The sequence below is a fragment of the Oreochromis aureus genome, linkage group 15 (genome assembly GCF_013358895.1).
Source record: "Oreochromis aureus strain Israel breed Guangdong linkage group 15, ZZ_aureus, whole genome shotgun sequence".
In the NCBI taxonomy this organism is placed as follows: Eukaryota; Metazoa; Chordata; class Actinopteri; order Cichliformes; family Cichlidae; genus Oreochromis; species Oreochromis aureus.
The window spans coordinates 13,387,842-13,459,529 of NC_052956.1; the positions used below are offsets into that span (position 1 = coordinate 13,387,842).

The 71,688-nt window shown below is 39.9% G+C and overlaps 3 protein-coding genes and 1 long non-coding RNA gene across 6 annotated transcripts in view; 2 read left to right on the forward strand and 2 right to left on the reverse strand.

Annotated features, from left to right (window-relative positions):
• The first annotated feature begins 4,167 nt into the window (after positions 1-4,167).
• Positions 4,168-33,117, forward strand: LOC116324159 (beta/gamma crystallin domain-containing protein 1-like). Of its 2 annotated transcripts, XM_039598620.1 has the most exons (23): positions 6,932-7,456; positions 7,619-7,690; positions 7,970-9,327; positions 9,870-13,386; positions 13,662-13,841; positions 15,507-15,545; positions 16,347-16,465; positions 17,587-17,743; positions 17,983-18,122; positions 19,495-19,621; positions 21,081-21,116; positions 21,608-21,759; positions 21,952-22,072; positions 23,472-23,617; positions 24,866-24,992; positions 27,737-27,766; positions 27,897-28,009; positions 28,541-28,673; positions 29,622-29,761; positions 30,838-30,961; positions 31,187-31,345; positions 31,641-31,803; positions 32,412-33,117. In XM_039598620.1, exons 2-23 carry the CDS (start codon positions 7,643-7,645, stop codon positions 32,498-32,500), a joined length of 7,218 nt encoding a protein of 2,405 aa, XP_039454554.1. In that variant the 5' UTR covers positions 6,932-7,456; positions 7,619-7,642; the 3' UTR covers positions 32,501-33,117. The 2 variants fall into 2 exon arrangements, with proteins under 2 accessions (XP_039454555.1, XP_039454554.1); XM_039598621.1 differs by lacking the exons at positions 6,932-7,456; positions 7,619-7,690 and adding an exon at positions 4,168-4,457.
• A 137-nt stretch (positions 33,118-33,254) lies between these two features.
• LOC116324195 (reticulon-4-interacting protein 1 homolog, mitochondrial-like) lies at positions 33,255-42,360 on the reverse strand. Its single transcript, XM_031744768.2, has 9 exons — positions 41,731-42,360; positions 41,493-41,644; positions 39,148-39,216; positions 38,557-38,681; positions 38,044-38,092; positions 37,785-37,921; positions 37,088-37,271; positions 35,141-35,236; positions 33,255-34,062 (listed from the first exon to the last, which is right to left on the reverse strand). Exons 1-9 carry the CDS (start codon positions 42,026-42,028, stop codon positions 33,868-33,870), a joined length of 1,305 nt encoding a protein of 434 aa, XP_031600628.1. The 5' UTR covers positions 42,029-42,360; the 3' UTR covers positions 33,255-33,867.
• A 17,290-nt stretch (positions 42,361-59,650) lies between these two features.
• On the reverse strand, positions 59,651-61,600 carry LOC120433123. Its single transcript, XR_005608334.1, has 2 exons — positions 61,467-61,600; positions 59,651-60,737 (listed from the first exon to the last, which is right to left on the reverse strand). It is a non-coding gene; the product is annotated as an uncharacterized LOC120433123 (long non-coding RNA).
• A 2,961-nt stretch (positions 61,601-64,561) lies between these two features.
• Positions 64,562-71,688, forward strand: part of LOC116324181 (sine oculis-binding protein homolog) — a 12,783-nt gene continuing 5,656 nt past the window's right edge. Inside the window, exons 1-6 of one of the 2 annotated variants that reach the window (XM_031744752.2) lie at positions 64,562-64,870; positions 67,518-67,647; positions 67,924-68,118; positions 69,130-69,281; positions 70,534-70,629; positions 70,795-71,688. The exon at positions 70,795-71,688 is cut by the window's right edge and continues 1,056 nt beyond it. In XM_031744752.2, coding sequence (XP_031600612.2) covers positions 64,778-64,870; positions 67,518-67,647; positions 67,924-68,118; positions 69,130-69,281; positions 70,534-70,629; positions 70,795-71,688 — 1,560 coding nt within the window. In that variant the 5' untranslated portion in view covers positions 64,562-64,777. The remainder of the gene's footprint in view (positions 64,871-67,517; positions 67,648-67,923; positions 68,119-69,129; positions 69,282-70,533; positions 70,630-70,794) is intronic. The other variant, XM_031744753.2, reaches the window with a different exon arrangement.

Sequence of the window (71,688 nt, forward strand, 5' to 3'; positions counted from 1 at the left end):
CTTTTCCTACTCATGAATCCTCATCGCAGAAAGCAAATATCCCTGACATTGCAATCTCAGGCACACAGTTCCTTTGGAGTGCAAGGGACAGCAAATCAGAAGAAACTTGGCTCCAAGGATGTGGGAACGAGGGGGTTAATATTTCAGAGAGTGAAGAATGAACTCAATTTATGCTTTATAAAAACACTATATTGTATTGTGAAAACATCTGTGGCACTTCAAAAATTATATATTCGTTGTTTTCATCTCAGTAAACATTTTTGAATGGCAAGACTTCAAGCTTAAAATCACATAGATATCATTGCTGATATGAGAAAATGGCTTGGCAGTAACAGACAGAGCAGCAATGAATCAGTGTGTTTTTTATCTTATAACTGAGGGGGTGTTCAGTCAGCTCAGCATCCACTAGGCACTCTCAAAGACAAGAAGGCCATGCAACTTATCTGCCTGCAAAATAAATCATATAGAAAAGCAGTATGCACATTTTAAACTAACTAATTGCATATATACTTAAAGAGTATGCATGTGAAACCCCTCTAGCTCGCAATAATTTCATATGATCTGATACAACCTTATTCTCCCCAAAATTATCAAACTCATGTGACTTTAGAATAATGTGTGCAAGATCCGCAAACCTCAGCAGTTAGCCTAGGGCACGTATGCAAACTGTATAGACTGTATATCTTTCCTGCAGTCTCTGGGGCTCACCCTGCACGGGTGCAGCTTGCATCAACAACCAGCGGATGGAGCAATGGAGTTACATCGAGTCTGAAATCTGTTATTTTTCCTAAGTACCCCCAAGGCGGTCTCTGTAGGCATGCTGGTTGAAAGTTGGCGGTTTGCAATGTCTGCTCAGCAATGAGTAGCAACGGAGGAATGGCAGGGAGGGACAGGCATGGCTGAAGAAAAGCAAACATTGCTGCGTTTTATTGACACAGAAATTTCTCTGGATTTGGTGGGTGTTGTAAAGAAGTGCCAGTCAAATGCTAATTATACATTTGCATGCACAAAAACAAGACGTGCGACATATCTTATGTTACAATGAGCCAATGAGTAAGGGCAAAGTTTTACAGTATCTCTTTCACTCTCTGCAATGCAAGGAATGGTTGAACAGCATTTAGAAAATTCTGGTTAAACCCCATAATTACTATTCCTAAGAAAACCCATCAGAATTAATGGTGTTTCTTTAGCCTAACGTGTGCTTTTAAACAAGCCTCTTATTGTTTGCCAAATATACATTAGAGGTGAGGTGTTCGTATATGTGTCATCTTGATCCCTGAAGTCACTCTTAACAGTTATTCTACATTTAGAGGCCACAAAAAGAAACCAACAAATTGAGACATGAGACATGGGAATAAGTGTAAGAACTGAGTCTTTCATGGTTACATTGAATCTAATACTGTCTTTTTCCTAAACGAAGACTGTCAGTTTGGCTCCAGAAGCCTGACAATTCAAATTCTTTTCCAAAGGAAATGTGGGTGGATACAAAGAATGAGTAACTCTTTCTTTTCCCTCAACAAAGCAGCTCTATGCACGTGCCTGCAGTGGAGCTGCTCACTGCAACAAAAGGAGGCTGTTTGTAGTAAGCGGGTGCTAGGTAAACATGTCTGCAACTGTATGACACACAGGGCAGGACTGAAACAATTCTTGACGCACACTGTAAATCTGTTCATTGCTGTTCCTCTGTCTGAAAATGCACAGAATGTTTTGTTAGACCACATAATACTTCCAGCCAAATTGCCAAGTAAAACAGAACGTGTGACTCATCAGGAAAATCCAATCATCCCGCCAAGCATTTGCATTGTCACTTTATAACAAGCTCTTAAGCTAATCCTTGCAATCCGGGTCAGTTAGAGGAGTCAGCACTACTAAAGAGACATTGAACGGTGGTTTTCTTTTTCTCTTTTTTTGTCATAGCTTCTAAAAGGTTTTTTATTTTTTCCATGTGTTATTTGTTTAATCAGCTCCAAACTGGAAAAACTGGACCTCCACTCCCTTTAGCGTGAATTTTGCTGAGTGGACTTTTTTTCATATTTTGATGCTGAATTGCACAGACAAATGTAGTTTAGTTACCCATCTTCATCCCAATCCCAGTTTGATAAGAAGAGATCACTTGGAAGAAATTGAACACGATTTATTGAGACAGAGAAATTGATGTATTTGTTGATTAGACCCAACATGGCAGAAAGAAATCCCAGCGGTGATAGGAATTAGGATAGGACCCCCTGGAGTCTAGATACTGGTGTTGGTAAAGGTGAAGACTAAGGCTCGAGTGAAGGTCTGACTAAGGTGTCTGTGAGGTGGAGATGGGGAGGAGGTGGGTTGCACATATGAGAGTCTGAAAGGGAGAATGACAGAGAGCACAGATTTAAACTACACAAAGTGGAGGATGATTGGCCCAAAGAAGGTGAGCAAGAAAATGATTGGATGAGAATAATAATGACAGTATTGAGATTGACACCGTGGGAAAGCAGTAGTGATGTAGAGAACAGAAAGGCAGACTAGCACCCAGGAAAGCAGGCAGATGACTGATTACAGATCTTCCTCATTGAATTTATGCATAAGCTTCATATAAAGTAAAATTTATATTTAAAGATTTAAAGAGTTTACACATGAAAATTCTGTGTAAATGATAATCAGAATATATTTATTGAAACTATTTTTAGAACATATAGACTGTTAAAACTTAAGCTAATTTTTAATTAGATACAAGTTCAAACTTGCAAAAACATTTGAACAGAGGCAGCAAATGACTGGAAAGGATCCATAATTTTAAAAACACACATACACACACAAACACACACACACACACACACACACACACAGAGAAACTGCAAATTTCTTCATCTGCCGTAATTTCAAAATATTCAATAGGCCACAGAATTCCTGGGACTCTGCCAAAAACCTTATTTGGATGGTCATCTTCAAGTCCTCAAGCAGCACTCCCAGCACTGTTAATCATCGCATGGATTCAGGAGCTGCATTCAGAAATGTGACTTTAAACATTTAAAATGGAAAAAAAAAAACAAACATAAGCAAGATTCAGAAATGCTGCCACATTTATTGGTTCCAAGCTTATTTCAGGGGGACTGAGGCAAAGTGGGAAACAGTTCTCTAGTCTAACAAATCAAAATTTTAAATTCTCTGTAGAACAGATGGATGTCTTCTAGGCTAAAAAGGAGAGAGACTATCCAGCTTATTATCAGAGGAGTGAGTACAAAAAACCAGCATCTGTAGAGAGTACGGGGGTTCATTAGTACACTGCACACTGTTCACTGACTTGCGCATCTGTGAAGGAGTAGCATAAGGCTGCCAGCCACACAGCATTTTCTCAGGGTAGGCCTTCATTATTTGTGCAAGGCAATGCCAAACCACATTCTGCATGTATTACAACATGCAGAATGTCGCTCCATAGTAAAAGGGTACAGAGACTAAGGTGATGTGCCCAGACCTGCTACACATCGAGAGCTTTTTTGAATATTAACAAATTGGAATTTGCAAATTCCAAAACTGTTAAGCAGGTTTCAGCTAAGCATGTGAAAGACTACAGTTTGTCTCACTGCATTCTATTACATTTGAAGTTTCAACTTTTTATTCTTTCTTTTTTCTCTAGATATTGAATTATAATGCATTGGTAAATCATTTACATTGTGTAAGTTCCCCTATTTGTTTTGTTATTGGTAAAAGGAACAAGTAACAAGGTGAGGCTAGGTGTAAATTTTTTATAGACTGTAGAATGAGGCAGGTTTCAGTTTCTGTGGCCCATGAATAAGTCATGGGAAACAGACAACCCAAGAGGAGGAATGCATTTGCATGTATTTGTTAATGCCATGCATGCCTTTTGATGTGTTGTGTGTACACAGAGCTTGTTATGTGTAGATAAAAGGGTCCGGCATGCAAGGACTAGCACTGGTTTTAAAGCTAGGGTCTACAGTAACACAGAGGTTCTGCAAAAGAAAGGGAAAGAATAAGGTAGTACAAACCACCTAGTGGATGTGAACATGCTGGTATTTCCTAAAGCAGACAAAAACGCACAGACTGGGTCTTTTAGGGGAGTCTATCTCACAGCATGCACCCTAATACACAGCCGTTACACAACGCAGTGACATAGCTGTTGTGGCATGGTGCTCAAAGCCTCGGGGTGTTACCTAGCTGGGGCAGATTCCAGCTGCGTCCTTCCCCTTCTAACCATGGGAAAAAAATAACACTTCAAAAGTTGCAGACTCAATTGCATCTAACTGGCGTACTGCAAAAGTTAGCCTTGAAATTCTTTTCTGTAAAGCTTGCACTAAATATTTATTAGTTAGTCCGCTGCAGAGTGGCATGTCCGAGGAGGTTAGAGTTACCTGAGAGAAGCGGCACAGCACGCTGAAAGACTTCATTTATGAGGGCTATTCCAGTGGGCTACCTTTGACCGGTTTGTTCCCCATAGAGCTACGAGAAACACTGTAATCATGGTAAGATCTCGCTCTGTCTGTGGCGGCGTGCTTGTAAAGAAATTAAGTTGCGGTTTGTGGGCTTTTCAGTAGAGACGGTTTGAAAGTAACACTCTAAAGCCTATAGGCCACATTTGCTTTATTCTTATGAATAATAGTTCTGGTAGACTTCGTTATGGTAATTAAAAGTAGTGAAAACGACGTTTAAGATGGGTTAATGATTGCGTGGTGATGGTTGATGCTTTACTTTTCGTGTTTATGCGTTTGTCTGACCACCATTGTAAGGGGTATACCCGTTATGATAATACTATAATAAAAACAAAATGGGACATTAAATGTGAACGCACAAATGAAACCTATGTGCAGTGTTTAAACCAGTGATTCGCGGCCAGTCCCACCCCTTCGGGCAGGGTGGATTATGTATGAGCATGAGAAGTGGAGAAAATCGAGCTTTCTTTAAAATTCATCATGCTACAACGTGGCTTCTAGTTGCTCTGCTTTATTATTATTATTTTTAAAAAATCAACACAATCCTGAGTTACTCATACAGGAGTGGTTTAATGGTTAAGTTCCTCGACTGAGCAGCATGGAAAGACTGACTTGAACTTCTGGCCAAATAAAAGAAGAGAAATTTGGAAAAAAAATAAATAAATAAAAAACGCCTTTCAGCAGACTCTGAAACCCACATGAGCGGTGCGTCATTTCCGCTGAAAAACTTTGTTTGGGCATGGCCTCGTGCTGCATTCAGTTGTTAAGCAAAATGTAGGAATTTTGAACTGCAAACACATCAGCTAATTAATGATTACAGAACAGCTGTCACTTCCCCAAAAGAGAATCTAATTTCAGTCTGAAATGCTCATATCTGTCAAATATAACCTATTTGAAATATAACAGATCTATTTTTGGTCTGGGTGTAGTTTGGAAAGGGAAAACTCATCCAGACTGCTTTTACTCTTTGAAACATGACTTTTTATCCTCACTAAAATTTTGTAAAATTTGTGAAATCACAAAGCAATCTACACTAATTTATCAACAAGCCTCTCTAATATTACTTAATGAGATTTGTTCTTTCTTGTGCAATGTCAGAATTTAGGTATCCTATATATAGTTGCTACTTAGTGCTTATATGTTATGGTGTTTTGTAATTTTATTTCAGTGTTCTTCATGTTGAGTTCTTTCAGTGGAAATAAGCTGATTCATTGAATGAAATGAGTGCATATACTTGTTCTTCATTCTCCTGCGGCAGTGCAGCAAACTTGTGGATGTACTGCATTGTTTCTTTAGAACAGCAACAAATAGCCCGCAGTAATACTGCATCAATAGATGAGACAATTGCTCCTTTTTTTCTTCTGCTTCTTTAGATCAGCACATGTTAAACAATGAGACACGTGGCTACTGCACTGTATTTCCTATCCTATCCTGAACTTGGACAGCAAGGGTGTGCCTGAATAAACAAATTAATGAATGCTTTTTTTATTGTCAGCTGATGAAGTGTAACAACTGTTCCTGAAAGTGCAAAAAGTCAAGAAGAAATTAGAAACATATAAACTTATTACCATCACAGGACAAAAAAAGCATAAAAAACAGAGAGTAGCCAACTAGGAAATGATTTTAAAAATGTATTTTCAAAAAATCCAAGTATTCTAAGTAATGTTATTTTATTCCTGTGCAGCGATATACATAATGGAATTAAAAGCAACATTCATTGAATAACTACTTAAAATATTGCTATTTAAGTTTCACCATTAGAAATATTCAGCACATTTATGCCAGAAGTTCCAAATTTGTTTTGCTTAATGTTTGGGTGAAAGTATGTCGAGTTCAAGGATAAGTCAAGTTGAGAGATGGCTCTTGGATAAAAACTGTTCACTATGCTGCGATCTTTTCCTAAGCATTTACGGTGATATTACAAATATGTGAAATATGAGTCATAACATGGTAGATAACAGGTAAACAGTCAAACTTATGCGAAGGCCGTCAACAGAAGACATGACTGCCTTGTATATACACTGGGGAAATCATGTAAATAATACATCATTTTTTGTTCCAGTGATCATTATGAAATAAAAAAGATAGGCTAATTAAACCTGGCAGCACAGTGGCACAGTGGTTAGCACTATCACCTCACAGCAAGAAGGTCCTGAGTTCAATTTCGCCATCAGGCCAGGGTCTTTCTGTGTGGAGTTTGCATTCCTCCCACAGTCCAAAGACAGGCAGTTAGTGAGCATAGGTTAATTGGAAACTCTAAATTGCCCATAGGTGTGAATGTGAGTGCGAATGGTTGTCTGTATCTATGTATTAGCCCTGCGACAGACTGGCGACCTGTCCAGGGTGTACCCTGCCTCTCGCCCTAAGACAGCTGGGATAGGCTCCAGCCCCCCTGAAAAAGGATAAGGGGAAGTGAATGGATGGATGGCTAATTATATCTATCTTAAGCATATCTTGCCCCTACAAACCGCTTCTCTTAACAAGTTGAAAAAACAACACGTTTAATTTAAAACAAACAAACTGATTTTGTTTGACTTGGAGGGAGTTACTAAGCTCACCTAAAGGTATTGCTGTAAGTGTTAGTTAAAGCTTTAAACTGCTAATAGCAGCCAGTCATATAGCCAATCATTTCAACGTATATCTGATGCTAGAAGTTGGCCTTCAGCCAAACTAAATACCAGCAAAATGAAACTGCGGTTGAGCTGCTGACGTGGGAAAAAAACACACCTGTTGACAAACCGGCTTCATCGGGCCACTCATGGGAGATGTGTACGAGCAGCACTTGAAAGCATCGCTTTTAGCGCTGGGCTGCGCGCGTTCTGATGGAGGGGCTGGAACTTCAAAATATCACGCACATCTCCAAAGCCACACTCTGCCGCGCTCTTATTACAGTTGTGGATGCTTTACTGGAAGCAACGGGGACTAAACGCAGCTTCTCCATCAGCTAGACAAACATCTTAGAGAAGATTTTTAAGCAGCGGTTTACATTTTGAAGTCGAGATCAAAGTTTTGTCTTCTATGTGAAGTTCAGGGTAAGTCGATTTTGAAATGACTGCCAAGAGTGTCTGGTCCAAATTAGAGAGTTATGTATGGATCTGTCAAAGTGATTGATCCATGTGATGTTTTTTCTGCTCTTTCACACTGCTATTGTTTGTCCTGGTGGAATGATTTTGTTTGTGTTTTATGCTCTGTAGGAGTTTTTGTTCTAAACCAAAATCATGTTCACAGCCTACATAAAGGGTCTGAATGATATGGTATTTTCTACGGTAAGCTTACAGGTTATAAGCACCCTTGCATGTCTTTGCTATGCTGAGAGATGCATGGCTGTACTAAAAGATAAATATATCTCAATGAACAGGAAACCCTCACTTATATTTTCTTCGGATCTCCAGCTTGCACTCCCTTGCTTTGTCCATTTAGACAGTTTGTATTACTGTCATGTTATGTAAATTCTGCGCATATTCACCGGAAATATGCATGTTTGCAAATTGCAGCTACGTTTTGAAGCTGACATTTACTTGAGTTATTTCTGTGCTTTGCTTTAGTCTGAGAGCCCCGAAGACCAGCCAAGTACTGGAGTCTTGGGTCGTATTGGCAGTTGGCTCTCTCCGTGGAGGGGAAAGGCTCCGAAGACTCCAACTGAAAATGCCCCCTCGACTGGCGATCACACTCTTAAGTCAGAGGGAGAAGTGGAAAGTGAGGAGACTGTGAGACCCTGGGCTGGAGAACAGCAGCGAGAGGAGGAGAATCCCCATCTTCAGGGTTTCTTCCGAGGCATTTTCCCTTGTGAAGAGGAGGACGCCACGCAGTCTGCCCACAGAGACGGCCCTGTTGTGTGCAGCACTGAGACGGGAGTAGGAGGTCCAAAAAAGGAGGAGCTTTGGGAGTGCAGTAGGCAGACAACAGGACAGGACAGGGAGGAGAGCAGCAAACGTACTTCAGCAAGTGGGAATCCTGAAAGGAATGACAGCCATCTGACACATCTCTATTCATCTACTAAACAGGGAGTGGCATGGTACTCTGACCAGGCCCACACCCAGCCTCAGGGCCAGAGAAAAGCACAGGCCCAGACAGGCAAGAAGCTCCATGTGTACCTGGAGGAAACGAGTGTGATTCAGTGTGGCGAGAACAGTCGTGCTGGGCAGGAAGTTGTCCGCACCAGACTCACAAAAAGCCTTCAAGTCCTCCCTAAGGCAAAGTCATCGCCAAGTTTTAATTTAGCAAATAGCTCAAGTGCAGAGAACAAAGAGACACATGCGAGGCCTGCTCCTGGGGCACAGGATTATTACAGCGCACTAGTAGGAGTGCCACTAAAATCCTACAAAGACTCACAGTTAGAGCCTGAACCAGATCAAGAACAAATAGAAGAAGACATCATGGGGCGTAAAAACTCAGCCAGAAGAAGAAGGAAAAACTCTCAGGGCGATGGAGGGAAAGCTCCTGCGGAAACAATCCCTCCAAATGCACAACCTGCCTCAGAGGGATTCCCTAAGTCAGATAACTTAGAGAGTAGTCTAAAGAGCAAAAGTGAGGCACCTGAAGACTCCTCCTCCTCCAAGCAAAACCCCACCTCACAGGCCTCACCTGAAGGAGGGGAAAGAAAGACTTCCTGCCCCGCCACGGTCAAACAGTTGGACAACCTCCAAGACTTGAACTGTGTGGCGGATGAAGTTGCAGACATGGAGGGCGATGACGATTTTTATAGAGTAGAAAGGAAGACAGAGACACCAGAGTCCAAACGCAGGAGCATTAAGGTTTCTCAGAGTGAGGTGAAGCTTTTTACAAAACACGTTCGTCTAAATCCAAAGAAAAGTCCAGCTGAAGATAACAAGGATTGGAATGCAGCATTAAAGAATACCAAAGGTGACGAAAAGGATACACCCAAAACAGAGAATGATGGCAGGTAAGTTGAATTTAGAAGGAGTGAAAGTGTTTGATTTACATAGATAGAACACTGGCTAATCACCACATGTGTATATACATGCATATATCAGTCTTTCAGTAATGCTCACTAAAATAAGTAAAGTAAATGTAACTAAATAAGTAAAGCTCACTTAAAATGCCATCTTTTGTTTGTTTTTTTTGAGGGTCAAGACTAAATATGTAACTTATCGATATCCCCTTGTTAGCAGATACTTATGCTAGCTCTAGCTTTGTTTAACACAGTATTACTGGTAAAAGAGCAGGCTACAGCTTTAGATGAAAAGCAGCATTGCTTCACTGTATCCACAGTGAAACAACGCCATGATTCATAATGCAAAGATCAGTGCTGTGCTCTAAGGACTGATTTCATAACATATAGAGGACGTGAAAAATGGATCAGGTTATTCTTATCTCTTAAGTGATTAACAAATAGAAATCTCTATGGCAGGTGTGGTGGGTCATAAATGGATTATGACTTTAAATTCAGAAGTTCTGTGATATATTTACCTCTTGTTTGCACAGAGTACACACCCCAAAGAAGGCTGATGAAGAGCGTAAGCCAACGACTGGCAGGATCGCGGATAAAATCAGCCTTTTTGAGAAGCAGCAGCAACAACCTACGGGTAGCCACAAGCAGACCTTCCAAATCCCGAGGAGTGCTGATGTGTCTCCAAATAGAAAACCCACCGAGCGGTTGAAAGTGGATTTTCTTGCATCTGATCAGAGGTCAAGATCAGCTGAACGTTACAGCGCGGAACAGCCACCTGTCATGGAAAAGCCGATGACCATCAAGGAGCGGGTGCGGAAATTTACAGAGGCGTCTGCGTCGGAGGATAAATCTGCGCAGCCTCAAACACCGGCCGTGAAAGGAATGTCTCACAAATCCACCTCGTCTGTGGCAGACGTTACGTCAAAGTCTCCAGAACTGGACAGTCAAGGTAAACTGGATACAAAAGAGCTGATACAGACAAAAGCAGTGTCAAAGATAGCGCTAAAACCAGAAGGACGAGATACGACTCCTTTAGGGGAGCAGACGTCCATCCCCGCAGTACAACAAACAGACCAGAAAACAAAGGAAACGGTGGTCTCAGAAGCAACAGATCAAGGTACGAAACCCAACAGCACTGAAACAGATCCTCCAGCTGAAGAACTAGGCAATTCCAGAGAAGTGACCAATAACATTAGCCCACCTCCCAAAGGCCCTAGCAGAACAGGCTCCCGCTCTAAAAGACGGAAAAATAAAGAACCAACCAGTCCCATCAGTCCAAGCATTCAAAACAAACCAGAGTGCTCTGCGAGTAAGTCAAAAGTCACCACTACAAAACCTGATAAGAGTGATGAAACAAATGAGACTGCCTTTGCTCCCAAACAGCTTTCAGAAAAAGAGCCATCTCAAGTTCAAAGAAGAAAATCTGACGAACAGCCACTGAGCGATAGCCAACAGAAGGAATTTAAAAAGGAAGTGGAGGTATCCGATAAACAGGAGAAACAGTTAGATGCTTCATTTAAAAAGGCGAATATTCACCAGTCAGTAAACACACCAGCAGGATTACCTCAACCATCTGTCAGCAAAGATGAACCTGATACTGCTGCTTGTAGCAGCACAACAAAGGTGCCTGCTAACAAGGACTCCATTGATTTACCCCAAAAACAGGAAAAAGCAGAGAGACAAAGTCTGACATTTAAAATGGAAAGAAAAAAGGCCTCTGTGGAAGTCACAGAACCTTTAGTTTCCCCCCAGTCACCTTTGGTTGATCCAACTATTGGGAAGCCTTCTGCAGTGGAGCAGGAGTCACCTGCTAAACTTCCCAAATTAGATAAAGAATTTTCAGTGCAACTTGAGTCAAAAGATAAAGAAAAAGGGAAGAAGCCTAGTAAAAAAGAAACACAGCAACCTCAGAACAAGGACACAGAACTAATAACTCACACTGAACCTGCAGATGTGGTGAGATTAGAGAAGGTGGTGAGTGAAAAAACAAATCAGACTGAGGAGAAAGTTGAAGAAAAACCACAGCAGCGCCTGCCTCTAGATGAAAGTACTGCAAAGGCCAAGGTTTCACACAGTGTGCAGGCGATCACAGGGAAAGAGGAAAGTGTTGCAAGGGATGATGAAAGAAAAAATCCTGAAAGAAAGGAGGAGACACAACTGGTTAAAGACATGATAAGACCAGAAACTAAAGAACCAGAACCAGCTTCTCAGTCAGAAAAGAGCAGCGGCTCATCAGATCTCCCTGCTCAAACACAACATCTCAGTCAGTCGGTGACTACACCTTCAGAAAAAGCTGCTGTTTGTACCATCACCCAGGCTAATGAGGCTGTGAGTGGCGCCAAGAGTGATAAAGAGCTTGGGAAGGTAGAGACGCTAATAAATGGGCCTTCTGAGTTGCAGACTCATTCTGCAGAAAGCCCCAGAACAGAAGGAGAGCCAGTGGTGATTGCACAGCCTAATTCTGCATCTGTGGAAAAAGCAGAGAATTCACGGGATGACTCATGTACACATGGAGCTAATGATTCAGAGTTCTCCAGCACAAATCCTATTACCAAAGCAGCTACGGCCAGTGAGGAAGTGAAGGGAAAAGTCTCTAATGACACTCCATTGTCACTCACTGACATGACACATGGGCAAAACAAAGAATCATATGTGGAAGAGCCTTCTCCTATTTCTGTCTGCAAATCTGCAAACACAGAGAGAGGTGGGCAGGAAGATGGGGAAAAAAGCTCAACTGTCAAATCAGTGGCCTCAGAAGTCAGTACCTCTGGAGATATAACGAACCTAGCCTCCAGCCACACACTGTCTGATGAATCAAAAAATATAGAGAATGGCAGCGATATTACTTCACTCAAGGATGCTGAAAACATAACACAGAGCCGCCCTGATAGCACTGCTGCTAGCTCCACAGTGAATGTGACCGAGAATTCAGCTGTGGTGGCATTGCATTTGCCAGTGAATGAACTTTCATCTCATATCAATCGTGACATTTCCACACATTCAGAAGTCAAGCCAGTTAAAAAGGAGCCTGTTGATAACAATCTGAGACAGTCTTCAAAAGCACCCACTTCCCCAGAGTCTAACAGGCTGATCCCAGGCTCAATACAGCATTCATCCATGAAGAAGCTCCAATTGCCACGGGGTCTAGGCAAAGATGACTCCTCGAAACAGCAAGATGCCCCCTCTAGCTGGCTGGATGTGGACTTCCCCAAATGGAAACTTAAAGTCCAGGAGCAAAAGCTGACTTCTTCTGGAAGTGAGAGCAATCTTCTGGACACTCCTGGTGAGCTAGATGATGATGATTTCGTTGAGAGAATCAAGAAACTTTGTGCCCCATTTTCCCTCCCACCACGGAAGCACAACCACCTCCGACCACCTCAGCCCCCATTTGCAATGCCAGCCATTAAGGAGGACCGCTTTGAGAAGACTTTTGACCCAGAGGAGTTTACATTTGGCTTGAGAAAAAAGCCTGAGTTTAACATAAACACATCACTGAGCCTTTTATCCAAGAACCCAAACACAGATACAAAATCTGTCCTGAAGCCTGCCAGGGTTAGCTTTGCAGACAAGAGCATGCTGCTTAATAGCCTAGACACACACTCTCGCCTCAGGGACAAAACCCCTGTCAAGGAAGAGGAGGACGTGAAGGAACAGAAAGATGATCAAATCAAGGTGAAGTCTCGCTTGGAGGGGAGCTGCGTTCTGAGTAGTCTCACCTCCCTTTACAGAGGAAAGCGAAATGGATTTCAAGCCGAGTCAGAGGGCACTGGCTCAGGAAATGCATCGCCTACTGAAGCCTCCGAGCTGAGCCCTCCACCTTCGTCCCAGCCACCCCCACCAAGCCCGTCAGCCACAGCTTCAATCAAAGACACTCTAGCCAAGCAGAGTGAAGAGGAAACCCGTGCTGCAGAGGCTGTGGTTAGTGACTCAGGTCCTCCACTTCCTTCTTTTAACGACATCAAACTGCCTGACTATTTAGAGAAGTACCTCCCAAGAGATCAAGTAAAGCCAATGCAGAGCATACAAGGACAGGATCAAGTCAAACCAGAGGTTAGTTTTTCTGCATGTAACTAAAAGTTGTGAGTGTCAGTGTAGTTGTCCTTTTAGCACAGAGACACAATGCGTCTTGCAAGCTCAGCAGAGTTGAAGCAGAGCAAAGCTATTTAGCTAAAGCATAGAACTCTGCTTTCCTGTCGACTGACAGGAGAGACATGGAAATGGCACTTTAGTAAATAAACCACAGTAGACGCTGCCACAGCATATTTCATAAGCAAACACGTTAAAAACGTTTATCCTTACTCCATTGTTTTCTTTTCACACACCAGTTAATTAAGAAAATGGCCACTCCTGTTGCTGGAGATGAAGCAGACAGCGTTGCAAAACCAGGTCCGGTGCTTCCTGACACTGCTGCTCCATGCTTTCCTGTTGTTCCTCCAACAAAACAACCAACCCTCCCCGAACTAAAGCAGCCTCCGGCTCAGCCGCAGGGAGTACTTAGAAGTAATGTAAGTGTTCTGCATTCATTACAAACGTTTAATTGAAGGATGAATAAAAAGTTTATTGTCATAAATTAAAGCTGTGGATTGCTTTGAAGTGCATAAGTATCAGCTCTTACTTTCTGACAAGCCAGATACAAGCCAGCTTGCTGTGCTGGTAAGAGAGTTGGATACTATTTATATTCTCGGAGCTACACCACATATGGTTTTCATGGAAAAAATTACATTTTCTTTTCATTTTTTTCTTTTTGGTCATCGCAAGTAGGGAAGCTTTCTTATTCTCAGTAACACTGTGTCTGGAATTTGCTCCACTGGAATCCATGTAAAAGTTAATTTGCTCAGAGTTGACCGGCCACTTTATTAGGTACACATTGCTAATACCTGGTTAGACACCCTGTTGCCTTCAGAACCAATGTAAATCTCATATTCAGGAAGGTGCTAGAAACATTCCTCTGAGATTTTCGTCCACATTGACATGATAACATCACACAGTTGCTGCAGATTTGTCAACTGTACATGTACTGTACTGGATGTAGCCATCAGAAGGTGGGCACACTTTGGTCATAAAGGGATAGACATAGTCAGCAGCAATACTTTGGCATTTAAATGAAGCTTGGTTGGTACTGATGGGGCCAAAGTGTGCCAAGAAAATATCTCCCTCACCATCACAGCACCAGCAGCCTGAAGTGTTTATATAAGGCAGGATGGATCAGTGCTTTCATTTTGTTTACACTGAATTCAGACCCTTCCATCTGAATGTTGCAGCAGAAATTAAGACTCATCAGACCTGGTGACGTCTTTCCAGTTTTCTGTTGTCTAATTTTGGTGAGCCAGTGTGAACGCTAGCCTCAAAAATCCCGGTAGATCAGAAGTTTCTTAAATACTCAAACCAACCTGTCTTGCACCGATAACCATGCCACATTTATAGTCACTTAAATCATCTTTCTTCTCCATTCTAATGCTCGGTTTGAACTTAAGTGGTTTGTCTTCACCATGTCTACATGTATAAATGCAATTAGTTGCTGTCATGTGACTGATTGATTATATATTTGCAGTTGAATTGGTGTATCTAAAAAAGTGGCCAATGACTGCATACATAAAGCTGAAGATGCTGAGATGAATGGAATTTGTATGATGACTGCTTTTCTCTGTGAATGGTAAAAGCGTGTTTTTACAAAGCCCCAGCTGGTATATTACAGTTTTTAAAGTGTTTATCAGATTCAATTGACAGTTCTCAATACTGAGTATATAAGAAAAGACTCAGATATATAATGATACATAAATATAACAAGTTTCTGAGCATGAATCTCAAGAGAGAGAGAGGGAGCGACAAAACAGCAAAAAATATGTAAATTGTAAATCAGTTATAATCAAAAGTCTGGACTTGATGTTTCTAGTTGCTGTTGATTTTATGTTTTTTAGTTTAATTTTACTGCCATTTTGTGCAATCAACATTACGAGCTAACGCTGATTGCACTCTGGTTTTGGCCGGTTTCTGGTTTTGGATGCTTAAATATGAAATGAGAGGAATGTCCTCTCCACATGCCCACTATGTCCCTGGGAGTAAAACTGAAAGGTCATAGGCACAGCTTCTTCACAAACAAATTCATATCAGTTTCTTTTGTATTGTTGAGATGTTTACTTTGATCTTAATTATGTATTTCTGCATTCCAGATAAGAACTGTGAAGGGATTTCACAAACGCCCTGGAAAGGTACAGTAGGCACAACTTTACCATCATGAAATAGAAACAAGATGGGAGAGAGGAATCTGAACAGACAAGTCTCTGTTCTGTGAAAACATCTGCTTTTCATATGGTGTTCTCGTGGGTAAACAAAGTAAAAAAAAGTCTTGTGCAATTGCTCAGCTGGGTGCAATCACAGAATTCAGTTCTGCCAACGTAGTGCAGATCCTGTGGTTTTTCATTACTGCAGAACTTCATTAGTAGTTGTTACAACGAACGAGTAATTCCCGGGGCACTCAGCATTTGTAGTTGCTTTCCTACATATTAGGTTTTCATTAATTCAGTTTACCTCCTGCGTTACCTTTGGAGGGGCCTGAACTATGACGACTGGGATTAAACAAAACAAACAGAAGAGAATATATGTAAAGATTTAGAATTTTAAGCAGGCTTATTAACAAACAAAACATAACAAAGAGGTTTCTAGAGAAGCTGCTTTTTCCACAACTGTGGTTTACTGCTTCATTATTCATAACTATCAATTTTCTGTTTGGCTTTAAAAGTAAAAACTTTCAAATTTATGCTTTTTATCAAAATTATGGTGTCCTGGTAGTTGAAGTAATTATATACCTTTAAGTTTTTTTGCTTCTACTGTAGCATTAAAAGGAGAGAGTAAAATGGGATGTCCTTGCACTCACTGAATCCTGCTTAATGTAATAGATTTAGCAAGTAATGCATTATAATAATAAGCCATTATTTCTCTTCATGGTTGATGTGTTGATTTTTTTTTTACTTTTTTATTTTTTTGACACTGCCCTTCTTTTCTCTATGCAGATGGTGCTGTTTGAAAAACCTCAGTTCAGTGGCCAGGCATATGAGATTTACAGGGATATGCCAGATGCTACATCTCTGCAGCTCTCGCCTTTCATATCTGTGAAGGTTGTTAGAGGATGGTAAGTAGCAAATATTCAGCCAGAATGTCAGATGATGGAAAGAAAATGCCCCATATAGCTTTAATTAGTGTCATGTGGTTTTGAGATGCCAAAATCTCCTGTTGAGGTTCTACACCAAGCTAATTTAATGAAGTATGAGCACTGAGAGAGTCTTACTTGATAACTGAACTTATTTATTATTTATTTAGAACCCTGCATGCTTTACATTCATATTTTCTTTGCTATCAGTCTCCTTTTTACCCTTACCATTCCTGCTTTTCTTAACGTGGTCCAGGCACTTGTGGATCACTGGAAGTTTGTAATACCAATTGCAGGAATGTGCCAAACACCAGCCATGTGCTTGTGTGTGTGCAGGTGCATCCTCTGGCTTGCACTTCTATACAAAAAAATAGCTTTGTAGTTCTTTATACTTCTTTGTAGTGGTCAGATGCTACTTTTGATATTCAAGGTAGATGTTTGGAATGATGCTGTCTGAAAAAAAAGAATGAAAAATGGACATTTAAATGCACTTTCTGAAAATGCTGACACTTAAATGCGTTGAAAAAAAAATCAAATCTTTTTTCAATTAAGGAAAAAAATATTTTTTTTGTGCTGGGTGAGAAAAGCACAGCTTGATTCTGGTGCTAAAATGATAAAAAAAAATTCAAATTAGAAATGAGTTCAGATCTGACCTTCAGCGGCCACATCAAGATACACTAAATTAGCATTTTATCATATTCAACAAATAGCGAGACTGAAAAAGTACAGCGCCCTCAGTTCCAGCAGCAAGGACTACTGTAACAAGCTCTTGTCCTGTCCTTTTAAAAACACAGATTTCATCTCATTCACAGCATGGCTGCCAGACTTTCTGCAAAGATGTGTTGTTTTTCCACTTTGTAATGAAATAGTCGGGGAAGAAGCAATGTGTTAATTTGTGAGCTAAAGAGGAGCTGGTAGAGCCAGCTATGCTAACCAGCTGCCAGCTGTATCCTTAAAATAGCAGTAGAACGATATTGATTCACTCATCTAGCTTTCAACAAGCAACCAAATAAGCAAACCAAATTAGTGATGTAATCCACAGTTTTTAACCTTGATCATTAGCTATCTGATTGTGATTATGATGATTATGTTTTCATAACTAGCTGGATGCTGTATGAGAAGCCTGACTTTCAGGGCCGCACCATCGCCTTGGAGGAGGGGAGCACAGAATTGGCAAACGATTGGGCAGAGCCTCAAGTGGGGACAGAACCGCACAACAGCCCGCCAATGGTGATCGGCTCTATTCGACTTGCTGTCAGGGTGAGTACACTAACTCCACCTTGCCTGGTCTTCAGTATTGACATCATCTTCACCTCACATTGGATCTGAAATGTAGCTAACAGACTGCATTGTTTTATTGATATTCAATCCAGACTCCAGAGCAGAAAAGAATACAAGTCAGCTAGTTAAGATCTTCCTTGGATTTATTGGGAGGAATTATTGAAGATCTTGTGTGGACGACTGCTGATAATGGCTTTTCTTGCTCCCCCCCTCTGTAGGATTACAGCATCCCCCGTATTGATCTGTTTACTGAACCCGAAGGCCACGGCAGAGTAACACCATACCACGACGACACAATAGAAACTGGCTCATTCGGCATCCCACTGAGTACTGCTTCTATTCAAGTGCACTCTGGGGTGTAAGTATTGTTGTTTTATGCATGTAGTCCATGAAGATACAAGAAATGCACCTTTTAGAAAATGAGACAATCTCAGTCCTTCTCAATAATGTTTTTTTTTTCCCCCTTTTGACGAGCTCTTACCTGCTGCGCTCAAATCAGAGCTGTCTCTTTAATAAGATCTTCTCTGTGTTTTGCTCTGACATATAACTGTGATAATAATCATTACTACATTCCGCTGTGCCTATATTGGTCTTCGGTTTAACTCTCATTCATTTGCCTGCCGAGGAATGTCTGTCCTGCTGTTGCATGTTAGAAATGAGGGAGAGCGGGAGTTGGGACACATGGGAAGCAGAGTAGCAGAGGAGGAGAATTGACAGAAAGTGAGAAACAGGCAAAGGTGTGGAGAGAATTTGGAAAATGGCACAAGAATGTTTTTCTTGGTTATAGGTGTAGCTATTCGGTACATTTTGTGCCCTACAGCAGAAGGAAATGAATGCTGTTAGTTAAAACTTTTCCTCTAAAGCGAGTATTGTAGGCTTACCTACAATACTTAACGCACAGGATTTTTTTCAGCATTTGTCAGCAGCAAAAACAAAACTAATTGCTGTCAGATGCCAGCTCATCTCAACACATAATTGCAAATTCTGCCACTGTAGCTTCTCCTGTCTGTCTGTGACAAGTGAAGGCAGCTGCTCAGCAGATGTAGCTTTGTGTTTTACACATTTATCCTAACGTGCAGTTATCCCAGTTGACTTCACTGAACAGATAGACTCTGTGGATTTAGCAAGTTAAGGTTGACATAAATTCTTGGTAATCACTTTTTTTTTTAGTCCTGACTGAATGAGCTGGATGTATTTTTCCTGACAGAGGCTTGCATCTGGTTGTTGGTATGAGGCATTGTGCTGTGCCACACCATGGTTTAAAATACCAAAGTTGGGGGCATTGTTCCCACAAAGGCTGCCTGGGCTATAAATATGAATAGTGAAGAAAAGTGATTTGAACCGAAGCATGCCATTCCCCAGATATTTTGCTCTTAAACAAATAGCCTTTGTTCCTAGCTCTAGTTCTTTGGCTCACAGCAGAGGTAGATATAGAATTAAACCTAAATAAAGCACCGCCTTGACAATACCTAATGTACTGAGGAAAAAGCATCAGTCACTTCTGCTGATACCACGACTGAAAAAGCTGCTGCTTATTTATGTGTTGAGGAAAAAAAGGGAACAGAAAGTTTGTTATTTTTATGACAATGATTTTTTTTTACAGCTCTTTTATGGAAGTATTTAAGGTCCTGACTTACATTAGTTTTAAAACAACCAACAGTTTTGTTGTTATGCATAATATAAATAAAGGTTTTTGATAATTAAATAACATGAATTCCTCCTTTCTTCAGGTGGCTGCTTTTCAGTGATCCAGGGTTTGAGGGCATGGTGTCTGTCCTGGAAACAGGAACATACCCTTTTCCTGAGACCTGGGGCTTCCCGTCACCCTTCGTGGGATCTCTTAGGCCACTTAAAATGGTTCGTATTACTGTAATGTATAACATCAAATGCATTTAAAAATGAGAAATGATCTCTGTTGATCATTCCCTCAATGTGGCCCAGGCATAAAATAACTACTGGATACACAACCAAAAGCTTTGGAACAGTCATTTGTGATCCCTAAAGGATGAAGCATACAGATTTTGTTTTTTAGTAAAATCTCTGCATCCATGAGGTCAATTGCTATAAAATTTGTTATATGTATTTAAGGTTTCTAGAGGCTATAATGTTAGCGATGCTGCTGATCTCCAGGGTTTGTTATGGTGTCCTTCCTGCAGATAAAAATTTACATCAGAGCTTTTGTAAATGGACTAAAAATGTGACATAGACTGTGGTGCAGTCATTAACACATTTGACCCTTGATTTGATTCTGGGAGGAGACACAAAGGCAATCTTAAGGAGGTCACAAGCTAGTCTACTCCTCGTGCTGGTCCCAGTGCAGATAAATGGGATTGTGTCAGGAAGGGCAGCTCACCTGCCCTGTCTCAAATCAAAATGCATATCCTTCTACTGTGGAAAGTACCTGCTGAAAACATGGCATAGACATTTATAGTTCCCAGAGGATGAGTCATGAGTGTAGCATGTTTTTGCAGATACGCTACAGTCATGAAGTTTTGTAAAAATGATCCATCATACATTTATTTAAAAATGAGAAATGATGTTCAGTTTTGCCCATGTAAGAATAGTGGAGCTAATTAATTATCTAGAGAATTGACAGCGAGCTACTGTGTGTGTCGTGTCCTGGCTCCTGCAAGCTCTATTACGCAGCACCCTCACCTGCACAAAACCAAACAGCATTTCCAATAGTGACAAAGCTTCTAAAGAAGACTATCTCTTTCTATTTCTGTTCTGTTCCCTTTTTTTTCCTAAGACTATGTGAGACAGGGTGACTGCCAGCAATGTTCTGACTTGATTCTCCTGACACTGTTCCTCTGGTAATTCACTTAGGTTGAGATTTATCCTTTATGGGAGATGCAGACACATATTGGACTGACGTGCCATTTGTTACAAACATCCCACCCCTTCAGATAAATTAATGAGCCAGATTTTTCACCAAGTGCAATCATAAGGTCAAATTCTTAAGTAGTTCAGAAGTTTTACTTTAAATTAAATGTAACTGGAATTATGCAAAATTGCTGACATCCCCTTAAGCCACAGCTTCATGTTGTGTTCAGTAATAATTACCAAAAGCTGGCATTCCTGTTTCTGCCTTTTCTGCATTGTGAAGGGTCACTCTATGTCCAAAGGCAGTGTTTATTGTTATTACCCACAGAGACAATAGCTCAGCTCAACCTTCCATCTACCAGGCCAAGGGAATTATGAACATTTTTGAGAAAATTAGTTGAACTATGAATGTGTGTAATTGCTGGCAGGTGTTAAATTGTGTGCATATAATTAGAGAAGAGCATTGTTAATGATGATGACTTCTCTGTTCCAGGGTGGTTTCAAAGTGGAGAATCCCAGTGAAGTCAAGGTATGCACAGTTCTCTTTTGTTTGATCTCAAAAAGAAGAAAAAGTGGGGAAAAAGCAATTTAATGTTAAATTCTGGAAATTATAAAATAATCTAACCACAAATTGTAATATCCGTGTTGAGTATTTAGGAAAAACATGTTTATGAAAGGCCTTCAGGCATTGCACAAGTGCCCAAATGTTTTTGACTTGTAGGCTTATTTCATTTAAGACCACAAAGAGTAACGGAAGTTCCAGTACACTAACCACAGTTTATTTTAAGAGGAAGAATTTCCACAGCTAACAATGTGAGAATCAGATAAACAGATTATTTTTAGGGTGAACACGTCATTCTGTCATTCAGCAATTCGAAAACCACTGAGATGCACACAGTCTTAATACTGTGCCATTCAAATAGGACTTTTAATATATATTTTCTAGTTCCTTGGAAATATAATAAAATGAAATAAAATATAACTTGTGTGTTAACGTAAGCTGTCTGTTCTTTGATGCAGGCTGTTCTATATGAGAAGCCCGGCTTTGAAGGCTCCTGTATGGAAGTTGACGGTGAAATTTTCAGCTTTTGCGAGAGTGAAGGAGATGTTCCTGCAGACCTTGACACAATGAAACTGAAGTCCGTGGGCTCTTTGAAGATCATTGGAGGATTGTGAGTCTTCTTGTGCATGTCCCTTTGCTTGTACAGGATGGAGTTAAATGGCACTCTTACTCTGGAGCAAAGTTTATTCTAGACTAAGATAGTGATTTTGATGTATTATGATTATAATATATAATAATTTAGTCAGGAGCTACCAGTGCAGCTCTAAGCAGTGACATTGCTGCACTTTGTTTCTTGCATCAGCTGGGTGGGCTACAGCGAGTCTGGGTTCGAGGGTCAGCAGCACATCCTGGAGGAAGGAGAGTACCTGGAGTGCAGTGACTGGGGTGGCTCAGAACTTCTGTCATTGCGACCGATACTGTCTGTGAGTACTGCAGACACTAAAAAACTACCAAGGAGCTTAGCATATACCAGTGTGTGATTAATAGCAACTGCTAACTGATGCTTGAATTTTGCATAACCACTCTGAGTTGATGAAGGTTACAATTCAGATTGCAGCTGATTGTCGAAAATAAAAATAGCACGCTTTTGTAGGCTTTAAGACCATTCAAGGTGCTCCACACTATAATCTGCATTCACCCATTCTGACAAAGCTTAGTTCTGCCATACACACATCAGTGGATTCATCGGGGTCGATTCAGGGCTCAGTACCTTGTTCTTCTTCTTTAGACTGCAAGCTAATGTAAAAATATAATATAATATAATAAAAACTATTGACACCAAAACGTTCCACATAAACACTGACTATGAAGAGTGTGCAGCATTAGCAAGCAGGGAGACATATTTATTAAATGGTAGAGAAAATGCTAATTTTCCAAGTCTTTGTTGGGGAATTGGTTTAAACAGAAAGAAAGCAAAAACAAGTTTTTGTTTTAAGAAGCTGTTATAAAGAAATACATTCCACTGTATCCCCAGTGGGCATGGCTGACTTTTGGATGTACAAAAAAAACGTATAAATTCTGCAGAAAATTGTTATATACAAATTGTTAATAGCAACTCGAAGGCATAAACAGTTTTTGGAAGCCCCAGATTCTATAAACAAATCAACATCTTGCATATAATATATTAATCTTACCCCAAAGCAGTTTTTGCTCAAGGGCGCTTTCATTATGGTGCTTTTTGTCTAGAAACAGCTTTTCAGTCAGGACCACTTTAATCGAAGGATAATTGTGTTTTCTGTCTTCAGTGATGTATTTTTTTGGCCTTTCTCTGTTCTGAGACCTCACCTCCCTTCCCTGTATATAAGTGGAAAGATAGAGGCAGTGAGACCTCCCATAAAGAACAGAGCAGACATCAGTCATAACAGATAAGATACTATTTAAGTCAGATAGAAGCATGAAAAAGGAGTGGTAGAGGCGGGTTGCAAAGCAGCTGTGCAGTTGTGCATGCAAGTTAAATAGAGAACCCTATATGAGATTTACTATTTGGATGTATATCAGGATATCACCTGAGACGTCAGCTGATGTAAGATGGTATGCTGATATGCCAGGATTGCAGCTGAGCTACATTTCGTGTCATGCTTAAGCTAATACTGTCTTCATTTTTTGGACAGGGTGTGCAAGAACAACAGAAACCTATAAGCTGTTGTGTAATCATATTCTTTGTAATTGGTGTGACTGGAAAAATGTATAACAGTTTAAAAATAACTCCCTAGAGTAAATTGACTTTATTCCTAACCCTCATATTTGTTGTTTTGATCTTCAAGGCAAGATTTTGTGTGTTTGTCTGCAGCTTTTCTTAAGATGATTTTATTCTTGTCACAGGATTTCATGTCTCCATACCTCAAAATGTTCAGCGACAGAGATTTTGGCAAGCTGGGGATGAACATTGACCTCACAGTGCCTGTTATTAACGTGGATGAGACGGGCTATGGCATGAAGACGCAGTCTATTGATGTTGTCGGTGGTGTGTAAGTAGCATACTTGTTATGGTTTATTGTTTTGTGATCGTTAAGGGTAAATAAAAGTTTGGGGTATTTTATTAAAAAAAAAAAACAGATTTTCGGCTGTTAGAAATAGGTTAAACACTTTCCTTTGCAAGTCATCTTCAACTTCAGCAAGACTTGTGGTGTAATGCTTAGGTATGTTTTCTAACAAATATTGCTTGATTACCTACCTTGATGGAGAACGACTCTACATGTTTTTAGATGCTTTCCTTCCTGCCAGCTTGATGATTAGTTGAGGCTACAGTTCCTGTGAAGTCTTGTTTGGTTTATTACCCTTCGTTGCTTCTCAGGAGCGTGGCGGCATGACTGCCGCACCTTTGCTGACAGGTCGAGACAGATTACCTCGTTCACTAATGGTTAGTCTGCCTCACATATGTTCCTGACCTTAGGACTATCTCAGACTCTTTGCAGTGAGAAACAACTCTGTAACTTCTTGGAGAGTGTGGAGGAGGCAGACTCAGATCCTTAAACTTAGTTAACAAGGAATTCTGTTTATATTTGGAAATTCTTTATTCTCTTGAGGTATTTTTATCACCATCTTTTTTTTTTTTTAACCACATGCTGTAGGAATGAGCAGTGGCAGTGTTCCATCACTGCTTGACTTTCAACCTCTCTTTATGGTATGATCAGCTAGAAAAAAAAATGCAGAAGTAAACAAACAGGAAGCAAACGAGAATAATGAAGTGCAGGGCATGCTTTCCTGATTGCTTCTACCCAAGGGAGAGGAAGAAAATGGTTAATAATGTGGAGTGGAACATAACGTCCTTCTTTATGAGAAAAGACTCTCATGACATTGAAAGGTTATTCTTGCTGCGCTGCTAGTCTGTTATTAGTCTGCGCGGCCTCGCCCATGTTCTTCTGCTGTTTGATTGGCTCATTTGCGTTCCGTTTGTTTTGCTGGGAGAGAACTGTCAGTTTTTCAGTCTTGCACGTTAGGACACACAGTTCTGCAAATGCAACACCCACTCCCACAGCCACTCGTGACATGCCACATTTTTTAACAGAGTAGCTGCTGAGATGCTATCATGTGGGAAGGTATTGGATTTTGACCGCAAGTTGTTGCTGAATGAGCACAACTGTGCCTGAATTCTTGTGGGTTTCAGCCAGGGCACATCAAACACTCTGTTTCTTTACCAATTAAAATGAAATGAAAATGAAAAAAGAATGTCATGTCAAAAGTAAAGGGTGCTCCTCTTTTGTTTTTGTTCTCAGCTGGGTTGTGTTTGAAGAGCCAGGCTTTTGTGGCGAGCCTTATGTCCTGGAAAAAGGCCTGTATGGAAGCCCAGAGGACTGGGGGGCACTGCAGCACAGAGTTGGCTCAACAATGCCTGTCATGCTGGTAAGAGTGGTGACTCACAGGGTGGAAACATTGTCTGGTTATTAGACAGATGGTCTGGCGACTGTGATATTTTACATTTAATCAATGCAGCAGCCAGTGTGTTTGCTTGACCTGCACGATTAGCTCGATCAGCTTTGCACGATGAATAATTGCGCAACTGCCGGTGAATTTTCACTTCCTCTTGAGGTAGTAGGGTGACTCACCATGTGGTTTCTCTGCTTGTAACCAGCAACTTTTACACTTGCAGAATAAATCAAAATTTAAGATGGAATCCTTAAAAAAGGAAAATGAACGTCAGGGATAACACGCGACAGATACCAGGCTTTACAGTGGATTAACTCTAGGAGCATGAAGCAGAGCAGAAATGTGAATAAAATTACTTACCCAGCGTGAGAGAGGAAAATTCTTGTCATTAGACTGAAAGCAAAAATATCTTAGATCACAAAAGTGACTCATCGTGAAGTTGCTTTGGTTACAAACTGGATGATGACAAAGAGGCATACACAAGACAAGACTCGGTAAAATGCTGTAATGATCGGTCCCAATTAGAGTAGGCCAGTCATTAAAAATTAATCATTTGGCTTCAGCTTTAAAGTGAAGATGGTCTGTCTCAGATATTTGTGTAAACCATTCCTGTGGAGTTTAAATGTAAAACGGACTCAGAAGCTAGACTTACAGGGAAGTTAGTATAGCAGTAAAACACAGTTTACTGAAACTTGCTGCCAAGTAACCAGGGTATTGATATTATGCAAGTACAACAAAACTAGTTATAGCAACCTCACAAGAAATAGCAAAATATTGGATTATCATTGTTATAAAAGGGCAGTTAACAAGGGTGCAAGTGTGTCTGCAACAGGACAGCACTACACAGAAAATATTTGATATACACAAGGCAAAAATCGAGTATAAAATATTTCATGTTAACACTTTACATAACTTACTGTCAGACTGAGGTCAACAGTGTCAGAGCTCAGTGTGTTTGCGCATGCATGGATAGCTTTAATGCGCCTGCCGCAGGTAGGAGATTGAATGAATTGTGTCCATGGTGTGCAGTGTCTGTGATGATTTGCTTGGGTTTCTTCACACAGGGAGTGATGTAGAGATGCTCTAAAGATGGCACCTTTGTGCCCACAATGTTTTGTACCCTTTTTGCAACACAGTGGAAGGACATTATGTCGGCTTAGTCACAGCTGCCTTACCAAGCTGTCACCCAGTTTGTGAGGGTACTCTCTATATTCATCTGTCCAAGTATACAAGCAGCCTTTTGGGAAGGTGACTTACATCCTTACATTTAGGAAATAAAGATGCATTTATGGTTTACTCACAACTGCCAGCCTTGGAAAAGTCCTCTGTGATGGTAACTGCCATTACATTGAAGCTGGGAGCTCTCTCCATAGCCTTTGTTTTGATGTATACAAGTGTATGTCTGGCTGTCTCATCCTGAAACATAATCTCCATGGTGTTTGCGGTGTTTAAGGCCAGATTTGGCACTTAGCTTCTGAACCTCATATGCAGTCTCATTGTCATCATTATCATCTACAAGCTTAACGATGGAATTAGAGTTGTGGATGGGTTTGCATGAGTGAAAAGTGCATAAAAGGGCTCAGTACGCACCCTTTAACAGTTTGAGGGAGGGAAAAAAAAACAGTATCCACTTGCATATGCAGTCGGATTACTGCATTGAGTTTGTCCACCAGCTTGTCAAGGATGTGATAAATGTAGAGCTGGAGTCAACAGAGAAGTGCCGTATTTGTCAAGGTGATAAAAGGCTGTATTGAGAGCCACAGAGATGGCATCATCATTGCCCGGTAGGCAATAGTGGTTTAGATCAGCAACGATGGAGTCTTTGATGTGAGTATCAGTCCTTCAAAGGCTTTTGAGATGACAGAGGTTAGATCAACTGACTAGTGGTTGTTCAAACGAGTTACAGTAAAGTTTTCTGGGAATAAGCCCAATGGTGGTTTTAAGGGAGGTTCGAAATGTGTGTCAGTACCTCTGACAGTTTGTCAGCACAGCCCTGCACATCATTGGACGCAGCTTTTTTCTTTTTTTATGCAGAAGTGCTGAAGAGTGTCTGCTGCACCTTGTGAATGCCTTCCAGTCTGCTATCGGTTTGTGACCGGCTGGAGTTTGATTTGATTATTATTTGTCAAACTGTGCAAAGAATCGGTCGAGTTTCTCTGTTAGATGGATTTGTTGGCTGCTGTGTGCTGCCTGTTATGAGAGCAGGACAAGCAAGCCAGGCTGCTGGAGGCAGAGTGAGCGAGAGCCAGGCTGGCTGATGAGGATGCACACGGAAACAAAGAGTTGCTTCAAAGGGTCAGATAACATGAGTAACAAACTAAATCAGAAGTGGGAGTAGTGTTAGGCTCACATAAGGGAATGAACGATTCAAAGCGAGCCAAAGAATGCTACAGGAGCTTGATTAGTGGATGAGGTGAGTTGATTAAAGGGGCAGGAATGGAGTGCAATGCCCAGGCAGACACACACACAGACTACACAGAGATTAAAAAAACAAAAAAAAAACACAGGCAATGAGACATGAGGAAAGGTAAAACCAGGAAAACGGAGTGGAGGGAGGGCATATCACACACACACACACAACACACCCACACACACAAGTTAAAGCAATACCACCCACAATGTTGCATCTCTCCTTTCCTATCAGCGCCACTCTCTTTTGTGGTTCAGTGCATGTGAATCAGTCTCAATAATCGTTTTTTTTTTTTTCATTTTCATTTCAGGATGATTTTGAGAACACATCCAAATTTAAGGTAGGCATTTAAAAAGGAAGAAAAAAAAGCACATCTAATCTTGCAGCGTTATTGCAATTATTATGTGACGAGGAGGTGAGGAGCTCAGAGTGGATGACTCAGTCTTGTTTTCTTGCTGTGTGTGCCTCAGGTGCAGCTTTTCTCTGATCCAGGTTTTAAGGGCTCTGTCCTCACTCTGGAGGACAGTGTGGCCTCCCTGCAGGATGGTTTCTCTGTGGCCTCCTGCAAGGTTCTAGCTGGCAGGTGAGTAATACTGTACATTGTGAAGAAACTGTCACAGTGCGGGGCTGTAAGGTGAATCTTTGGGACTAAAGACACTTTGCAACAGCCTTTCAATAGCAGATTTTAGAGATAGATGTCCCAAGGTGATCTGCTACAATTGTAACTGCGTATCGGTCACATTAAAAAGCAATTTCTGTGATTTACAGTCCGCTTCAGGCTGTCACTGTTACACTTTCTAAACAGAAAAAAAATGCCATATGGCAGTAGCTAGCGATACACTGCCTGCATTACATAATATAAAATGCATCATTAATATTAATATACTATTTTGCTTTGGCCCATTAATAAGTAAGAATTCAGTAGCTCAGTAAAAACTCTTGTTCACCTTCAAGCTTCAATAGTATTAAAATTGAAAATCTTTTTAGTGCAGGTAGGTTTACACAGTGATCATCTATCTTATTCAGTGCAGAATATGGGCACATTTTTTGTGCCTTTGTTCTTCATGTGTGTGTGTCAGTATATTTGTGTAATTGTATTTATGTATTCTTGCAGCTGGATAGCTTTTGAGGGCCAAGACTTCACTTGCAGGATGTATGTGTTAGAAGTGGGAAACTACCCAGATCTGAGATCAATGGGCTGTGTCAGTACAAGCTCCTCCATCCTGTCACTACAAACTGTTGGCTTTGTAAGTCTATAATTTAATTCTTCTAACAAATTAACACTCACTCCCTTTTTACAGATTGCCAGCCTAAAACTGAAACATGTTATTTTTGGTCATTAAACCCTGGGATGCAGACATTAAGTTTTGTAGAATTAAATACATTTTTGAACTGCAACACTCTTTAAGGAGGAGATTAAGCATTAAATTAGCTCTCATCAGTATTTAGGTCTTGCAAAGCTACAAAAACTAATTTGTAATTGACAGCTGAAGGCATCACAGACAAATATCCATTGCTATTGTAGTTTTTCAAGCTTGTTGAGAGTCTGTCTGAAGGGTGCATGAATAGTGCCTGTAATCTGCACAGTTGCACTAAAGTTGGACACCACTTGGACATCCTTTTGGAGTTTTGGGTTCACCCTTTAATGATAAATGACTCGTACTTGAGCATATGTGCAAAGTACACATCTCTGTCATGTGGCATATGTTTTTTTTTTCCAATTATCCCAAATTCTGTTCAATTTTGGTATTCTTTTGATTTTTTTATTAAACCGCATCTCCATCTTTTTCTTTGATTTTTTTCCAAAAACTAACACTTTTGTGACATCTTGTCAAAAAACAATGGATGAATCATCCCAAAACTGAAACTGCTAAGTGTTAAAATAAAAAAAATATAACTGTTAATAATGGTGATTTTGTATCAGAAGGCAAAAATTCACACATTTCTGCTTATTTCTTTCCCTGTCATCAACATCATCACCATCCAGTATTAAATGCGTTGACCCATGACATTAGTGTCCATTTAGAAGGCAGCCTGTCTTTTACAGTAAACAGGGAGTGAAAATGCCAGGGAGCACAAAGGTGTGTGTGTGGCCTGTTTCCAGGGTAACTTCAAAATAACCTTAATGTCAACCTGTATGACCTGGAGCTTTCAGCGCTTGTTAATGCACTTGTCCTTTCTCTCACTCTTGGCAGGAGTTCTCACTTCCATCCATCACTCTTTTTGAGCGATGTGGTCTGCGTGGGAAGAGGGTGGTCCTAACGGACGGATCAGTCAACCTCCAGCTGGCCGGAGGATGTGGCAGAGTCCAGTCTGTGCTGGTGGAAGGAGGCCTGTGAGTGCTTTTCAAACCCGTGTGGTTATCCAGCCGTTACTAAGCCGTTACTAAGGATACCCTGTGGTTTGTGTTTAACAGGTTCATTCTCCTCTGCTCCCAAATATTTCTTTAACGCTAAGCGTGACACTAAATAAAATTCTTTACTTTTCACTCACACAACAGTGGCCTGTTGTTACTCAGCAGTGCCACCTCTTAATCCCATTTGGTTTTATTTCAAATTCAGACGCTATTATCTCTTTAGTCAACAGAACTTTCTGGTGCCATTTCCATAGTTATCTGTGCAACCTGTACTTATTTGATGTCTGTTGGTATAACTAAGATGATTTTTTTTTTTTAAGATTCCTCTGTAGTTAAAGAATTAGTTTGGACCTACCATATAGACTCCAAGATGGCATTTTGTAGATTCAGAAATATTGAATGCAGTGCAGGGTCAGCACATCTAATATTGCAGAATGGCAGTACTGACAGATGGATCGATGGTGGAAACCTGCTGCTGATGTGCAAGATTTAGACTGTAGGTGTGAGCCAACACTGAGGAAATAAAGGGCTCGCAGTGAGGCAGAGCTGCCTCTGGACTGGCACATTCTTGCTGCAGAAGAGATGAGCCATTAAGCAACGAGTGAAAAGCAACATCTAACCTCAAAGCAAAATTGGACTGTTATAAAGCTCAGCAGTGTTATTATCTTTTGCTAGGCATTGAATGGAAGCCAGGATTCAGAATTCAGCTATTTTTTTAAGATAAAACAATGATCTACCAGCATCAAAGGCTTGCTTTCTAGTTTGTGCTATTAAAATAAAATAAAATAAAAAAACAGGTAGAGAAAAATGATGTTTGTTTATGTCTGCCTGTCTCTGTGCTCTCTTGAGCATCCTGTAATATCCTATCACACGAGGAAGGAGGATATTGAAATATATTAAAACAAGGACTGGCATTTTCAAGCCAAATTTCACTCATGGTGACTGACAGTCAGTCTCCAGACAGCAATAAAAGCTGATAAGGAAGTGTTGTTTTCATTTTTGCTGTTGAATATCTGAGACTTGATTATGTTTTTGTCTCGTCTTAAAAAAATCAGGTGGGTGCTATACGAGGGAATCAACTATCGGGGTGCTCAGATTTTGCTAAAGCCTGGAGAGGTGCTCGACTGGCGGAAACACAGCAACTGGCAGAAAATTGGATCGCTCCGCCCTCTTATACAGGTATACAATGAAGCTATGCAATTAGTATTAGATTACTACACCACAATGGTGGTAATGCTCACAGCTGCACTTTTAGATACCACACATGTGCATTTCAACTAGTGCCATCTTGATTGACTGTTAGTTGTGATAGTTACGAGCTACGTCGAGTCGATTTGAAATTCCCTTGCTGTGAATCCTGTTTTGAGAAGAAGCACCAACTATTTGTATGTGTTTTCCGAGCAGAAGCAAGTGCACTTCCGTTTAAGGAACAGACAGACGGGGCTAATGATGTCGGTGACCGGGGATTTAGATGATGTCAAACTGCTACGGATACAAGAAACAGAAGAAACGGATGGTTTGGAGCAGATTTGGTTCTACCAGAATGGACACCTACACTGCAAGGTAACAGTACCTTCATTACGCAACTAATCGATAAAGAAAGGTCAGGGAAAGCTTGATGAATAGCAGCCCTTAGACCAAGATCAAGATCTTAGATCCTAAGGTCAAATCTCAGACGAGAATCAAAACAAGGTTAAAGAAAAGTGACGACAGGTCAAACAGAGGTGTTTTCTGCACTATATCTGATCATATATTATATTATCGATTAATTTTTTCACCATTCTGCCTTTTTTCAGTGACAATACAATAGCAGCTGGTAATTTGAATATCTCTAACTGACTCCTCTCTATGTTTCCAGCTCTTGGAGGAGTGCTGCCTAAGTCCCAGTGGTAGCGTGACAATTGCAGGAAGCCGTGTGGGTCTCACTCCAGACCCAGATGACCAAATCCACCTCTGGAGCATCACTCCGGAGGGCTTTATTCGCTATGTCCTCAACTCTGATCTAGTCCTGGAAGTCAAAGGTAAGCCTCACCAGTGTTACAACACCAACAGTAAAATTGTTCCGATAGATGATTTGTATATAAAGCCTTGTTAGTTTGTACTACCAGCACCATCTGGGACAAGCTTCCCACAGAGGATTCAAATGTCAGAGTTACATAACAAGTTTCAGTTTGATTTCCATACATTAAACATTCAGATTTCATGGTTAGTCTTATGAAATTTGTCAAATTCAACAAGCTGCCTGTATATGGACTACGGAGCAAATGCAACAATTATTATTAAATGGCAAATGAACTTACATTGTGCCTTCCTACTTAATTCGAGCACTTAAAGCTCTTAAATATTCCCAGTATAAAACTGGGGATTTATGTCTAGTCACTTTGTTTGCATCATTGTCAATTAGTGACCCCTTGTGGACTGAATTATTCCCTGCAAAAGGAGTACTGAACACTATTGTAGGAGTTATCATTATTGTATTTGAAATTAAATATATGCAAAACATTTTTAATTCTATTTTTAATCCATCTTAAATAAACAATAGTATGCAACACAATCTCTTTCCAGGTGCCAGAATAATGCTAAAATATGTATACAAAATCCACTTAATAAAAACATCTGTTTCTTTCAGGTGGTCATCTTTATGACAAAAACCAAGTGATTCTGAACACACCTGATGCAAGTAAACTACATCAGAGGTGGGATGTGGAGATTATATGAAAACAAAGTCTGCTGAACTGGATCCCTGACACACTAATGGAGTGACACACAGTGCTCACAAACGAGGTACGCCGCTGGAGGTTCTCAACATTTTGCTGCAGGGGAACCATGAGAAGGCAGATGAAGACGTCAAGTTGGAGAGACATTAAGGATTTTGGTAGAATGTACTGCTACGTAACAAACATACAAACAGTTCGTTCAGGACTTGAAATATTTAACATGTTATTCTTACACCTTTGTCAGTTTGGGGTCAATTTGAAAAGTCCTGCTTTTGAAAGAAAAAATATTTAAATGATTGCGAATGTTTTAAGATGCAATTAAGGATTCATTTCTGCTGAAAGAAAAGGAAAGTTTGACTCATTTAGTGTAAAGTTATTTTTGGCTATTTTGAGACAAAAACTGGCCTTTTAGCCTGACTGTACATTAGCCTACACATATGCAAATATTCCATAAAAAAATCCTTTGTGTGATTTATGATTCCACTTTCCATTGTTACTTACAAGGTATCTGATCAAGTAAATGTTTTACCAGAACAAATTAATATTGTTGTACATTCAAAAACAAGACATTTTCTAGGTGACCCCAAACTTTTTGAACTGTATCTCCATTGAACAAATCTGTTTCTGCCTTATTTTTATTAACTTAAAACAGTGTTAAAACATTTTTTTGGATTTTTTTTTTAAATAATTTGTGCTGTTATTTAGTACATATTGCTTTTTTTCCAGCTGCATGCAACACAAGGAAACAAATATCATGTTTTTTATTTTTGTTTAATCAAAACTATTCAACACAGAACTTTTTTCTTTTCAATATAATAAAACTATTTTTGTCAATGAACTTCTGAACACAGTGCACAGTTGAGTGGAATGCACATGCAACAGTGTAAAAACAAAACATTTCAGATGTGTGTTTGTTGTTCCCTGAAAGTTACACTGATATATTCCTTTCAGATTATGTAGCTTTACAGGATGTCCACATAATTTCACATACAAGGTAATGATGGGTAACTAAACCAAAAAAGAAAAACAAATAGTTTCTTCCCCATTTGTAACAGAAAAGCTTTTTTATACAACTGCGTGTTGTACCGGCCAGCTAATTACCAAAAGTCTGGTAACCATAACCAGCTGCATGGTTGACATGAGGAGCATTTAGCTGGTAATATTAGCATACCTCGAGAACTTTGTGAAAACTTCAAGTACAGTACAGAAGGCGCGTTAACAAGAGATACAACTTCTGTATCTTCTAATTACAAGCGCAGGTCACGACTGCAGTCTGCTACAAAACAGACTACCTTTCACTCTGCTGATGGTGAAGGGGAGGTGAGAAGGATCATAACAGAAACTCTCTAGGCACCTGCTTTCCTCTACTTAGCTTTGCTTGGCTGTTTCTTGCACTGACTCTGCAGTCTCCATGCTGCTGTCCTGCACCAGCTCTTCAGTCTGTCTGTCGTCCTCTTCAGCCACCCTGACTACAGTCTTCCCTCTGGCGTGGCCCTTCTCCAGCTTCTGAAAAGCCTGAGGCACCTGAGTAAATGAGAACTGGGCCTCCACAACAGGCAGGATCTGTGACAGAGCAGCAGAAATGGGAAAAAATTAAAAAAAAATCAGATTTACACATGTAGGCAGGAGTTCAATTGATTATGAAAATTAGTTTCGGCTTTTGTTTTAATGGCGCTAACAAAAAAAAAAGCAAAACACCAGAATAAGTATTGACAGTCTGTCATGAATGTGGCAGCTTATGCAAATCCGACTCGTGAGGTAAGCACCATGCTTTAAGAGCAGCAAATAAGACAAAATGAGAAACTGTCCAAACTTAACAGCACTGGAACCATTTCCACTTTCACGTCTTAGTGAAGAGGCTTTTTTGCAAGTCACAAAGCACTGCAAATTACAGTGATCCCATAATCAAACCCATTATCAAAAAAGTTTAGTCTAGCAAATAACCACAAACTCCTAATGCTACAACATCGCTGCTTTCATAGTTGCAAGAGTGAAAACGTGAGGGAGGGGTTTAGAATGTGATGAGGCTGGACAATCCTGTGCTAGTCCCAGAACACAAGCAGCCAGGCTTGTTATTGTGGTCAGCATCTCTTGTCTTTAACAATGAATGGGGAGGGCAGTCGCGTCACTGGAAACCATCCACACTTCTGACTGCGAATAGGACAGAGAGAGCAGAGAGATCGTGCGTGTATGTTTTGTGAGGAGGGGTGGGGGGGCACCGGAGGCCATAGATTCCCGCCGCTTGCCTGAGTTTGCTGCTTGCTGTAAGCCCCAGCACAAAAGGACAGAGGTCCCACACGCTTTTGCGAATGGCTGCTCAGCACTGTTTAAAAATCCATTCACCGTCTGATGGCGCCTGACTCAATCGCCCAGCAGCCAACCGTGCACACCACCAACCAGCCAACCAGAATAGCAGGAATGTGATTCTGACTCCCTCACAAAGCCGCATGGGAGCCTCGGATACAGACTCATAGGGAATCCATGGTATGTTCAATATTCAGTGAGTTGCATGATCATCTCTGCATAAATTCAACTCTCTGCCTGTGACGGATTTGCAAATTAGACATCGCCCTAATTCTGTCAGTACAAATGGTCCTAAAAGGCAGGTGTGCATGTTATGAATAATAAAGCCATATAGTACCTTCCCTGCATCTACCAGCTTGCTGACTTCATCCAGGGCAGGTCCATCTGGTGCATAAAATCCCCACCTATAGAAGACTCCACTGGATAATAAATTCTAAGAAGAAAGCAAACGGGAGGCAGTAATTAGAAGTCAGGCTTGTCTGCATCTCATACACATGAATAAACACACAGAGTTATCTGTTAGGAAAAAAAAGACAAGGAAAATGTAAAAAGTATTTAAAAAAAAATTAAGATCTGGATCAGAACACCAAAAAAGACAACTAAGCTGACTAAAACACACATGGCAGTTACCCTGACTTACAGTAATTAGCACCATAAGGATTTAGGAGGAAGAAACCACATTTTGTATGAAAGGACTAATTAGCACAAATTTCCTGATAAGTTTTCAATAAACTACTGAAGGTTACTAAAAATTTTAAAGCACATAATTTAAACATTTATGTTTAGATTACTATCTAATGATTTGGTTTTGTGAATTTTTAGACGCACTGTCATTACTAACTGATGATGAGATGAGCACAAACAGGAATATTGGATTATATTAGTGGTGTTATTGTTCACATCTAGTAATATAATTATCATTTATTAAAGATAATACATAACCTGAAAGCTAGCATTTAGTTTTACACACACGGACACAAACTGGACCTCTGACCATCACATATCGCATGAATCTGAGCTACGTTTCTTTGAGAGATACAGGATTCTGAGCCCAAATACGTTGGTTGATGGCATACTAGTTTATTAGGGCATCTAAATTAAACAGAGAAACCACTAATGGTTTGTTTCACTAATATTTTTCCTGCTATATGTGAAAAAGACCAGGATTGCCAGCTATGAAAAAAGGTCAGTAAAAGGTGCTCCAGATGGAAATGTCTAAATAAAAATAAAAATATAAAAAAAACAAATTGTAAATAAGACAGAAGCGCTGGTGTAATAATTCATTTAAAACAACAAAACAAAAACATAACACTGCTTTATACTTGATAATATTGTGTTATTATGTAACACTGCTCTGGTAAAACCACCCTGACTTGCTTGGAAAAAAAACAGACAGCTCTAGTTTGACACTAGAGGGCTCAGTTGCACAGATAAAAACGGCAAGCTGTCCAGCGTTGGGCACCGAGGGTGTGACTGATGCAGCAGAGCCTCGCCAAAGTGACCAGCTGGCTGCTCCCATGGACAAAGGGCCTCGGAGGCTTGGCAAGAAACACACAAACAGTGGTATTTGCCGGGAGGGGGGGAAATGGTTGGCCACAATCTGAACAAACACCAAATACTGCTGGTTCAGCAGCAAACACATGCACGCACACACACACTGTCTCATCCATTCTAACACTGCCAGCTGTGCTGTCACCAGTGCCTACCCTGCCCAGGACAAGTTCACTCAGTCCCTAGAGCACCCTGTCCACCCTGTCCTCGTTTGTTCGGCCATGATCTTCATGACATGAACACCAGCTATTAGGGAAACACAACAACACAAACCTAACACGCATGCAGGGACTCAAACTGTTAATGCTATTCCCTCTTCACCTGCACACAGTACATAAAAACATGAGAAAAAATACAGGCAGCGCAGGAATTTACTGTGACGCTCAGTCAAGTCATCACTTGATTTTTCCCCTCCCTGTGTCACCTCAGCTCCAATCCATATAATCAACTGAATGGAAAAAAATATCCATGTCTTCTTTCCATGAAACTGAGGATCAAGTATGACATCTCAATTAACTGAATGGAAAAAAATATCCATGTCTTCTTTCCATGAAACTGAGGATCAAGTATGACATTTCAATTTGGAAGCACTGGCAGGCCACACCCAGAATAATGCCTTAATGAGAAAAACAAACCTCAGTCCGTGTTATAAAAATAAACAACTGCAATGGAAGTTTTTTTTTGTGTACATCCACTTTTCTTTGAATCAAAAGTCAGTTTTACTGGTGTTTACCTGAATGGCCTTGCTCTGCAGAGAGCAACCAGCATTCAATGTACCATCCAAAAGGCCCATAGAGTCGGTGTTGAGAAGCAAAGGTGTTACCAGTGTGACGTATTTTGCACCAGACCAGGGCTTTAGCAGGCCCATCGCCCACTCCTCTGTGTCCCCACCCACGCCGTCAAAAATAACGTCAAATCTTGAGGTGGAAAAAGAGACAGACAATCTTGTAAACATCTTGCTGGAAATGTGGTTAAAAAAAACAAAATTAACTTTTTCAAAACAAATTATCCTATGTCAGTACACTATGCACTGTGCTGGTTTAGCCCCTCGCTGGAATTCTAAGAAACCAACCCAAGGACTACCAATTTTGTTTTAGGGACAGGAAAATAACTGAACCATCATCCACTCAGACCTTAAGCTGTGGTTTCCATGGAAACTAGAAAGAGAGTCAGCGAACAGGTGTGCCAAGCTGATAGGAATATGTTTACCACATTTGGGTTTTAAAGGGCGAAACACACCAAATTTAGCAAATCTAGATGAGTCCTTTTTAATTAACACGTTCACTGGATTGGCACAGACTCTAATGATACTTCAGTAAACACCAGCGTTGGGACCAGTGAGCAACATTTTGCTCCAGTGTTTCTTTAAACAAAGTACAATGTAACCACACAGGTTTCAATGTATACAGTCCAAACACCGCAGCTCTTACTTCTCCATCGTTTCTAGTTGTTCAACCACATCTCCTGCTGTGTAGTCCAGCACCTCATCAGCTCCCAGCCCTCTAACAAGACCCACGGCGTTCTGAGAGCAGGTGACCGTTACGTGGGCGCCCCAAGCCTTCAACAGCTGGTGAAACATACAGGATAAAAAACAGGGAGTATGCACACAGCAAGGGATCTTACTTTGTCAGGGTTTAAAAGGCATAAATATACATACAGGCATAGCCAAACGAAGACACTCTGTCTTACCTGAATAGCAAATGTTCCAACACCTCCTGATCCTCCAGTGATTAAAACTCTAGAAGGAGAAACCCCAGCAACAAGAGGGTCATTCAATTACTGTGTGACTCATTTATGCAAAGCTACGAGAAGAAGTGGAAGCCTCAGGGGGTACAAAGGGATTTGCAGGATTGGAAGCTATTACGTTAGAGGAAAAGTGGAAGTTCTATTAAAATTCGGGTTAGGTTAAATGTTTTGACGTTTGCAGGTTAAATGCGTTATTTTAAAACTCTTGTTGCCAATTAAAATGAAATGAAAGTGTCGAAACGGGTATCGTTACATTCTGAGTCAACATGACCGGACTGATTTCTCAACAAGGAAAGAGCATATTCAATTCTCCAAGTCGCAAACTAAAGACATTATTAAATCTTTTATAGCATTCGGGAGCTTAACACTTTTTTAATGTGTTTTTTAATAAGCGTACATGGCAACAGGGTGAAAGGAGCTCAACATAAAATTATTCTGGATCAGGCTGATTCTTGCCTTTTATTTGAAGAACTGTCTCTGCAAAGACCACCTCCATTGACAAGTGCAGACAGAGAAGTGTTGGCTACATAGGGAATGGATGCTGCCTCTATGTGGCTCAGTACTTTTGGCTTATGGGAAACCTGCAAAAATCAGCCACACAGAGGGTGTTAACAATGTTAGAATTGCATTCACTTGTAAACAATATTTTACATTTACAAATTTTGAAGCTGTGTCTAATCAGCACAGCTACTGTGAGGGCAGACAGCCAGAGCCGGAGAATAAATGAAGTTCAATGCAGCAAGAAAACACAGGGCAATTTGTATGTCCCTTTAATTGCTGCCACGGCAGCTACAGCTAACAAACAAACTTAATCCTAATTACATTTTACAGTGAAGGATTACTAAACAGGGTTCGCTTCTTCCGAACTTTTGTTTAATGTATTTTACAGTTTAAATAAGGGTTCTCAATGAACTTTTTCCATTAGTTTAAAAACAAACTGACAATACAATTACTTTAATGTCAGTCTTTGTGTAGACACTAGTTAAATTATTCACAGTTAATTCTGAAAATGCGCCGCCATCCAACTGCTGCACAGACTCTGCTCACCTCATACTCTGTTAGAGTCACGTATTCGGCCAGGCTGCCTTGTTTCCATGGGGGAACAGCAGCCCACACCTGAAGACAAATATGACATTTAACATGCGGAACACAACTTAAATTAACCACCTACTCTCAGTCTCTGAATCTGGTTAATCAGCTATTAGGGTCTCACACAACTGCTCCTGTCCTTTCTCATCATTAGACGCTTCCAAAGATATTTTTATACTGGTGAAACACAATTACTAGAATAGTGCATGTGGAAAATTTTACTGGTGTATTGTTCTGTGATTTAATTACATTCACTTTAGGCCAGATTTGCATAATTGCATTTCTCTCTGCAGGAAGACAGTAATGTAGATATGTGGGAGACAGCAGGGTTGAAGGTCTCAAATTATTATGAGTCACACTGACTGGGAGACCAAGCGGAAAGCACTTGATCTTTCCAACAAGAAAATGTCTCTGAATGACTTAACTATGGAGGTGCATGTAAGTGGGCTAAGCAATATAACCATATTTAACTTTAGAAAAATTGTGTAACATCAGCAAATTTGCCTCCGCATTTTTAATATGGTATTTATCACTTTAAGATTTTTGAGTGTGCTAAAACCAGGGTGCCCAGTCTTTATGACTTATGACTCCTTACCCCTCAGTACTTTTTCCATTTGTCTATGAATATTGTGACTATATTATTATGTGAATAATATATTATAAATGTATTACAAGAGCAAACAAAGCTTTTTGCTTGCTTCATGCATTTTCTTTTACAATCATCTACTCAATCACAAATTGCATTTGAACCTGAGAAAATATTAAAAAGATCATCCTGTCTAGTTATTTTTCAGTTTGTCAACTGATCACTAATAGACACTTACTGGCTACTTTGCGAGGTACACCAGATCATTTGCTTGTTAAAGCAAATATCTAATCAGGCAGCCACATGGCAGCAGCTCAGTGCATTTATGCATATAGACATGGTCAAGACAACCTGCTGAAGTTCCCCATCAGAACGGGGAGGGAAAGGATAATTCAATGGACTTAATGGATGTGACGTGGTTGTTGATGCCAGATGAACTGGTCTAAGCATTTCAGACACAAATTATCTATTGGGATTTTCCCCACTCAACCATCTCTTGGGTATACAGAGAATTGACTGAAAAAGAGAAATTTTTCAGTGAGCATCAGTTCTCTGGTCAAAAAGTCCCTATTGATGTCAAAGAATGGCCAGACTGGTTAAAACTGATAGGAAGGCAAAAGTAACTCAAGTCACCAATTGTTACAACCAAGGATTTCAGAGGAGCATCTCTGAATGTGCAATATAATGAACCTTGATGCAAGTCAGGTAAAGCAGCAGTGGAAGACCACACCAGTTGCCAGCTAACAAAATTAAATTGAGGCTACAATTTCTTCAGGCTCCTCAAGATTAGACATTAGATCAGAAAAACGTTGCCTGGTCAGACGAGTCTAGATTTCTACTGTGGCAATCAGGTTGTAGGGTCAGAATTTGGTGAAAAGAAGATAAATGCATGTATGCATCATGCCTTGTATCAAATGTTCAGGCTGGTGGTGGTGGTATAATGGTGTGGGGGATATTTTCTTGGCACACTTGGACCCCTTAGTACCAACTGAGCATCATTTCAATATCACAGCCAGTCTGAGTACTGTTGCTGACCATGCTGATCCCTCCCAGCAGGATAACACCATGTCAGAAAGCTCACATCATCACAAACTGGTTTCTTGAAAAGGACAAGTGTTCTCAAATGCCCTACAATCCAATAGTGGGCTTTTGGGACGTGGTGGAACGGGAGATTCACATCATGGATGTGCAGTTGACAAATCTGCAACAACTGTCCAAGTCAATATGGACCAAAATCTTCAAGAAATGTTTCCATCACCTTGTTGAATTTATGCCACAAAGAATGAAGGCAGTTCTGAAGGCAAAATAGGTTCCAACCAGGCATTAACAACAAAATAGCAACTAATAAAGTATTTGGTGGATTGATATTACAAAGTCGCTTTTTAAGGGCACATGTACAACTCAATGCATTCCAAATGAATAGAAGAGGCACTAGAGTACAATATGAGAATATGGTAAAATTTTCACTAACAATGTGAGAAAGCTTGTAGCTGTTGTAATAGAATGCATTTAGATGTGTTTCTAATATTCCTTAAGAGGATGTCAATAAAGTGCACTAAACACCAACTTTAACATCGATGCAAAGTATAACCTCAGCAATGAATACAGCTATAATAACAGCTGAGGCATTTCTGCTAAAGTAGTCCCCACAGGACATTGTACTGTCACTAACTTCCAGTACATCTTTTAAAAGATGATTGTGCAGTGCAGAACCTACCTCATCTCCCGGGGCAAAATGGGTAACCCCAGATCCACAGTCCACTACTACACCAGACAAATCACGACCAAGAATGAGAGGAAACTCACTGTCACTGTCCATCACAGATAATGGATCTCTTCTTAACTTCAGCAGTTTAGCCCCATAGCCACCTGAAATTGAGAATTGACTTGGCTTATTGATGTAAGTTATTAGTTTTTTTTTTTGTTAATTATTAATTTCGGTTAGCAGCACTTACCCCTCATAGCTACATCAAGGGGGTTGAGACTCACTGCATGGACTTTAATCATCACCTCAGTGGCAGAACTAATCGTGGGAACGGTGATTTCTTCTGTGTACTTCAGAACACCATTACTGCCATACTGATCAATGATCCATGCTGACATGCAGCCTTGCAGCCTTGGAGGTGAACTGCTCATATTTCTTGTAAGACACACTCTGCACCCTGTCCTGGCTAATGTTTTGATGGAGCCTGCTGCTGTAGTATTGAATAAACACAGAAGCCTGGTTGATGTCATAGCTCTGGCAGAAGCCATTCTAGTCGCCTTCCAGCTCACTGCTACTACAAGGTCAGGTTTCGATACAACATGACATTTAGGAGACTTCTCACCAAGCTACGTAGCTATACAACTAGCATTAGCATGTCGAAGTTATCACCGATCAAAACAAATGTGTAAAAGTGCAAAACGAATCAAATGATCAAGCGATAGCACATTCGTGCACTACTTTTATGTAACAGAAGTCTCAAAGAGCAACAGCTGTTACAATAATGAACAGATAACACACATCTCAGCAGCTGGGTACATAACAACATTACCAAATAAGCTAACCTCTGAACTCACAACGGCAGCCAATCAGTTTCCAGAACATATACATCATGGCCAATAGAAGCACTGACGTAGGCTCTTAGGCTCTTAGGCTCTGACGTAATTTGTTTAGCTCTTCGTCGTAGTTCCTAGAAAAAACAGCAGAAAACTAAAGCAAAGGCTACTGGGCTTTTCAGTGTCCTAGACTGCTATTATGTAATTTAACAATTCGTCTTTTTATTATGTATCGGGCACATTTAATTGTCTTTTGATTGTTCCTAAGCTACCTCTTGCCATGTTTTGGGTAGATTGAGAGATTACCAGTTATCTATGTACGAAAAACACCCTTGTGCACAATAATTATGTAATACTTACTTTGCTAATTTGAACAGATAAAGGGGGAAACTAATAAAATACTCAAGACAAAAATCCACAAAGATCAGAGCCACCAATAGATAAGTTTTTAGACACTTTTGTCTAAAAAGGAAAAGGAAGAGACACAAATCCCTCTTAGTTTGCACCTGTGAGTTTGGCGTAAACATTCCACCATGTGGAGCTACCTACTGTGGTCACCTCTTGTAAATCAGGGAACAACTGAATGTGGCTTTATTAGTGAAAAGATCAGACTTGAACTAAAAACGTTCCAGCACCTGTGACAGAACTAAACACTGAACCAGAGGATAGTCACTTTGCAAGAAATTATTTAAATATCAAATTAACTGCTACAGCACTGTTGCTGTTGTTGTTTAGAAAAGTAGGCTGTGGGGAGACTCTAAGGTCCTTACAAGTTATATCCCTTTCACTATAATAAGAGTTGTAAACAAAGAATGAAGTCACGGTTTTGTGCTTTGCTTAATTGTGTGCGACAGTTGATGCTATACTGTGCATTATGATAAAACTGGCATTTAATAAACTCAGAAAAAAAAGACTACAAACACCCTTACTTGTTTTCTCAAGCTTGGATTACATTTCTTTCTGATGAGACTCATTAATAACTCATTAATAACAGGCAGGAGGTTTGTGCAAACCACAGTGAGATGGGAGAGGGGGAATTACCTATTATTTTGAGCAGTTATGGATGTACTGACTACAATAGTCTAATGATGACATGGCCTGGTTGTTAAATCATATTAAAAATAAATCAATTATAATTATATTATTAAGTATTATCAACCAGTTTTGATGGCACCTACAGCATTTATTGTCCTATACACATTAGCAATGGCAGCAAAAAGGGGAGAAAGAGCTAAAATGCATTAGCTACAAAACCAAAAACCCATCAAATAGCAATAATAGCCTCTTATCATAAAAATGCAAGTGTACATGAAAAAATTATAACCTAATATACTTGAGAGGCCCACTCGACACTGAAGTGATTGTTGAGTGCTCCATCAGCTGGAGCCAAATGGGTGGAATACATGCCAGTGTAGAGGCCTAATGGAGAGCACACGTATCGATGTTGGAAACATAAAGCAAATGGATAGAAGAGATTATCTGTTTATTCTTCAACGGCACACATGGGGGTATACTCTGGTTTGTTATGATGTTCAACAAATAGTTTTTGATGAGTGTCAGTTAGATTGATTACTTTCTTGTTCTGTAATTGCCTCTTTGGAGAACGACTATTATTTTTTCCATTACATATTCTGATAGCACACTGGTTAGGTTTAGGGTTAGGGTCTAACAGGGTTACAGCAAACAGGCTGCCTTGCTGTTTACCATCAAGCTTCACTGTCTCTGCATCTACAAGAGCTGCTACCAGAGTTTCGAACTAAGTCCCCTCGTAAGGCACTGAAAAATAAAACAACAAAATAGCTTCGTCAACTCATGCTGTCTTCGTAACAGGCTGATGAAATGAATAGATAAAACAGATCACACTGTTCATGCAAGTGACACAAGCTGCAAAAATAATCAATGTTCCAGAAAACGATGGGAGAGAGGTGAGAAAAGAAAGAACGGGGGCCTGTGGCTGTGCGATCATGATTCAGCATGAAACCAGGCAACAAACAGCACTGTCATTATGATCACAGCTCCCAGGGGAAAGAGGACACAGTGGAAATTGGGTGCTTTGTCTATGTTGGCTCATTATAGAGGGTCTGTCTAATGAATTATACTTTTGGCTGCTGCTCAAAAAAAACTTCAAATCTGTGTTAGCGCAAGTAGAGGGTGTCATCTTTCATCTTCACAGAAACAATCACTGCTTAATTTTTATTTTTTATGGGATCAACTACCTAAGACAAGTGTTTGCTCAGGCTTTGAGAAGGATCTGCTTTAAATTTGCATTTTCAGGAGGGTCATTCTTTCACAGAACCTCTGAGTGTAGCTTTTCTAGGCCTCCTTTCTATATTGGGACATGTGGCCTAAATCACATGGTTGCTCTAAAAATTATTGCTTTGCTCTAATTTAATATAGTGATCGTGTAATTTTTAAACTAACGACACATGAACCCTGTCTTTAGGTCATCTGTCTACGCAAGAAGTAGCTCTATAAGGTATGTATCTGTTTTTCTCTTTTTAAACTACATCCCAGAGTCAGATAAATTAGCTTGCAGACAGACTTCCCGATGCTTGGCAAAACACAGCTAAACAGTGAGCCCATGGTTAGGTTGGGCATGAACGGCCACTCGTTACTTGGATAGCGATCACACAAGGCTTATTCATTACCTGACAAACCAGCTCCTTCTGAGACACAACAGAGAAGGAAAAAAGGCCTGTGCACTTGCTGAGGTCTGAGATTATTTATAGAATGAACGACTGGATTCTCTCCTTGGTAACTGCTGCTTTTTCTTTTTTTTTCCTGAATAGGCCAGACATTAACGGTGTTGTAGAGGAAGCTAAATGTTATGCATACATTATATTAAGCTTCTTTATCATCCGTCCTAGATCTAGATCTAAGATCATCTTAACTGTACCAAATTAACTGGATTCTTATTTTCTGCAGGTATAAAGTAACTTTTGTTGCAATGTTTACAAAAGTATCTGTGCTGTGTTTAATGAGCTTGACCACATGTTCACTCAAGGGATCTCCCTTTTTTTATGACCACTCTAGAGGCCAAATTATGTGCAAGTTGACAGAGTTTTCCAGTTCATGTATCCATCTGAGGCACATCAGTGATGTGATGTATTCACCAAGGGGCCTGGACAACACACAGGGCAAACACACCTAAAGCCTGCAAGCTTGTTATTCTGTTTTAGGAATCCTGTACTCACATGAGTCTCACTGAAAGAAATGGAGTTAAGTGTAATCAGGAGACATGTTTTGGAAAAAAAAAAAAGAAGAAAAGAATGAAAATCTCATGCAAGGCTCCAAAATCAACCCTCTAATGCTAAGTGTATCAAATTCATTACATGAGGATTTGAGACCATTTTAACCTAACCCATGCAAATGTTTTTGTTTAAGATGAACAGGCTGTGAGCAATAAATTGCACAAAAATGCAAAATGTTGCAAGAATTATACAAATTGTTGATTATATATGTAAATTTTTATTTGCCTTCTTTATTTTAATTGGTTAGAAGGTTCAGTAAACACACATAAATTCTAAGATTTGCACACTGTATTTTCACACATACAAATTAAGCATATATACATATACATATTGCACCCAGTAATCCAAGGGTTTATGTTTTCACTACTATTAATTAACGAAAAATGACAATGAGGGCTCTAATGTCCATCTCACAGTAATCATGACACAGAGGCTATGAGATGCATATCAACATATGCATATTCAAGTGCTGTTCACTGATATAGAATCCCCAAAGTACTTTTATTCTGACCTTGGATGATAACTCAGTATCAAAGTGAAGAGATGGTATTAACAAGCTCCTGTTAGCTGTAACAACCAAAGATGAAGGCTGTCTCCCTCTTCACAGAGTTATGTGTCGGGGGCTAATCATATCTGTATATAACTACATAACTACATCTGCCAACTTGACAGGTTTTTGTTTCCTTTTTTGTCTCGCAACATCTAGCATTCTCTGTGCCTGCAAAGTAACAGTGTAACTGTTAAAGGCACAAAGGCTTTAGAGGTTTGTATCAACTGCAGTATTTGGTGTCAGTTTGACGGTTTGCTTGTAGACATATTTTGTTTATGAATAATTTACAGAGGAGAGTGGACACTCTAAAATCATAGCTCGCAGCCTATTTTTCCCCAGATATGTGGAGTGTTATTGATTTAGAATTACTGCTATTGTTGTTTCCTATATAACTAACAGTATTTAAATGCAATAGTTTATCCTTGAGCAATTAACATTTAGAGATTGATTCCAGCGAAACAAAGAAGATTGGCTGATATGCATCAGAGCATAAAAATTTACTAATATATTTTTTTGCTGTTGCTTTTTAGACACTTACACATGAACCATAGTCAGTTCAAAGCAGTGGCATAGGAAAGATAATGTGCTCTGTTGTCCATCTTATAGATAACATCTTATCTTCAGCCTTCCTCTATGCTCCAAGGACAGCATTGAGAAAGTAATACAATGTTTATTCTGTTTATCCGGTGCATTAGGATGAACTATACCATATGTTGATGTCAGAGTAAATTGCTGTTAATTTAAATCACCAGTGGATACAGCAAAACAACAAAGCAAATACACTTTTAGATACCTGCATGTGCACACGCACACACAGTGTTAGACATCCAGCTTAAACCCACATGATGTCCTGCCCATTTCACTAAACCTAAACCCAAATTTCATCCTGATTATTAGATCTAAAACCACATTTAACCATTTTACTTCATTTCAGAACTGATGGCCATCCAACTAACTTAATTTAGACTGTGCACAGTCTGAAATGGAGAGGTCATAAAAAATGAGCAGAGCACATACAGTCTTTTTTTGTACTTTTATTTATATTTGCATAATTAATAACCACTAGAACATAAACAACCACTTATACAAAATTCTACTGTAAGCTGTGTGATCTATTATATTTCTGCTTTTCTTCTCTCTAAGGATACAAAAAGAAGCCCATCCAATAAATTTAGTAAATGCCAATAGCTTCTTCTTGGCAGAGACTTTTTTATTACATCCATGCCATCTCTACACCCCCAGCCTCTATTTAAGGACATTACCCAGACTCTAAAGGTAAACACAAGTCTTTCTCCATTCACAAGCACGAACAGCATTTCTTTGGTTTATACCTTACTGGAAGGCTCCCTTCTCAGAATACTCAACAGCACAACCAAGTTTACTTATGTGATTGGAAAAATCATTCACACACAATATAAAAATATGAAGCCACACTTAATGAGTTCATGTAGTTTAACACATGAATTGGGGTGGAGGGGGTAAAGGATGCTAACTAAGAGTACCCTTAAGAAATTATATCTTGGTTATTTATAACTTAGAAAAATGAAAATGTAAAAACAACATTTTGCTAATTTACATGTTATTGTGAAAAAACTAGCATCACCGTTACCAGTCAATGGTGCTAAGCTAAGCTAACATAAAAGTGGCTTCATTTGTATATTTATATTTATTTATATCCTGTCATTGCTCTCTCCAAGAAATTAAAAGTAGGAGTAAGATATTTCTAAAAAGACTTTTTCGAAAGAGATCCTCTGTTTTTTTTGTTTGTTTGTTTATTCTTTATTTGTTGTTCTAATTTGCAGTAAATATGTAAGTAAGTCAGTGAAAAAAAATACACAATGTTATATTTTGGTATGGTTTTGTAGATAGAATGCCTATAATGTCTATGCATTACAAATATGTCTATTGTCTAATAATATATGCTAATAAACACATCATCTCCAGTATTAATAAAAGTCAAAACTCCAGTAATATAAAATGTAACAATTTAATTTCAATAATATGTACTCGCTAATAAAGTAAGATTTTCAAAAACTTGTTATTTAGACAAAAAAGACTGAAATATAAATGTCACACCTGGCCATAAGTAAAAAGCACACTGTTAATATAATTACATCATTTAGTTATCTTTGATTCATGCTCATTTTGCATGTTTTTTTCACACCACATATCACACGAAATCATGAGTCTCTTCATTTTTGTCATTACTGTATGTAATTGTTGTTCTCCACTGTACATGTCACACTTAATGTTCCAGGTTTCAAAACAGCTCTGATTATATTATATTATATTATATTATATTATATTATATTATATTATATTATATTATATTATATTATATTATATTATATTATATTATATTATATAAATTTGCATTTTGCATGTTTTTAATGCTGCTTCCCAGGACCCTGAATTCTGTAACTTGTTAGATCCATACATCACTGGTGACCAATCAGTTCAGTGTATTATAGCTGGCTATTTTTATGTTAGTATCAACAACTATTCTTCACATGATAGTATTTGTAAATTTCAATCCAAGCATCAGTCAGGCAGGTCTCACTAAACTTCCCACTAAACTAAAAACTAAAGTGCTTCCATAATCCCAGTTCTCTACAAATTAATCTTTAGAATAGATGGACGTTATTTTTTGTGTCCTACGTTAATTTCAGCCCTATTAGGTGTTTGTTATTTTGCTTGCACGTAGTGTGAGCTGTTAGGAAATGACCTCAGTTTACAAATTGTTTACGTTTTTATGTTTTCTTGTAGGGATTAAGCGTAATCTGGACAGTTCTATTAGTATGGAACACTGCACTTACACAAATAAAACGAAACTTTCGGCTCAGCCCACAGTGTCTCGCACCTAATTGGGAAGCCATCTGAAAATGAACCACATTCATTATACAAATGTCAGTGCCTGCTGGTGGAGTGTAGGAAGAAGAGAGAGCTGGGAGGAGGTGTGGAGGGGCTGCGAATCAAGCCGACAGTCTGCTAATGAGATATCATCAAGAAAAAAGGTTCCTCGGTCCACTTAAGAGGCACAGTTTTACATAGCAGTTGGGTGTATAATACAGCACACAAGAAATTAGTGTGTTATCGTGCAGATTTTTGGAACTATGAAACATTTCCATCCCCACATGTTCCCTCACCATGCTTTCTGTCAAAGATGTTCAGCTTCCTTCCTTTGTTTAAAAGAATTCCACACGAGCACTTGAACAAAATGCTCTTTTGCCACTAAAATCACAAATGTTTAATGTTTACATGCAGTGGATGAGATATATTTGTGTTAGCAGAAGGTGAGGGCATTTCCGATGTTTATTTGAGTTTTTAAAAAAAGAATACATCTATCAGGAAAAATATTTTCCTCATTACAGAAACAACAATTTGTGGTTTTGCAGGATTAGTTCTTGGCAGATGACTTTCTTAGTCCTGCAAGTCACAGTTAATTAAGCTTTGGAGAGCTGTGGGTAGATTTTGTGATATTTGGTTAGCTTTCTCCACTTATTTTTTTGTATTTTTTTCCTTTCTAGACTATGCTAAGCTAACCAACGTGATATTTAATATACGCCCGTGATGTCATATGAAATGAACAAGGCAAAACAACACAATGAAAAAACACTATTAGAAGCCTTAAAACCTTCCCCCCTTTTTTTTAGTTTTGCAGCTAAATGTAGGAAATTAAAAGAAAAAAATACCCAGGACCTTATTTATCTAAGAAATAAGATCCTGGGAAGTTAGCGCCATCTCTTTCGCCAACAGCAGCATGGTCAGCAGATCTACTGTCAAAATTTCCAGTTGGCCTCACAAATTGTGGCTGTGGAATTGATTTCCTTTGCTTCCTGTGCCAGGGATGTGACTCACTCCAAATATGACAGAGTGTAGACACACAACAATGAAGTTAAACAGAGATCAATAAAAAAGATGGACAGTATTTGGAACTATTTCTGTCTGTGTGACACACACTAATCTAAATTTGTGACTGGATCTAAGGATTACAACAAATAGCGTGATATTTGTCACGGGATCCTGTAAGCTATTTTGGCAAAAATAATAACTGATTGTTTTGGTGGTGTTGAAAATTAAATTAAATTTAATGACACAAATGCCAATACCACTGGCCTTCAAAATATCCTGTTTGTCAAAGTCTTCTTCAAATCACCAACATCATAATTCTCACTGCCTGAAAAAAAATGAGTGCAGACATAACATATGTAGTTTGTGAACTATGCGCAGCTGAAAACAAATAGCCAAATAATTAAAAAACATGCTTTGATTTTCAGTTTCTATGAAACAGATTCCTTAAGGGTATGCTTGCCATGAAAACCAAAATTATCATGGTGCATTATATTTGTGATCTGCTTTCAGTTTGTCAGATGTCTCAGACAAGTGAGTGCAGTCTGAATAAAAAGCCTCGAAGAGCAGATGGTACTGAGACACAGTCTCTCTTTCATTCTCCCTGTGAGCCATCAGTTTATTTAGCAGTCATTGTATACATGATTAGTTCATGTACATCACAGCTTTCTGGCTGGGGCTTCTCGTGTAGCTTTCTTTGACACACGCAGTGGATGGAAGCTATTCTCAGCAAACAGGTGCCATCATGTGGCATCAGGTGTCCTTCCGAGAGGTTACACAGGGAGGAGAGGGTGGTTTGTCCTAGATATGCAGTTAGTTAGATCAGAGGCGCTCTCAGAGGGCACTCTGAGTTTGGTAGCCAGCAGGGACACCACCACTGTCCCTGACAGCCGGGACAGTGGTGGTGTAAATCTGGGATAACCTGATTTGCTCATGGAATCAGGTTAGTTATGTGGGCTCTCACTCCTATGTTATGTTAAACAGGTCATTCAAGGCTCACACATGAAGAGGATTTTTGTTACCTTTGCATTCAGGGTTAGTAAATAAAAGCCATGTCTGTCTAATCACTCGGTGTGACCAGCATTAATAAAGCAAGGAGAAATCAACCACAAATTAACAGGGGCACATTTACTGTACTGGACTGGTGTCAAAAATCTTTCCATTGTTTGGTTTCTATAGCAACCAAAGCCACTGGACATGAATCACTGAAACTGGAGACAGGAACGGGGGATCACTTTATCTACCTAATTGATGAGCTACATGTGATTACTGAAAATAAGAGAAACCAAGCAGCTTGAAAAGATCTGCTTCCCATCTATGCTAACTGATTCACTTCTGCTGTGCTTCAGTACAGCAAGGCAACGCTTCATTGTGTCTAAGAAGAAAAAGCTTCCTTGTAAAAGAAAAATGAGTACAGCTGACCATCTGGCAGGAAGGACCTTTCAGCTGATGCACAGCTTTTTGCCTGCTTTTTCCTTTTACCTTCCTCTATTTCAACCTAATAGGGACATAATGTTACTAAATTGTTCCTGTGGCTCTTTGAAATTAGTTTACAATTGATTATATTTAGATAGATCAACAATGTTTTGTACATTTTAGATGCTATTTTTAATTGAGGTGCTGAATAAGGAAAATTATATTTGTGCTCTCCCTACTAGGAACAACATGATGCATAAGTGAAATATATATATATTTTATTTTATTGTTTTTATTGTGGCTTATTGTGTCATGTTCGATAGAAAATTAGCCAAGACGCAGAACCAGTGTGTAAAAAACTTAGTAAATCCTTGCTGCTTCCATTAGAATTGAGAGGGTAACTAGCAGCCAGGTGCTGCTAATCAAATGCATTTGATTAACTGATCATCAGCAAGTGTGAGCTCCTCTGTAAAAGTAGACGTTTTGGCAGTTTGCTTGTCTGGAGCGTTCAGGTGCATGTTAGCTCAATGCCAAGCAGGAAAGATGTCAGCACTGATCTGAGAAATACCGTCAATCTGAGGTGGGTTATAAGATTATATCCACCAAATTTGAAGTAGTGAGTAAAATTATTCACAAGTGGAAAACATTCAAGAGCAAATTCACCAAAGTTAGTTTGTGTACTGCACATAGAAACTGTAAAGCATCCAAGACCGCAAAACCTCTGGAGTTTGTGGAGATGTTTGGCCATAATCCACATCACCACATTTGGAGAAAAGAAAGAGGCGTATGTTTTCACTATTTGAACAAGTAATGACAACATGTGCAAAGTTTTGCATAGTTTTGTTGCTCTTTACCAAATTTTTAGACCTGGTAAGAACTGGATATTTTTTTTGGTACATCCTGAAATGCAAAACCTTAGAACTGACTGAGGGTGTACTTTCTTTTGGCCCTGACTGTACCTGTCGTTGTATTCTTAGTCTTACTTGAAATTGGAATATCTTTGAATGCTCAAACAAATAGATCGCAGTGCAGCAAGAAAATGTCACAGGGTACATTTCATCAAATTAATAGCCGTTTGTAGCCCAGTCTAATGATATGAAATGATTGATTCAATTGACAAATGATAACCAGGAAAAATTTGAAATTTTTGTCCTTTTCTTTAATTGTCAGGGACAGGAAATGAGGGTGTATACATGTCTGTGGTATCATGGGTGTAAATGGTGTTTGTTGGTCTAGTCACACAAGAAAGATGTACCCAGAGACAGGAATGACAACAGCTTGTTCTGGTCATGAATGTCAAATGCTCACAGGAACAGATAAATTTGCATAAACAGGGTACAATTGAGAAAGGATGAAAATAATCTGATCACTGCATACTATAAAATCCAAAGAGCATTTAGATTACAAGCATTTAACTTTGATGTAACAGGTGGGCGTGAAGTTGTATGTCTAGCAAATATAAGCTTTTTTTAAAAAATGCACATATCAGTGTGTTGTTTTGCTTCCATTATCACTGATATCACTAGCACTGATAATCATCCTATTTTAAATATACTATTAATCTATAAGTGAGAATGAGATGTCACGATTTAGTTTCACTTCCCCTGTAGCATCACTATCAGCTGTTTTCCCCATGTGTTTCCACTTCCCCCGGTCACCTCCTGTATGCATTTAGGCTGTGTGTTTTCATTAATTCCTTGTCCGGTCATCTGATGAGTTCTCGTCATGTTTCCATGCCTCTGTGTTTCAAGGTTTTTCCATGTTAAAGGATTTGTTCTTTGTCTATTGTGTATAGCATTTAGTTTTTCCCCGTTTAGTTCTAGTTAGTTTTGCCTCAGTGTGCATCTGCCCTGTGTCTTGTGCCTTTTCCCAGCCATAAATAAACATCTCACCTTTTGTTCAGTTATACTTTTCTTCTAAGTGTCTGCGTTTGGGTCCTCTTCCTCCCGCCACACAGTCTGCCAGTGCAAACTGATACAATGATGACAGACCTTGATCTCAAAGTTCATGGCAAATGGATAAGAAATGGAAAATATGCAAATCAGAAAGAGTAGGTTTGCAAAAATGTAAATTTGTGTAAATCATCTTGTCCCAGAAATAAGCATCTGAAACGTCAGAGGTCCTTGTTGTGATCAATTGATTGAACTCTTTGTTCATGATAAATTTGGTTCTCTGGCATTGGGATTTAATCTGATTTGTATAAATAGGTGTGGTTATAAGGTTATTTCCTCAGAATATGAAGTCCATCATTCTGTATTGACTAAAATTATTCACAAGTGGAAAACATTTTAGAGCAAATTAACCCCAAAGTCAGATTGTGTAATGCTAATAGAAACTGTAAAGCACCCAAGAACTACATTGCAGAGTCTACGGGCCTCAGCTAGAATAATAAATGTTCAGGACAGTAAAATTAGAAAAGGACTAAACAAGCATAACTTGTTTACGATAGTTGCCAGGAGAAAGCGTTTTCTCTCTAAAAGAGAAAATGGCGGCACAGCGGAGGTTTGTAAGATTACACCTGAACAAACCAAAAACTTCTGAAAAAAGTCCTCTGGACAAGTGAGACAAAGTGGAGATGTTTGGCCAAAATGCATATCGCCACATTTGGCGAAAACAAAATGCATCGTATCAGGACAAACACCTCAGAAGAACTGTCAAGGATGGTGATTGTTCTGGAGCCACAGCCAAGGCTACATACAGCCTTGCAGTCATTCAGTTGACCATGAGCTCCTCAGTATACCAAAGTATTCTACAGTCAAATGTCAGGTCGTCTGTCCCACAGATAAAGTTTAGCCCAAATTGGGTCATACAAGAGGATAATGATATCAAACCACAAGGATAAAACTACAACACAATGGCTGGGGAAAAAAATCAAGGCATCGACATTCATGTCCAGCTTGTTCTGGTCATGAATATCAAATGCTGACAGGAACAGATGATTTGCATAAACAGGGTACAATTGAGAAAGGATGAAAATAATATTAAAAAAAAGTAGTAAAATAATCACTGCATAACATATTACTGTTACAGTAAAAGAAGTGTTTTGCATGCATTTAAATAAGATGTAACAGGTGGGCGTGAAGTTATATATCTATATCTATCTAAAAACAATAAATAATAATAATAATATATCTAATATGCCTAGCAAATATAAGTTTTCCTAAAATACACAAGCTTTTCTTTCATTCATCATCACTGATATCACTAGCACTCATAATCATCCTATTTTAAATACACTGTTAATGTGAGAGTGAGAATGAGAGGTAATATTAACAATGATAACAGACCTTGACTTCATAGCTTAAGAAATGGAACATTTACAAATCAGAAATTTACATTTGCAAAAAATTTAAATTTGTGTAAATCATCTTGTCCCAGAAATAAGCAACTGAAACCTCAGAGGTGCTCGTTGTGTGTTTGGACTCTTTGTTCTTAATAAATTTGGTTCTCTGGCTTTGGGATTTAATCTGATTTGTATAAGTGGGTGTGGGATGTCGAGTGTGTTCCACATCTTTTGTTTCTTTGTACTGAGTGTAGGATTTAAGATGGAACCATTCTTCAACAGAAGTTACATTCCTAAACCATCTGCACACATGAAATAAGACGAGCATTATTACAATATATTTATTATTATTATTATCATTATTATTTTATTTTATTTTTTGCTTCATTTTCAACCAGGTTTTAATTTCAATGACATGCTGGGAGATGCCTTGTGGGGGGAAAAAATGTGCTAATTAAGAGAGAGACAGACAAAGATAATGCACAAAGGCAATAAATTTTATCTCAATGAAACTGTGATGCTCATATTAGCTGTATTAAAAAAAACAAAACAAGAAATAGATACACACTGCCAAAAAACATTTGTTTAAGATACATGTTTTCGACACATTTATTTGTATACCTCTTTTAGAATAGTGTCATATGCTGTAATTGGTTAAATAATGTTTAAATAATTAAAGGACTTTTCAATGGTAAATCATTCACCAGTGATTTATCAGTCCCAGAGAGTGGAACTGAGTGTCTTGCAGGTAGCACATTATATGCATAAAAAAGTGTTAGTACTATGTACATCAACATGTATTATTGGGAGTATGAAAGTGTTTGAAACTATACTGAAAGTATTTTATTTATTATATTTTTATCTATAATGGATTATTAACATTATTATCCCCCCAAAAACACCAGCTAATAGTATTTTTAACCTGGAAGGTCAAAATTAAATGGCTAATACACTGGTAAGTGTTTATTAACTGTTACATTTATACACCATAATGTACTATTATGCAGTTTCTTTATGTGTGTTGCCCACATCGTGTATTTGTACCACTGTTTTCAATGCTACGGATTGTTGGGATTTAGAGATTCTTTTATTGCTGCCATATAACCTGCCTTATGATAAATGCATTAATAACATGTTTTACAGTATTATTTTATCAGTAATATTTCTTACAGGGTTCATATTGCATTGAATATGTTTGTCATCACATTCATTCTATTCACAGGTTGAGTTCATTTTATACACATTGCATATCTGTGCTTGTTTAGAGTTGATGTTCCATCCAAGAGGGTTTTAAGCTTCACTGGTGAGAGTGTCCAGGTGATACATGTTGAGGGAAGATGAGAACATAGCAGGTTAATTGCATGCATGCTTACAATACACATATTAATCTAGTAGCAGGCCTGAGCGAAGGCCCAAGTGTCTTCTGCTTCTTTTTGAGACCTGCGCCAATTCTGTCTACTTAGTGATTGGTGACGAGGGTCAATTATTAGCCCTTAGAGGCCCTGAAGCTTGAAGTTATTACCTTAAAAGGAAGGTGTTATCAAAAAGAGAAGTTATATGTCTGTTTATAGTTATTAGAGATGTACAAGATGTACCCTTGTCTGTAAACAATGACTGTACACAATGTATTTTTGATCTGTATTTGACGTGTACGTGGGGGCGTGATCCTCTATACTATAAAACCAGAACCCAGTGTATTTTTGTCAGAGCAAAACAGGCCATATGCTGATGGTTGTTCTCCTGTGTTAATAAACTCATCGTTTGATTGCACTTGTCTGGTGCCTCCGTCGTTTGTTGTCTGGTCTGCAGTTGATCGATCTCGCTTCAAGATACAGGACAAACCAGGCTTCACTTCAACACTATTCTCACTTTTTCTCATGCCCAAAAGCTTGTTTTGAAGCTTACTGAATCTGCTACCTGATGGTTTTCTTCTTCATGTTTAAGCCAACTAAAGGCCGGTTCTATGGAAACTGAGGCACTGCACTGTGAAAACGGTGTGTGTTGACTTAAACCTTTCAAAAACATTCATAAACCCAATATCTCAATCGGTGTATTTTGTGGATCAGGAAGAAAACCTGGGCTGTACAGGTGTAACACCTATCTGCATATTAGTCTCAGGTTAAAAACATCATGGGTTCAAAACAGTCTCCTGATAAGAGCCGAGCCAAATTTTTCACTTAGAAAAAAATAGTAAAGTCATATGAATGTTTAATAACTTAAGTTTTATCTGGCATAAATACCAAACCTCTGAAAAGCTGCTCTTTTGCTCCCTTTGTTATGAGATCCGTTTGAAACCTGACACAAGGCAGCCAGGCTGAGACCATAATAAAAGAAAGGGGATCTAATATCAGTCATTACCTCATGAAAACACAAAAATGCACACCTTTATCTGTGTTCAGAAGCAGTCGTGACTATTCATTTATAAACTCTTGGATCCGGTGTGGCAGCATAGTGAAAAATGTTCCATGTGATATCAACAGTTGCTTTTACACAACAAAGACACACATGAAAGAGAAGAGCGTGCGTGTGGGTAAGGAGTGGGGCAGAGTGTGGGACATTGTCCCTGCAACAATGGTGGATGTCTGAATAATTCATCAGCCTAATCAATGATTAAATGTCTGCTGGGTGTTACACCTTACACTATGACACAGGTGACTGTATGCTAAAAGATTAAACAGTGAGTCAAACATTTACTTAGAAAATACGCAGTAAAACTGAGAGGAAATGAATGTAACTGAAGCATCTGGTCTGATCCATAATAGTCTTTCCCTGTGCCTTGTTTGTTTTGAAGATTTGCTCCATTTCTCAACATTTCATTTTACTAATCACTGCTGTATTGACAAAATTTAATAGTATTTTTATGGTAAAAGCTTACATGATGTTAATGTTGGTAATAGCTTGCGTCTAAAGAGTCTTTTCGAATAAAATCAAAGTGATGATCTTGATGTTATCAGAAGCAGCAATCCTGGCTTATTCAGAATAATAAGGATTTATTCAGAACAATAAATCAAAACAAATTTGCTTTTTCACAAATGGGAAGGGCTTTATATGAGTGGCTTAGTCACCACTGATAGGCAAGTAATGAAAGGGAAAAAAAACAATAAAAAGCCTTTTGTGGAATAAGGTTGGCATATGTTTTTCTAGATGTTTGGTTTTAGCTTAGGGAATCGGTTAAGACACAAAAAGAGAGTAGAGCCAAATATGCATATAAATATACTTGAGGCTGTAATGACTCAGCCAATCTATTCACACTGGAATGACTGAGTCATCTATAAAACATGTAAAATAAGGCTCTGTCATGGTTTGTGGATGCACTTTGGCAAGTGGTTTTTGAGATCTTGTTAAAATTGATAGAATTACAAATGCAGAAAAGTACCATCAGAGTATGATCCACCATGCAATACCACCTGAAAAGTATCATGACATTGATCCCAAACACACTGTTAAAGATCCCAGGTGGTCCCAAATATTGATTTTCAAGCTCATTAGAATCCTACAGACTTTATTTTTGCATCGTGTGCTATATTTTTATGTATGTTTGCACAGTTTTCAATAAATTACTGCACTAATTTCACCTCTTCCTGGCAAAATATAAAGAAATGAGGCAGAGACTGAGTTTGGGACAATACTATATATGAAGGCAGCAGTGTGCAAAAAGTACTGAAGGTGCTAAAAAAGTATAACTGGTGGAAATGTATCATTGAAAGTCTTAACGTCACTGTAAAATCATGACTTCAGCTGCATTATGGGAAGAAAAAGCCTCATTCATTTTTGAGAACTTGCATTTGCAGACTAGTCTGTTGGGGGATATTAAACAGATAGATCCGGAACAGGGATGTTAAAAGAGAGGGGAGACCGGGCGTGAGGAGAGGTTAATAGTGCAGAGAGGATTGAGAAACAATAGACTGGGCTAATGAGTCATGCGGCTGGCTGTACTGTTGCTGAGGCATTTCCGAGCCACACGCTACTCTCTGTCATCATAGGGGCACGCTCGTATGGGATGTGTTGATTTTTTTTCCCCTTTGTTGGTAGCTTTTTTTTTGTTTGCTAGACTAGCAGTGAATAACAGAGAGCTACCAAAACCCCAAAAAGGAAATGGATGCATGGAATAATGAGGGATAAATCTGAGGCTCCGTGTACGAATAATGACGCCCCTAAACGCACTATTACAAATGGGATAATAGAAGAGCTGACTTTAGGTTTAATTAAGTTTAATTAAATCTGCTGTTCATTCGTTCCCCAAGAGAGCATATTTAGAAAAAAATAAACATTTCTTGTATTGAATACATTAGATATTTAGAAAATATTTCAGTTAGAATCATATGAACTTCAATTGATCTCGTGCCTCCACAGATATTATTCTATACTCTGCAGCTGTTGGTGAATTAAGCCACAGACAAGACTAGACAGTGTTAAGTAACAGCCAAAGGCCAAACCTGTTTAAGTACATAATCAAGTTTGACATTGTGTTCCCTGGAGAGGTCTTTGACATCATCTTTATTCTTTCAGATATTGAAGGATAAAAATAATGGTATTCAAACTTCAGACTGAAATAACCCATTTGCGCATGTTATCAGCTGTTGCATGGCCTCTCTCCCTCTTCTAAACTCAAAATTGAAGACTCATCATCCATCTGTCTAAATGTTGTTCGTCACTAGAGCACCATAGGGGCTGATATTGTTTTGTATCCAGTCGGTAAGTACTGCTCTGGCACAAATCCAGAGTAGATCTTTAGGGGCACAAGGGAGTGCTGAGTCCATCTCTCTGGCCTGCAGCTCAGCAACTGCCTGTCTCGACTGCCTGGCAGCTTAGTAATGATGAATAAAATATCACCACACCCTTTAATTCTATACACGCACAAGGATGATAAATGGCCTGCACGTTTGGAGGTGGGAAAACCAAAGGATTAGATAGAGTTGGTTAAATGTTTCCTCAGGAAAGTTAGCCATGTTAAAACAAAATGAGAATCAAAGAAGCGATTACAGTTGTAGTTTTTCATAATTTATTGTACATTGTCGTTTCTTCAATGATCTTTACGCAAACTAATAAACAGTACAACATTTCCATTTATACAAAATATAAACTATAAGGGGGAATTGTAACATCAACCCTTCCCATATGGTTTCACATACACTCATTTCCTGCACCTAACCGTTGGATGAAGGGAGCAAAGGTGTCAATCAAACCCTCATTGTAAAAGACCACAGCTCTTTAAAAATCACAAGGCAAAACTGACACATCGTGTGGCAACTTTTTTGCTACATACATCTCAATGACATTTCTAATAAAAAGACTGAAGAGCCATTTTTTTGTTTTTTGTTTTGTTTTGTTTGTAAAACCAACTAAAGAGGTCATCTGGCTCATACTTTTTTCTCAAACCTCCTACTGTATCGGCCAAACTTTAACAAACAAAACACATTCTGATATTGATTGCCAGGTCGATTAGAAGCCACAAAAAGAACCTCTGTACACTCAAGTGGTCCGCATTTCAATCGAGACACGTGACATGAAAACCCGCAGCCCTGAGCATCTCCAAAATGTGATGGCATGACTAAGGAAATGCAAGCCAAAAAGGGGAAGCTGGATGCACCACTGTTCCTTTTGAATCCGTGCAAGGGGCTGAAGGAAGTTGGATTGGTGATGATCTCCCGCTGTAGGCTAAACCCCTTCGTTAAAAGAAATGTCTTGACTTACATACTTTTTAGCATTACTTAAGGAGGACGTAGAAAGGTTGTAGAGCCCATCCATGTTAGTCTTGTGGTCTCTGAGAGAGGCTGGACTGCGTGGGATAATGGGATGGGAGGTGAGGAGGAGTGTTGAGGCAGAGAAGATGGGGGCTGTGGGCTCCGGGCTTCAACAGTAGCTTTGGAGGAGAAAGGCTGCCATGATGAAGGGGATCAAGAAAGTGAAGGTGCCTGTGTGCAGTGAGACGCCCGCTCCAGTAGGGGAGGTGGAGTTGGTTGCACCGCTAAAGGTGTCTGTGGCCGTGGTAGTGGTACCGTTGTAGGTGGAGTTCCCCCCTGCTGTCATAGCTGTGCTGTTGTTGCTGACTGCCATTGCAGTCCAGGAGACCATCTGTTGGAGGAAGGAGAAGTAGAAAAAAGAGGATGCAGAGTGAGGAATTTATTTTTCCAATAAATGTAAACTCCCTCAGGTTTTTTGACGAACATTGAAATAAGGAAGTTAGATTCAAAAGAAAAAAAACTTTATGGCAAAATCAATTAATTAAAATGTAAGTCCGTGTTTACAAAAAGTTTTCTTTTACTACACTTTACTCTTCTTTACAACATAGCAGGATTGGTTAGTGACCAAGAAGAAAAGAGAGACCAAGGTTCTGTGCTTGCGTGTCAGGTTTCGTATGGCAGACTGCATCTAAAAGAAACTTTAGATTCTTCTTCCACCTTTGCATAATGTAGACAGCAAGCAGCACCTGAATCATTAATCCACCCGAGCACACGCTCATCAAGAAGTAAAAAGTGAAAAAGGGGGAAAAATAAAAATAAAAAAGGACTATAGTTTAATGAACTAAAGATACGCCACAAATTTGGAAGATGACTGACTCATGTTAATTTCCCAAGAGATCTCCATGTCTAGCCGGCTGTAATCCAGACTATCAACCGCTTTATAGAATGTCTTAAAACACGACTAAAGTTAAACAAACTACACCATTATTTTTCACCCCCACTAATGAATAAAAACACAATCCCCCAAGCCCTTAAAAAACACACTCCCACCACTCCCTGCTGACTAAAATCAATCCCACATCTAAAATGCTGTTTAAATGCAACATAAAGATCATTTTACCTGTGTTGATAAACATATGGCGAGCAAAACCACTCCTAGTTGAACATTCGTCATTTTGCACATTTGTTTTTTTCTTTGTAACCTGGCCAGATGGTTTACGATGCTCTCAGATGCTGCTTCTCTCTAATGTGGAGGCTGGATCAGACGGACCTTTTTATACCAGCTGCAGGTCTGTGACGTATAAGGTTCCTAACGGTGTGCCGGACGTGGTGGGAATAGTGTTATAAAAAATTTAATATATTTTAATTTGGCCAGAATAACACAATAATGGCTCGTTTTAAGCTTATTATAAATACAGTATTTTTCGGAGAGGTGGGATTGGCGCGCATGCTCCGTCCTGATCCCGAGTTTGCCTACTTTGTGTGCATGTGTAAAAACCTTGCTCAGCGGCTTGTTGAACATACTTCGCTTTTACCACCACAGGGAACAAACTCTCTGAACACTTGAATAAACCTCCACACTTTTCCTGCATGTTGCCATGGTGACGGGCTGCTGATGGGATCAGCGCGGTTTGGGCTTTCCCTGATTTTTGATTATTGAGGTGTCTGTTTTGAGCTGAAGAATGTGGTGCTTTGTTCAGAATTGTACTGTTCCCGGGAAAAGAAGCGAAAAAAATTCAAACTGATAAATGAATAGTGTCCAAACCTGTTGAGCAGTCGCTGCACGTTTGATAAAAATAAGTGTGGCAACAGCGACGCCTAGTGTTCAGGGTAAAAGCTTTCCCTCATAGAGGCCGTGTCAGAGCTTTCAGAAAAAACTATTAAATATCTGGACTTCTCGAAATTTTGTTCTAATAGATAGATGATTTTTTTTTTTTTTATCTATTTCTTGCATTTTTGTATTAAGTTGTAGACTATAAAATCAAATCCTTAACCCAGACCTATCCTCCTGTTGTTTCACAGTGTACACACACACACACACACACACACACACACACACATATATATATATATATATATATATATATATATATATATATATATATATATATATATATATATATATATATATATGAAGTTTTTGTTGTTATGGCTGTTGTTTTGCTTCTCCATGCAGAGTAAAAGTAATGCTGGAATATCTATATCTATATAATTACCCTAACTGCTTAGGCAAATGTGAGTATAATGACAAATTAAGTCATTTTCCATGGTACAAGTCGGTGTATTTAGCCAGGCTTGTAACACAGATGCCCCTATCATGATGACTATATTTGCATGTAATTTGATGCAGGGAAAACACCGGGCTATATTCACTTGCACAATTATTCAAGACTAATGGGTAGACGTCGCCCTCTGTCGGCGAGGACACACCGCTCAACCACAAGGGGGATCAAACTTTTATGTCCCTCCATTAACGCTGAACACAGACACCAAAATTGTCGTTTTCTAAATTGCAGGGTATACGTTCGCTGTAATCATGTGACCGTGTACGGTAATGCAAGTAATGGTACACAAAGTGGACAACTTTTTATGATTCTCTCCAGATGTTGAGGATTGTAACTTTAGACCTAAAGACTTTCTCTAGTCCTCTGTCATTTGTGTAAGTGGATTCTTGAGGGAATAGTGAGGCGCTCTTATTCCAGCTTTCACCCCCACCAGAGGAACCTAAAGGGACAACGCTCCCTGCAGAGGCACCAGATGTGCGCTGTTATGGAGAGTGGGGGGGGGCATCAGATAAGCCCTGTTCCCAAAGCCGGGACGGATCGAGTATCATCATCGGGGGCGAAACCCAAGCCCTGCGCAGTGGGTCGGATTTCTGTTTACACGAGCGTGGTCCCTGGATTCCTCAAACCAGAGCAGACCAGAGGTAAACTCGAGACAAGGAGGGGGAAAAAAATTCTGAATTATCCCTCTTGTCACGGCTGTGTCTGTACCTGTCTGTCTCTCTACACAGAGCTCGGCGACACCGTGAGGTCTGCGAGACAGACGCTTTCAATGATGCAGAAAAGCAATGGAAACCCACCTTCCTGCTGTAGGCCATACTGCATACTGTTAACATGTTAATAATGGACAAAATGAGGAGAATTGTAGTAAAAGTTATAAAATAAAAGTTGTTACGGCTAAGGAATTGAATTTGTTTATGTGCGTAAAGCAATTAGATATCCTCAATGCTTTCATTACCAGCAGAGAAACGTGATACGGAAATAAGTTCAGTGGCCTTCGCATTAGCGATAAACATGTGGGAAATGTTTATGTTCATCTGTGCGCACACAGACACGAACAAACGCCTCTTTTTTGTGTAAATCCTGTCCTCGGGCATTTGGCACTTTTCCTCAAGCCAAGATTGCTCAGAGGCCAAATGTGGACGTTTTAGATGTTGCGGGCACACGCACGTACACACACGGACGCGGATCAGACGGATGCCATTTGAGAAAGCTCCAAACATTCTGGTATCTTTTTTAACTCGCAGCGCTCTTTTCATCTCTGTATTTTAAGACAAGAGTCTAGAGACAGTGTTTGTTCTGTGCCCCCTCAGATAAAACACAGTCTTTGCATTCCTTATGAAATGTATCTGTTGAGATTTGGGAGGGGTGGGCGCCAGGTGTTGGGTTACATCAAATCAAAGCCCTCCCCTCACAGAGAGCGCACAAATGAGACCGGTAACCAGGCGATGCACCTTTCATAATAAGAGCTGAAGGGGAAACATTAACTGATAACATATAATTTTGGCCAATTAAACTTTACAAAACAAATGACATAATAAACCTTAGTAGGTTTTAAACAGAGTTAATGAGCTTTGAGAGAGCATTCTCATCTTTCATTACAGAGTCTATGATGTCATTATTTTTTTTATATCATACCAACACTGCAACATTCAAATATTGCAAAAACCAGCAAATGCAATTAAATTTTGATGGCAAACTTTTTGCTGGTTCATGTTTCAGTTAAGTTAAAATACTTCTCGCAAGAGTGTTTAAAATTTGGAAACCAAATTTTGCGCGTTGACGCAAATCATTAGCATAATTGTGTTTTTGTTTTTAATTCTGGATTCGTTTCTGTCAGTTCAAGAACCAGTTGACAGTTGTCATACTTTGAAAGTCCAAAGCGGAAGACGTATGTTGGTTTTCCGTAGAAACTTGACAGAAGTGGGAAAGAGGGAGTTGAGATTGCTCAGCGGCGGAGCCTCCAGCGCACAGTGCACGCATGTTCAGTGGACTTGAGTGGTGTGAAGCCTCAAATGAGGGACTCGGACGTCCGGGAATGACAGCCGCTGTCACCAGGAGTGACAGCTTTCATTCTGAGATACTCCACTGAAACTACTCCAACCGACACTCAACACTGATCCGCATCGGATCCAGCCAGACCGGGACTATGCCAGAGATGGAGAAAGGGAGACCACCGGAAAATAAACGCAGCAGGAAACCCGCGCACCCCGTAAAGAGGGAAATCAACCAGGAGATGAAGGTGAGAGTCGGTTTGTGTGCCACTGATAAATTATTATTACTATTATTATTGTAATCAGATGAGACAGGGGGATAACTTCTTTGCGCACACAACGTCTTCCAGTACGCAGCAGCGAGTGAGTCAGCTGCGCACAAATCAGTGCGGGGAATAATATCAAAAACTATATTTGCTTTTAATGAATGCTCGCTTTCTGTTTTTTAATTAAGCAATTATATCCTACTGCCTGAAGCTGTTGCAAAATAAGAAAAACCTCGAAAGTTTTCATCTTTAAGAAGACAACAGGAAAATATTAATAAACGTGTTTATAAATCCAAGTTGAAACAGACGCAAAGACAGACACGGGACGTTTTGATTATATAAATGTTAGTGCTGAAGAGTAGTCTGACCTCTGCCTTCTTGTGACGCCATGTCAGGCCAGCTGTGGCCGGACGCGCAGTCTTGTCCAGCGGAGATCCAGATGTGCGTCAATTCTTCCCCCCTCCTGTGGTGCGCTCACTTGCTGTACCACAGAGGCTTGCCCCCATGAAAAAGAGACAGGGCATTTATATTCTTTAAATAGCCCTGCTCCTTGGGAAAGCTCTAAAATCACTGTCACAGACTGTTAAAGAATGCAAACATCACATTAAACGAAAGCTCCCGCTTGAAGTGCTCACTGATGACATGTCATTTAAGAATCTCCCCACTGTTCTTTGTGTAGAAGGAGAGCCACTGCACAGGCAGTAATAAGTTAAATCACAGTAACAGGCACGATTCCCTCCCACTATTATGAGCCTGTTACTGCATGGAAACTAATCCATGGGTTGTCTGCTTTGTTTGGGTTTGGACACTGGCTATTTGAGACTGTTGACTGTGGTGGGGTAAGGGATACTCGAGGCTTCTTCAAGCTGAAGCTGAGAAATAAAATTTTAAAAAGTCATTTTCTTAAGGGGGTATTCTGGCCTTCGTGAGAGAGGAAATGTGCTCTTTTTGTGTAAGTGGTTTGGATTGTAGCGTTTGATATCCAGGGGAGGTGTAGAGTTACATCTTAACTAATTTTAATCAAAACATGTGAAACGCTATCCCCGCTTGATGTAAGCCTGCCTGGGCTGAATCTCAGGGTCGGCCCCAGTTTGTTGCCTTTGGCTGCAACTCTCTTTGTGGTTTGGGATATGGCTTGTCACTCTCGCAAAGCAGATGTTTGTCTAAACTGCCAAAAAGAAACAAAAACAACATTGTGGGAAGTGGAGGGGTGGGTGAAGAAAAAATATTGCCCGTCTTTTCGTTCACAAGAAGAAAAAAAAGAAAGAAGTGGCACTGGGTTGTGCGTGCAGATACGGTAGGAGAGTTGCCATCAGTGTCGAACTTCTGGAGAACATCAAGATACCAAAATTAGGCATGATGGGAAGCATATAAGATTCAAATTATCGGGTAAAATCCCATAAGATGTGCACCTTAAAAACTGGTCAAATTATGAAAAAGCAAGGGGGCTGGGGGGGGACTGTGGAAGAAATACAGGCAGGAAGGCTGGCAAACTGAGTTCTAGCTCAGCTGAGGTCCGTCCCAGTGTTGTCTCTGTAATACATCTGTTTCAACACCACATTCGGACCTACTCCCTCCACGTCAGACCCCGAGCACGGCACCAGACACCGGATACTTGACTTTAATCATCGTTAGGCATATTTAGCTGGATATGATACCTCTGCTTGCACTCACCCACACACTCTCCCAGACACACACACAGCAGAAAGTGAGCAAGCGAGGGAGAGATCCATTTCTTTGAGGCCCTAGTGCAGAACAGAGGTCGGAGTGAGGAAAGCAGGGGAAAGAATGTGCAGTCAGTACTACAGCACTACAACACCACCACCACAGCAGACTGGCTGTGCTGGAAAAGGGTGAAACCTGAGAGGCCGTGCTGTGTCGGGTGTCAGGGCTGGAAGGTGCTGGGATGGAGGGGAGGATGGTGAAGATGGAAGGTGGGGGGGCAGAGGAGAGAAAAAGAGGCAAAGGGAGGGACAGGGAAAGCTGGAGAAAGAGAGACGGAGAGAGAGAGAGTGGTGGACATTGGAAAGAGAAGAAGAGAGCAGAGTGGGGCATTTCCGAGAACCGTGGGACCTGGCTGTGGTGTAGGGTGTCCCGCTCTGATTTCTGCCCATTCCGGATCAGGTTTCTCCTCCAATCCAGTTCTTCCAAAGCCACAGAGAGAGGTGGGTGGATAAAGAGAGAGACCTTTGTATTTTTTTTCATCTGGTCGTAATAAAAAAAAAAACTGAGACCACACATCCCATCTGTGGAGAAAAGTTTTCTTTCTCCCTCTTTTTTCCAATTAAAAGAGATAAACAAAGGATGATTCATAGATTTCACACTGGTGTTAGGTTTTAAACCTTTCCGTCTCAGATTTAGCAAGAGTAAACAACTTGAATACATCATGGAAAAAGCGTCATACTGTACTCCACTGTGCCCCTATTCATTTCTCCAACCAGGCTGGGGCTGAGAAAGAATCCCTCACATTGATTCAGAGAAGGAAGGTTTGATTATGTTTAACATAGGATAAAAATTTCCATTAATAACCCGTAGATGCATGCTCACAATTTCCTATTTGTAGGCAGGCATAGCTCAGTTATCCATATGCGCAGATTATCACTAATCACTGATTTCTTTTCTCATGCAGACTTTTGCAGAAAGCACCATGAATGAACTCCTTGGATGGTACGGGTACGACAAGGTAGATCTCAGAGATTCAGAGGCCAACGAGATCAGAAACTACAGAGAACGGCGTCAGCATGTGTCTGTGCTGAAAGGTGAGGGCAGCCGTCGAGGGTTCACTATTGGTGCAGTGTTCTTAAATTTACACTAACAGGTTCTGCAGGTTGTAATGCAGACTTTGAGTCACTGCACAAATTTGCTAAACATAACCTCCTGTAGTCAGAACTTCTCGAGTTTCATTCATTCAGATACAACTGTTGTTTGTGAAAAAGTTATTATAGTATCATGTAGGCCGTATTGCAGATTTGCTGCACGGTGTAACGTTACACGACAAATTCAAGTTAACACTGGAATCTGTTTGTGTCTTGCAGAAAACTCTTTGCCAAAACCCAAGAGCCTGGACACCAAAGTCAGCCACTTGGTCCTGCCGAACAAGAGCGGAGAGAGAGAGTCCTCCGGCGTCCCGTCTTCGTCACCCTCCTCTTCCTCAACAAGCTCATCCCTGACGACCCCGAAGGAGCACAAGAGTGCCCCTGTCATCGTCCCCCTTATAAAGCCATCAGCAGGTAGCAGGCTGTAGGAGCAAACATGAGGAGATTAAATGTTGATTGTTGTGCATTCCTTATACCTTATACTGATTCTGCTTTGTAGTAGTACTACCCTCATGATTAGTTTGATATTCATGTACTAACAGGTCAGAGTGTAGTGTCAAGCTCCAGAAGATGGTGAAGGTTCAGTTTTTACCTACTAGACTCTTGAGCAATGATAAAGAGACATCCCTACTAGGTGCAGTAGTTTGAGCTTGCTTTGGTGCCTCTTTCTGTAATTATATTATATATAAAATTATTATAGATACATATATAATAATTCTGTATATTAAAATTTTTATTCTTTTACAAAATAAAGGGAAATTCTGTGTGCTACAAGCTCTTAAAAAGAGAGATAACCTGTAAAGTGTCCCATGAGATAAGCCACGTTTGCCGCAAAGGTAATAACTGTGTAATAACAGTCTGAGATAACTCAGCATGCAATTATGGTGCAATGCAGTAAAATTTGTAGCCTAATAAGAGTAAAGTGAGTTAAACAGAAGAACTAATGCTGCTGCACCTTTTTATACTGTATAGACCGTATAATTCTTCTGTTGTTCTGACTTTGTTTTTCTGAAAAACAAACACTACTTATGGTAATAAATTGCGGCTTTTGCTTTTAGTTTGAAGGTTTTTGGCATCCTTGATTAAAAATGTTTGAATTGTAACTCTGTCGGTATTCTGCTGTACTATTAAAATGTACAGGAGCATAAAATGGGTTCACCCATTACAGATGGATAAATAAATAACAGCGCTGTCATAGTCAAGGTTATAAGAGGGATGCAGCAGTGTTCCCTGGAAGAATATTAATCTGAGAGTCATTCAGTGTGAGGTACATCTATACAGGAAGTTTAGATCACAGCTGGATGCGCGCTGTTTAGTGCGCTCTCCTTTGTTAGACTAAAAAGCACTCAGTTGTAGCTGTTTCACACTATTCTCGTGCTTTCAAGATCATCTAACATAGCTTTTCTTCTGATTTCCCTCCTGCAGTGGAAGATGTACAAAATGTGCAGATAGTATGTGTGTGGTGCCAGAAGGAAGGTGTAAAACGCTACTCTCTGTGTATGGGATCAGAGCTCAAGAGCTTCTGCAGTGAGAAGTGTTTTGCTGCCTGCAGACGGGCCTACTTCAAACGCAATAAGGTTAGTATATATAATGTACTGCACATCATCATTACATTTGAGGGTCAAAAACATTTCATGTTGGCTTCTTCTTGGTGAGGTGTTGTAAATCTTGGTATCTATATGATAATGAGTAATCTGTAAATTCAGTAGTCAGTCTCACACAACCATATACATTTAAGCAAACACAGTACTCTATATGCAGTTTGCCTCAGCCGTGGCACATCCCATCACACAAAGGGAAATGGGCATCAAGTGGTTTCTGGCAGGTATACAAACTAGCAGAAACAGATACTCCTGATCTCGTGAGGTCATTACTGATGGATTCATTTACAGAAATTTAAAAAGGGTGGATCTCTAAGAACACAATTCCTAGTGCGTATGGTTGATCCAGTTTAGGAATGGTGGGAGGGAGGTCAAAGTTTGTGTGGGACACTTAGTATCAGTTTTGCGTTAATGGAGAAGGGACCAGCCATTAAGTGGCTTTGGTCTGGAGGACAGGAGTGCTGCAACGACAGAGAAACGCTCTGATGCGCTTGCCGTGATTTTTCAGCCTCCATTACGACATGGATATACCTTCTGTAAAGGTACAGGGTGACAAGTAGCTATATCTGCTTTCACCCTCAGTGTTGTTTAGAGCGTGGTGGGTGAATTCACACAACAACGGAGACACAAGGGCGGGGGGGGCTGAACAGACTGCGCGCAACAAGCCCTCTAGTTTTTCGGAGGCGGGGAGGAAAGCATTTCTGTTGGCTTGTTGCTGCTTGTCTGAGAGGAAGGCCAGGAGGCCTGGGGCGAGGTGTCCACTTTCAGTGCATACCTTACCTTCAGCTGCCTCATGTTTCGTAACTCAACACGACTCAATGGGTCACAGAGATGGGGGAGCACTCAGATCCACATGAGATCAGCTTACACGAATCAAGAAGAATTTCCTATATTAATACTGGCAGAACCATTAATAATACGACAATACATCACCTGCATTATTTCCCCATTTGGCTGTAGAATTGTATCCGTTTCGCAACACAGGTTTTCCTTTGTTGCACTGACCTTTAGGGCTTGGTTCTTGCATGAAGTTCAGACTAATGCTATGCTTCATGACAAGGCGATTTATTTAAAACTATATTTTGTACTTGTTACGTAAGAAGCTCACATTTGGAGACCAGACACCGCAGAATGATTCCAGTGTAGTATTTGTAGATGAACTGTTGTCTGAAACCTGACTGACAGTAGTTCATGTGATGTTTGTCACACTGTGGTTTTCCCCTGTCAGGCCAGAGATGAAGATCTCCATAGTGAGAGATCCCCTCAGCACCCCCATACAGAGGACTCGCCCAGACTGGTGCTGAAGATAAACACCAATGTCAGAGTAAGAGGACACTATCAATGCATCTTTTGTTTTCCACTGTGAGATATTAATATAAATACGCGATGAAAATGACAAGGTTTAACAAGCAGGAATAGTGGGAAAATCTTCTTTCTATACAAAGATCTGTTTTCACATACAATCTTTCACTCCAGTGACCCCCCACAGTCTCTCTCCCCTGTGCCACAGGTATGCGATTGGTGCAAGCATGTTCGTCACACTAAAGAGTACCTGGACTTTGGATCTGGTGAAGAGCGACTCCAGTTCTGCAGCACCAAGTGTCTGAACCAGTACAAGATGGATGTTTTCTACCGGGAAGCCCGCGCCGCTCTCACCAGCACCAGTTCCAGCCCAAACAGAACCAATCAGGAGGGGAGGATAGACAGCAATGTAGCTGGGCAAAAGCTACTCACTCCAGAATCTTGGAACAATAACAACAGTACAGGGGAAGCCCGTAATAGAAACCTCTCCCCTAAAGGGCCTGCACTAATCCGTGGATTAGGAGAATCCTCCATGTCTCCCTCAGAAGCATCCTCTTCTACTTCAAAAGTCCCTGTCTGTGGTCTAAGGACCCTAGAGAGATCCATCCAGCCTCCCCCACCTCCTTCAACTGTGGATGTGTCACCCCATCCTGCTTCCCTTCCTCCTCCACCTCTTCCTCGCCCCCCTCTGGAGCAAAAGCCAGTACCTCAAATCCCCATGCCCTTTATAAGGCCTCCCCTTCATGCTCAGGGCTTAAAAAGCCCCCTTGCCACTCCTCCCAGACATCCAGGCCCTCCTTCCAGCCCTATCCACAGAGCTCCGCACTCTCCTCACCTTCAGCCCCCTACTTCTTCATCCATGAATCCCCCTGGACTGATACACCCCTTCCCAGGAGCCTACTTTCCTGGCTTACACTCCCCTCCGCTGAATATGATGCCAAGAGGTCCTGTCCCAATGCCTCCAATGATGAACTTTGGCATTCCTTCTTTTAGCCCTCTTCTGCCCCAGCCCACTGTCCTGGTGCCTTATCCCATCATTGTACCCCTACCTGTCCCCATACCCATTCCTATCCCTATTCCA

Coding starts and splice junctions, on each gene's coding strand:
- LOC116324159 (XM_039598620.1), top strand. CDS start 7,643: ATGTTCACAGCCTACATAAAGGGTCTGAATGATATGGTATTTTCTACG. Junction 13,842..15,506: donor AGGGAGTACTTAGAAGTAAT/GTAAGTGTTCTG, acceptor TCTGCATTCCAG/ATAAGAACTGTGAAGGGATT. Junction 31,346..31,640: donor ATGGACACCTACACTGCAAG/GTAACAGTACCT, acceptor CTATGTTTCCAG/CTCTTGGAGGAGTGCTGCCT.
- LOC116324195 (XM_031744768.2), bottom strand. CDS start 42,028: ATGGCTTCTGCCAGAGCTATGACATCAACCAGGCTTCTGTGTTTATTC. Junction 38,682..39,147: donor TGACTCTAACAGAGTATGAG/GTGAGCAGAGTC, acceptor TGATTTTTGCAG/GTTTCCCATAAGCCAAAAGT. Junction 37,922..38,043: donor TTGGAACATTTGCTATTCAG/GTAAGACAGAGT, acceptor ATGTTTCACCAG/CTGTTGAAGGCTTGGGGCGC.